The sequence below is a fragment of the Salvelinus fontinalis genome, chromosome 28 (genome assembly GCF_029448725.1).
Source record: "Salvelinus fontinalis isolate EN_2023a chromosome 28, ASM2944872v1, whole genome shotgun sequence".
In the NCBI taxonomy this organism is placed as follows: Eukaryota; Metazoa; Chordata; class Actinopteri; order Salmoniformes; family Salmonidae; genus Salvelinus; species Salvelinus fontinalis.
Window position 1 is genome coordinate 38,149,313 of NC_074692.1, and position 62,052 is coordinate 38,211,364.

General features: G+C 42.8%; 2 protein-coding genes across 4 annotated transcripts; one reads left to right on the forward strand and one right to left on the reverse strand.

The window, feature by feature from the left end:
* Positions 1–32,633: 32,633 nt before the first annotated feature.
* hscb (HscB mitochondrial iron-sulfur cluster cochaperone) lies at positions 32,634–40,368 on the reverse strand. The gene is made up of 6 exons (XM_055887660.1): positions 39,914–40,368; positions 38,425–38,521; positions 33,996–34,085; positions 33,287–33,431; positions 33,009–33,056; positions 32,634–32,877 (listed from the first exon to the last, which is right to left on the reverse strand). Exons 1-6 carry the CDS (start codon positions 40,267–40,269, stop codon positions 32,783–32,785), a joined length of 831 nt encoding a protein of 276 aa, XP_055743635.1. The 5' UTR covers positions 40,270–40,368; the 3' UTR covers positions 32,634–32,782.
* Positions 40,369–40,428: 60 nt separating this feature from the next.
* LOC129826677 (volume-regulated anion channel subunit LRRC8A-like) lies at positions 40,429–58,048 on the forward strand. Of its 3 annotated transcripts, none has more exons than XM_055887657.1 (8): positions 40,429–40,541; positions 41,365–41,496; positions 51,095–51,239; positions 51,425–52,588; positions 52,843–53,170; positions 53,356–53,546; positions 54,509–54,799; positions 55,368–58,048. In XM_055887657.1, the coding sequence occupies exons 3-8, from the start codon at positions 51,102–51,104 to the stop codon at positions 55,641–55,643; spliced, it is 2,388 nt and encodes a 795-aa protein (XP_055743632.1). In that variant the 5' UTR covers positions 40,429–40,541; positions 41,365–41,496; positions 51,095–51,101; the 3' UTR covers positions 55,644–58,048. The 3 variants fall into 3 exon arrangements, with proteins under 3 accessions (XP_055743632.1, XP_055743631.1, XP_055743633.1); XM_055887656.1 differs by having other exon boundaries at positions 41,365–41,459; XM_055887658.1 differs by lacking the exons at positions 40,429–40,541; positions 41,365–41,496 and adding an exon at positions 41,533–41,659.
* The last annotated feature ends 4,004 nt before the right edge of the window (positions 58,049–62,052 follow it).

A 62,052-nucleotide genomic window follows, 5' to 3' on the forward strand; every position in this document is an offset into this window, starting at 1 on the left:
TTGCCAAATTACAGACTCAAGTTCAGAGATGGATGGCTTCTGGCTGATGGGAACTGACAGCTCTGAGAGTGATTAATTCTGCTTTACTCTAATGATTGGCAAGAGAGTAAAACTGGACCCGAGTGGGTGGTATGCTTCATTATTTATTTTCAGCATCATGATTCTGCAGCACACTAGAAAGGCTAAAGCCCACATACCACCCTCCTTCACACAGACACACAACCAGACTTGGGTTCAAATAGTATTTGCATTCTTTCAAATACTTCAGCTGCACTTGATTGAGTTTTCCTGTTGTAACAGAGTGTAATTGCCATAACAGTTCAAATCCAGAGAGGAGGGAGGAGCCTCATTATCATATTTCCAAGCATGCTTTGTTGCAGGTTGCTTTTTAGAATAGTTTGTTTTAACATTCATGTTTCTGCATGAACATTGATTGATTAATCGATCTTAAACCACACAAAGATAAATAATATTTTAAAAATCTGCACTAATCCAAATGGAAATTGTTGGACTTATTTCATTTGTTTTTGAGATGGTGTTGTGGAAATTCAATACTGAGAGAGACTTGGTCATTTCTTCAAACAATCTTCAAACAACCAAACAAAGCTTTATTTAATATCGATTCATTATTGCAACAATGAAACCATCTGTAAAGCCTACCGTTTACAGACCATGCTCTTCCTTATATACCTCATACCAAGATTAGTGGAACGGCAGCCTTCCTCCTCTTCGTCTGAAGAGGAGGTGTAGCAGGGATCGGACCAAGACGCAGCGTAGTTTGTGCTCAACATATTTAATAAAGACGAATAAACGTGAACACTTACAAAACAAAATAACAAATGTGGCAAACCGATACAGCCCTATCTGGTGCAGAGAAAACACAAAGACATGAAACGACCACCCACAAACCCCTACAAAAAACAAGCCACCTATATATGATTCCCAATCAGAGACAACACAAAAGACCTGCCTCTGATTGAGAACCATCTTAGGCCAAACATAGAAACAGACAAACTAGACACACAACATAGAATGCCCACCCAGCTCACGTCCTGACCAACACTAAAACAAGCAAAACACACAAGAACTCTGGTCAGAACGTGACAATTAGTGGGGCGGCAGGTAGCCTAGTGGTTAGAGCGTTGGGCCAGTAACCAAAAGGTTGCTAGATTGAATCCCCGAGCTGACAAGGTATAAATGTATTGTTCTGCCCCTGAACAAGGCAGTTAACCCACTGTTCCTAGGCTCTCATTGTAAATAAGAATTTGTTCTTAACTGACTTGCCTAGTTAAATAACAAATATTGCTCAGTCATAGCTGGTTCAACACCCCCCCCTGATATAGATTGGGGCCACCTTGGGTTCATCCTGTCTTTATTGGCACCTGGTGTTATCTTAACCCCCGACCTTGGCCTAATTTCCCAGATGCCAGAATGTCTAAGAACCATTGAAGCCGTTCTACTCCTCTCTATCCCAGTTACAACCACCCCACATCATGTCACTGGAATACCAGCTGTAAGTTTTATCACCAAGTCAAGCAATTGTCAGCTCAAGCTATCTCTAGTAAACCATACGCCTAGATTAGCTGCAGGGTGCTAGAGTGGAGACCATAAAACACAGCATTAGCAGGACAGAAATATCTTACTGTTTGTTAAGTAAATAATTGTTAAATATCCAACAAATCAGGTAAATATGTGATTTTTCTATCACATTCCCCTCTCAAGAAGCTGGAACTCCCGCAGCAACGAAGTGTCCAAGACGTCCTCCACTGGCACCCAGCATCTCTCCTCCAGACCGTACCCCTCCCACTCCACGAGGTACTGAATGCCCTTCGCCCGACGCCTCTAGTTCAGGAGGGCTTGAACATATGTATGAACTTTCCAATTTGTAAGTCGCTCTGGATAAGAGCGTCTGCTAAATGACTTAAATGTAATGTAAATGTAACAGCATATGCCGGGGCCCCCTTGTTGTCCAGTGTGGGCGGAGGAACCACCCGCACCTCAAACTCCTGGAGTGGACCAGCCACCACCAGCCTTGGGAGAGACACATGGAACGAGGGATTAATACGTTTATCAGGGGGAAGCTGTAACCTGTAGCAAACCTCGTTCAATCTCCTCAGGACTTTGAATGGCCCCACAAACCGCGAACCCAGCTTCCAGCAGGGCAGGCGGAGGGGCAGGTTTCGGGTTGAGAGCCAGACCCAGTCCCAAACACCGGGGCCTCACTGCGGTGGCGGTCGGCGCTCGCCTTCTGCCGCCTCTTGGCCCATTGCAGATGCACCAGGCCTCCTCCGAGCGCTTAAACCGTTCGTCCACCACAGGAGCTTCAATCTGGCTTTGATGCCAAGGTGCCAGAACAGGCTGATACCCCAGTACGCACTGGAAGGGAGAGAGGTTAGTGGAGGAGTGGCGGAGTGAGTTTTGGGCTATCTCTACCCAGGGGATGAACGCTGCCCACTCCCCCGGCCGGTCCTGGCAATATGACCGCAGAAACCTACCCACATCATGGTTTACTCTCTCCTCCTGCCCGTTACTCTCGGGGTGAAAACCAGAGGTGAGGCTGACCAAGACCCACAGACGTTCCATGAACGTTCTCCAGACCCTGGACGTGAACTGGGGACCCCGATCAGAGATCAGCACCCCCTAGTGCCGGAAGACGTGAGTGAACAGGGCCTCCGCAGTCTGTAGGGCCATAGGGAGACCGGGCAAAGGGAGGAGACGGCAGGACAGAAAACCGATCCACAACGACCAGGATCATGGTGTTCCTCTGTGAGGGAGGAAGAGCCGTCAGGAAGTCCACCGACTGGTGCGACCACGGCCGTTGTGGAACGGGTAGGGGTTGTAACTTCCCTCTGGGCAGGTGCCTGGGAGCCTTGCACTGGGCACACACCTAGCAGGAGAAAACATAAACCCTCACATCCTTGGCCAAGGTGGACCACCAGTACTTCCCACTAAGGAAACGCACCGTCCGACCAATGGCAGGGTGACCAGAGGAGGGTGACATGTGGGCCCAATAGATCAAATGGTCGCGGACAGCAGACGTAGAGGCACCCAGCTCGACACTGGGGGGAGTGGGCTCTGTGCGTAACGCCCGCTCGATGTCCGCGTCCAGCTCCCACACCACCGGTGCCACCAGGCAAGAGGCCGGAAGTATGGGAGTGTGATCCATGGACCGCTCCTCTGTGTCATACATCCGGGACAGTGCGTCTACCTTAGCGTTTTGGGAACCTGGTCTGTAGGACAGAGTGAAAACAAAACGGGTAAAGAACATGGCCCACCTTGCCTGGCGAGGGTTCAGTCTCCTCGCCGCCTGGATGTACTCCAGATTGCGGCGGTCAGTCCAGATGAGAAAAGGGTGTGTAGCCCACTCAAGCCAATGTCTCCACACCTTCAGAGCCTTGACAACAGCTAAAAGCTCCTGGTCCCCCACATCATAGTTTCGCTCCGCCAGGCTGAGCTTCTTCAAAAAGAAAGCACAGGGGCGGAACTTTGGTAGCATGCCCGAGTGCTGAGAGAGCACGGCTCCTGTCCCAGCCTCGGATGCGTCCACCCCCTCTATGAACGCCAAAGAGGGATCCGGATGAGCCAGCACGGGAGCCGAGGTAAACAGAGCATTCAGGTGACCAAAAGCCCTGTCCGCCTCAGCCGACCCCTGCAGCCGCACCGGTCCCCCCTTCAGCAGTGAGGTAATGGGAGCTGCTACCTGATCAAAACCCTGGATAAACCTCCGGTAGTAGTTGGCAAACCCTAGAAACCGTTGCACTTCCCTTACCGTGGTGGGAGTCGGCCAATTACGCACGGCTGAAATGCGGTCACTCTCCATCTCCACCCCTGAAGTGGAAATGCGGTACCCTAGGAAGGAGACAAACTGTTGGAAGAACAGACATTTCTCAGGCTTGACGTACAGGTCATGCTCCAATAGTCGACCAAGCACCATGCGCACCAGGGACACATGCTCGGCGCGTGTAGCGGAGTATATCAGAATGTCGTCAATATACACCACTTCAACCTGCCCGTGCAGGTCCCGGAAAATCTCGTCAACAAAGGCCTGGAAGACTGATGGGGCATTCATCAATCCGTACGGCATGTCGAGGTACTCATAATGCCCTGAGGTGGTACTAAATGCCGTCTTCCACTTGTCCCTGTCCCGGAAACGCACCAGGTTGTAAGCGCTCCTGAGATCTAATTTTGTGAAGAAGCGTGCCCCGTGCATTGACTCGATCGCACTGGCGATGAAAGGCAGTGGGTAGCTATACCTCACAGTGATCTGATTGATACCTCTATAGTCAATACATGGGCGCAGACCCCCATCCTTCTTCTTCACAAAAAATAAACTTGAGGAGGCAGGCGAAGTGGAGGGTCGAATGTATCCCTGCCCCAGGGATTCGGAGACATATGTTTCCATAGCCACCGTCTCCTCCTGTGACAGAGGATACACGTGAATCCTAGGAAGTGCTGCGTCTACCAGGAGATTTTTCGCACAATCCCCCCGTCGAGGGGGTGGTAATTTAGTCGCCCTCTTCTTACAGAAGGCGAGAGCCAAATCATCAGATGTTGCAGGGAATGGCCCCTCCTCCGGTCGCCCTAAGTGCAGCACCTCCCACCTCCATCGGCGTCGGATTGAAGGTGCTGGGGGATGGAACTGATGTGCCCCGATCCGGACGTCCGCGGGTGGCCAGCAGGTTGTCCAGCCGGATGGACAGGTCCACCAGCTGGTCCAACATGAGGGTGGTGTCTCGGCAGGCCAACTCCCGACGAACATCCTCGCGCAGACTGCACTGGTAGTGATTGATCAGGGCCCTGTCGTTCCATCCCACGCTGGCGGCCAGGTTCCGGAGGTCCAGGGCAAAATCCTGCGCGCTCCTCGTCCCCTGCCTCAGGTGGAACAGACGTTCACCTGCCGCTCGACCCTCAGGCGGGTGGTCGGAACCTGCCCGAAAGCGGCGGGTGAACTCTGCGTAATGGCCCACTCCAGGGCTTTGCCTGAGAGGCAGGAGACGAGGGCGGACAAACTCTCACGTCCCGAAGGAGCCGGGTGGACGGTCGCCAGGTAGAGCTCCAGCTGGAGTAGGAACCCCTGACATCAGGCAGCCGTCCCATCATACTCCCTCGGGAGTGTGAGCCGAATCCCGCTGGGACCGGGTGAAGGAGGGGTGGACCATGGAGCCTGCTGTAGTGGGGCTGGTGGAGGCGTTGGAAAACCTCCTTCTCTCTCCCATCTATCCATCGTCTGCAGCACGCGATCCATGGCGGTGCCCAGACGTTGTAACAAGGTCGCGTGCTGCTGGACGCGCTCTTCGACCAAGAAAGGGGGGTCGTCTGCTCCTGCTGACTCCATTTCAGGTGAGTAATTCTGTAATGCGTCTGTGTGTAGCTGGTGAGATGAGTCAGGCGCAGGACAGCAGATATGAGTAATGAAAGCAATTTTACTCAATAATATAACAATACACGTTGTATAAATACAAGTACGGACCGCAATACAATAAACAATTACTCACAAACAAACGGGAGAACAGAGGGTTAAATAATGAACAAGTAATTGGGGAATTGAAACCAGGTGTGTAAGACAAAGACAAAACAAATGGAAAATGAAAAGTGGATCGGCGATGGCTAGAAGGCCGGTGACGTCGACCGCCGAACGCCGCCCGAACAAGGAGAGGAACAGACTTCGGCGGAAGTCGTGACACACTGGTCTACATCTCTTCCCTTCAACTCAGGAAGCCCTCTAGAACTGTACTCTACCTCTGTCTTTCCGTCTAACGTTACGTTACCAGGTGAACATTTCCTTGAATTATAGTCAAAACAAACATAACTTCTGTTTACAGGGAGGCCACTTTAATTACTCTGTCATCTCTTCCTCCCTTTCGTCAATTCAATAAATCTATTTTAGAATAAAACTAAATAGTGTCTCGCAAGATTAAAACTACTAGGGTTTTCCTGAGTCGCATTGTTCTCGAAACCCCCAAATATGTTATTTCTTGTTTCGCGGGTTGTACCATATAATACCTTGTGACCCTGCTCTACCACATAGTTTACTACTATATGAGTTTCTTCATCTTTTTACACCAATAACAATTTAACTACATATTGTATCAACACAAACCCTCAAATCTACACGCTCACCGGCGTGATTGACTATTTGTAAACATAATTCAGGCTCTTGCCCATATATACCACCAAATTTAGTATGTTACCTAATATCCATTGTCCTTGATTCTCACAAGGATTATTCAACCCCAAAATCTGCTAAGGAGCCGGGTTGATCCAAACTCTCTGATTCATATAATATGCAGTAATACTTTTCTTGCCTCACACCCAAGCTAACTGGCTAAGATTGGCTAGCTTGCTAGCTAATGCTACTTCCAGACACAAACAAGAGAATACATCTTCACTTTCCATTCCACTTACCTAGCAGAGCTGGTTAGGCTTTTCCATGTTTATTCAAAATGTTGGTGACTAACTGTGCTGCTGGCAATAATTCAAATAACGTTATTATCCTAACGTCTACTGACACCGGCCATATTCACCCAGCAATAGCCAGAGCGAATTTACCAAGTACCCCGTCAAACAATGTCCATACTCAAATAGTACGGTTAGTGTGACTATGCTGATAGAACGCTAACATCAATACGCTGGTGTATCAATACGCTGGTGCATCAATCATTCATATATCTTTATGTACATATTCTTTATCCCTTTACACTTGTGATATAAGGTAGTAGTTGTGGAATTATTAGGTTAGATTACTCGTTGGTTATTACTGCATTGTCGGAACTAGAAGCACAAGCATTTCGCTACACTCGTATGAAACATCTGCTAACCATGTGTATGTGACAAATAACGTTTGATTTGATTTGATTTGATTTTGTATTGAGCTAATGATTCTTCTTCTATATCATTGTCCCAAGTCACAATGAATGTTCTATTTAGATGAGCATTTCCCATAATCGAGCTGAATTGGTAGAATGTTGTGCACTTCTATTAGTATCTTTATGGCTTTGCTTTAGTATCTCTTCTATTAATTCATTTCTGCTCCTCTATCCTCACGGTTTTCATATATTGATGAAAATCCCTAAATTACGCTTTGTACTACGTTATAAATTATATCGAATTTCCACCTTATTTTGCTCTAACTTCATGGAAAAAGGATTTATTCAATAAATATAGCAACTCCTCTCGTACTGCGAAAAACACATTAACTTAGCGTATGTAAACTTCTGACCCACTGGAATTCTGATACAGTGAATTATCAGTGAAATAATCTATCTGTAAACAATTGTTGGAAAAATTACTTGTGTCATACACAAAGTAGATTTCCTAACCGACTTGCCAAAACTATAGTTTGTTAAAAATAAACTTGTGCAGTGGTTGAAAAACAAGTTTTAATGACTCCAACCTAAGTGTATGTAAATTTCCGACTTCAACTGTATCTGTGTGTGTTCAACAGTACATTTGGGCAGGTAGTGTTCTCCTGGCATCCACCAAACCTAGATTCATCCTTCGGACTGCTTGAAGCGTGATTCATCACTCCAGAGAACGCATTTCCACTGCTCCAGAGTCCAATAGCGCGAACTTTACACCACTCCAGCCAACGCTTGGCATTGCGCATGGTGATCTTATGCTTGTGTGCGGTTGCTCGGCCATGGAAACCCATTTCATGACGCTCCCAATGAACAGTTATTGTGATGACGTTGCTTCCAGAGGAAGTTTGGAACTCTGTAGTGAGTCTTGCAACTGAGAACAGAAGATTTTTATGGGCTACCCGCTTCAGCACTCGGTGGTCCTGTTTTGTGATCTTTTGTGGCCTATCACTTCGCTGCTGTCTCAGCATGGCGAATCCAGTAATTTGAAGGGGTGTTCACATAATTTTGTATATATAGTGTAAGTAGAAGGACTTTTTCATGAATATTTATGACAGTGAATTCGCAATTCAGGACACTGAAACTAAAATCACTATAGGCTACAAGTGCAGGGCTTAAAGCAAAACAAAATCCCATGACTCAAACTTAAGTCAATCTCAGATGGATTGTCTGTGGGGCCAAGTTATCCTGTTGGGGATGGGGGCGCTGTTTAGACTATTTATGCTAATTTGGCTAATTTTTTAAACGGCTTCCCACAAAATCCTTGATCGTACAATATGCATATTATTATTATTATTGGATAGAAAACAGTCTATAGTTTCTATAGGAGTTGAAATTTTGTCTCTAAGTGGAACAGAGCCCATTCTACAGCAATTTCCCTGACATGGAGTCAGATTTGAGAAATGTTGGCCACTTTTCTGAAGTCAGTTAAAAGGGCACTGTCGTTGCTATGACTATACGGACACTTCTTACGTCTTCCCCTGGATGCCTTTACGTGATGACGATTCCAACGGGGTCGATTGCGCGTTCACAGGCCCTACAAATGAAAAAACCCTGAAGCTAGTCATTCTTTGGGAGCTGCGTCATGAGCCTAGAGGACACCGGCGCGCACCTGTTCCAAGCGTTAGTTTAGCCTGTTATATTTCTCCGGTCATCTTTTCACTCGTTATAGGAGTTAAAAACATCATAAAGTAGTTAATTTAAAGCGTTTTATAGCAATTTATATCCGTTTAGTGCGATTTTGGGACATTTATTTTTGCAACGATGTGAAAAGTTGGGCACGCTTTTCAGTTCATCCCGAACGCAGTTGACATTTCCACATGGCAAGAGGACAGCTTTCCACCAAAAGACGATTTCTCCCAAGAAAGGATCCTTTGCCCAAGATACTGATGGAAGAACAGCTCAAGGTAGGACATTTTTATTATGATAAATCGTGTTTCTGTCGAAACATTTTAGTGGCTTAGGACGCCATGTTTTTTGACGTAGCTTCGCTTGGCGCAAACTGTATTGAAAAGTAAGGATAAATTAAAAAATGTAATAACGCAATTGTATTAAGAATTAAATTGTCTATCAATCCCTGTCCACCCTATATTTTTTAGTCACGTTTATGAGTATTTATGTATAAGAGTAGATCACTGTCTAAGTGGCGCAAGGACATTTTCTGACCAGCTGAGCTACATTTCACATTGTCTAACCATGATTTTGGTGGCTAAATATAAACATTTTCGATCAAACTCTATATGGATTGTGTAATATGATGTTACAGGAGTGTCATCGGAAGAATTCTGAGAAGGTTAGTGAAAAAATTAATATCTTTTGGCGATGTTGACTTTTATCGCTCACTTTGGCTAGAATCAATGCTGGGCTGCTAATTGCTATGTGCTAAGCTAATATAACGATTTATTGTGTTTTCGCTGTAAGACACTTAGAAAATCTGAAATATTGTCTGTATTCACAGGATCTGTGTCTTTCGATTCGTGTATGCTGTGTATTTTTACGAAATGTTTGATGATTAGTAGTTAGGTAAACACGTTGCTCATTGTAATTATTCTAGTCCATTTGTGATGGTGGGTGCAATTGTAAACTATGCCATATACCTGAAATATGCACTTTTTTCTAACAAAACCTATCCCATACCATAAATATGTTATCAGACTGTCATCTGATGAGTTTTTTTGTTGGTTAGGGGCTATAAATATCTTAGTTTAGTCGAATTGGTGATGGCTACTGGTGTTGGTGGACAAATAAAAGATGGTGGATTATGCTAATGTGTTTTTAGGTAATAGATGTACATCTTTACATATTGTGTCTTCCCTGTAAAACATTTTAAAAATCGGAAATGTTGACTGGATTCACAAGATCTGTGTCTCATTAGCTGTATTGGACTTTAATGTGTGAAAGTTAAATATTTTAAAAAAATATTTTTTTTGAATTTCGCGGCACTGGTTTTTCAGTGGGGGGGGGGGGGGGTGTGCCGCTAGCGCCACGCTGATCCTAGACAGGTCCTCTTTCATGTAAAAAAGTCACGGCCATCATGCTTTTACGGAGAGAGGATCATTGTGTACATGTATTAAACTGCAAGTTTTACCATTTCCTGTTTCTTTGCTTAGAGGGACCACATCTAAAATACAATTTCCACCTCCAGAAATGAGCCCAATAACATATTGGGAAAAATTATGCTTAAATTATTTTTACATATTGGACCATGCATATAGTCTTTGCATTGGTTGTGGTTAGATGGAGTAAAGCTACAAATGGAAGTGACTTTTCGTTGCAGGTTAGGAGAGCATTTTAGATACGCCTAACCCTTTTTCTAACCTTAACCTAACCTGCTACGAAAAAGGAACTTCCAGTCGTAGCTATATTCATCTAGTCAGAGCCCTATGCATGATCTATATTATTAGATGTGCCTACAGCAAAAAGCACTATCACCTGTAGCCCAACTGATGCAGCATAATCACTATTAATATACTGATCAAAAATAGAAGTGCAACATGCAACAATTTCAAAGATTTAACTGAATTACAGTTCATAGAAGGAAATCATTCAATTTAAATAAATTCATTAGGGCCTAATTTATGGATTTCACATGACTGGGCAGGGACGCAGCCATGGGTGGGCCTGGGAAAGCACAGGCACAGCCAATCAGAATGAGTTTTAAGAGAAATAAGCTTATGTGTGTATGGAAAATATCTGGGATTTTTTATTATATCAGCTCATATCAGCTTATATCAGCTCATGAAACATGGGACCAACACTTTACATGTTGTGTTTATATTTTTGTTCAGTATACATATATAGGCTAAATGCCAGTCGTGATCGACAAATATAATGTAGGATAATTAACATTTACGTCCAAAGGCTTGATTCTGTCGACAGGCCTTTATGAGGCATGTCTTACTTTGTTTCAAAGAAGCCTAGCCAAAATCCAACCATAATGATTTAGGGAATTTTATAAACACTTCCTCATATGCCATTGAAACCAGCATTTATCTCATGTTCTATTGGTTTTCAAATCAACTTTCTTTCATTGTCCAGTAGCCAAAGTCATAGTCATATAGTCATATTAGCATCCCATGCTAGTTGTTGCATCTTTAGATCTCCCCTCTTTCAATATGTTTAACTGATATTTTCATATAGCACTAGCACTACTGCTGCACTTATAAAGTGAATAAATAATAGTTTATCAACATTAAGCTAAACATCTTCAGCTGTTGCATCAGCTTCATTGCTTTTCGCTTTTTTTATGTGCAGTGGTTTTATGAATTTGGGAACTATCATCCCACGACTGTCCCGGAGTCTGTTTAGAACATTTATTTCTCGCACAGAATGACACGTTTCTATGGGGGATAGAACATTGGCATAGACTAGGGATTTACTCAAATAAAATAAAATAAAATTTTATTTGTCACATAGACATGGTTAGCAGATGTTAATGCAAGTGTAGAGAAATGCTTGTGCTCATAGTTCCGACAATGCAGTAATAACCAACAAGTAATCTAACCTGACAATTTCACAACAGCTACCTTATACACACAAGTGTAAAGGAATGAAGAATATGTACCTAAAAATATATGAATGAGTGATGGTACAGAACGGCATAGGCAAGATGCAGTATATGGTATCGAGTACAGTATATACATATGAGATGAGTAATGTAGTGTATGTAAACATATAAAAGTGCCATTGTTTAAAGTGGCTAGTGATACATTTATTACATCAAGATGGCAAGATGCAGTAGATGGTTTAGAGTACAGTATATACATATGAGATGAGTAATGTAGGGTATGTAAACATTATATGAAGTGGCATTGTTTAAAGTGGCTAGTGATACATGTATTACATCAAGATGGCAAGATGCAGTAGATGGTTTAGAGTACAGTGTATACATATGAGATGAGTAATGTAGGGTATGTAAACATTATATGAAGTGGCATTGTTTAAAGTGGCTAGTGATACATTTTTCATAAATGTTTAAATTATTAAAGTGGCTGGAGTTGAGTCAGTATGTTGGCAGCAGCCACTCAATGTTAGTGGTGGCTGTTTAACAGTCTGATGGCCTTGAGATAGAAGCTGTTTTTCAGTCTCTCGGTCCCTGCTTTGATGCACCTGTCCTGACCTCACCTTCTGATAGCGGGGTGAACAGATAATGGCTCGGGTGGTTGTTGTCCTTGATGATCTTTATGGCCTTCCTGTGACATCGGGTGGAGTAGGTGTCCTGTAGGGCAGGTAGTTTGCCCCCGGTGATGCATTGTGCAGACCTCACTACCCTCTGGAGAGCCTTACGGTTGTGGGCGGTGCAGTTGCCGTACCAGGCGGTGATACAGCCCGACAGGATGCTCTCGATTGTGCATCTGTAGAAGTTTGTGAGTGCTTTTGGTGACAGGCCGAATTTCTTCAGAATCCTGAGGTTGAAGAGGCGCTGCTGCGCCTTCTTTACCACGCTGTCTGTGTGGTTGGACCAATTCAGTTTGTCCGTGATGTGGAAGAGGAACTTAAAACGTACTACCCTCTCCACTACACGTCTTGTCAGCTGAAGAAAAGTAAATGTGGACAATTCGTCGAGCATATTCAAAGTGTGCCTCTGATTTTGATAAGCAGGATGCCCGCCGTTGCATCCCCGATGTGTCTGTTTTCACTTCTACTTCGGAGCTTCGCTTCCTGTGAGAAGTACCCGATCATGTGACGGGCATTGGCTAATAAGAATTGAGATATCTGAGAGAGCCATTTGAGTGAAAGGTGCTTTGGTGCACACCGATTGGCAGCGGTGAGAAGGGAATTATAATTATTATATGCAGCCTTATAATGGCACAATGGCCACTTTGGCATGGATACCCCCCCCTCCCAAACTGGAGATTGTTATTGCAGATCTCATAAACGACCTCTCCAGAATCCGTGACAGAACTTTAACACCTGCATTTATTCCACCTTTCCTTAACTTTGTTTTTATACATTCTCATCCTCCCAGATCAGTAACAGACAAATGAAATTCATTAACAGCCTTTAGTGTCTATCGTGCTGTAAAGTTGCAGCAGAGCGGGGGCTGTGGTTGGCATGGAAACACGGACTGTAGGCGAAGGTTACAGTGGTGTCTAACCTGCTAGGACGCACGTACAAACAGGATAATTATTGTCTGGCTATCATCAGCACATAGAATGCCGGGGAAATGTGTGTGTGTGTGTGTGTGTGTGTGTGTGTGTGTGTGTGTGTGTGTGTGTGTGTGTGTGGAGGGGGGAGGGGGGAGGGGGGGTTGTTGTTTATCCAAAAGCAAAAGTTTCCAAATTAATGCATGGTGCTGACTGTAAATACCTGACTGTGTTGACAATGGCAAATAATGCAGAAAGATTACTATTCTCAGACACTATTAAAGTAATGCAATACCTTGAATACCAAAACACTTGAATGTGATTCAGCCTTTACTGCTCAAATGTTTGTATACTGTCGTGGATAATCGTCTCAGAAATATAACACTCTTATAAGAACTTGTAAAATCAATAAAGACTTTTAATACAATGTATCACAAGCCGGGGTGGTCCGCGGATCACACACCTTCCCAGAGCACTGTCTCTCCCTTTATACACACACACACACACACATGAGATCATTACATACTTTAATTACATTACTTCTCCTAGGTCATCTGCCACTATTATCCTTCATTTCAGGCTTCCTGCTTGTTTACGCCCAATAACGCCTGTATCCGCTCTTGATTAGATTATAATGGTGGCAGGACCCTCTTATCTCCTAAAATTAATATATGTCTATCTTACCCTAAGCACTTATGGCCTTTACCCTAAGCACTTATGGCCTTTCCTCTCTATTTTATCTTCATAATAGTGTCCTGCTCTTTCCATAAATGCACTTTAAGGCAAGTACGGCTTTGGCCATCTGCTAATCTTTGGTTTCCTGTATTTACCAGAATGGCAAATGCATTCACTCATGTCTGCTCCTTCTCCTCTAATGTACACTTCTATGTCTGTCCCTAAATGTATCATTCACTCCCACAATACTGATTTAATTTCAAAGCCACCAGCAACAACCAACAGTTCATCATTTCATAACTGTGAGGTATAGTCTCTTCCTTTGCTATTGCTACCCCTCTAAGATGTAATCCAATACATGACTGCATCCGAAATGGCACCTGTCAAAAGTATTGCACTATATAGGGAATAGGGTGCCATTTGGGATAAACACATATTGACGTATTTACCTGAGAGCACCACATGCACAGCATAAGAATTCACATTAACAGGTGTTTATCGAACTCCAGCTAGTACCACCTGCTGAAGTATCTTACAGGTGTGTGTGTGTGTGTGTGTGTGTGTGTGTGTGTGTGTGTGTGTGTGTGTGTGTGTGTGTGTGTGTGTGTGTGTGTGTGTGTGTGTGTGTGTGTGTGTGTGTGTGTGTGTGTGTGTGTGTGTGTGTGTGTGTTTGCGTCTGTTTTGTGAAAAGTGCCTGCACTTAAATGTATTCCAACAGACGTGGCACGGCTCTGAATGTGTCACTGATGAGACGACAAGCCAACCAGTAAACAATTTGCATCATTAGAGGCATGTGAGCTTGTCACACTCCCACCGTAAATGAGTCATAGTACATTGTGTAGCAACATTGAAATTCATCAGCCACCTCAGTCTAGTAGAGAGGATATACGCTGTGTACAAAATATTAGGAACACCTTCCTAATATTGAGTTACACTCCCTTTTGCCCTCAGAACAGCCTCAATTTGTCAGGGCAGGGACTCTACAAGGTGTCAAAAGCTTTCCACAGGGATGCTGGCCCATGTTGCCTCCAATGCTTCTGACAGTTGTGTCAATTTGGCTGGATGTCCTTTGGGTGGTGATCTGTTGGAGCATTCTTGATACACACGGGAAGCTGTCTTTGGCTATTTGATGGACATAATTGGTAATGAAATGTAAAAGAATGGTAGTATCATTGTGTCCCCAATGAAAAACATTGCATCATGCTAAATAAAAGAGGTACAAAAGGTTACATCTGAGCCTGCTTTGAGAAATACTGTCTAGGTAGAAGGTGTCTGACGGAGCCTGACATGAGATATACTGTCTAGGTAGAAGGTGTCTGACGGAGCCTGACATGAGATATACTGTCTAGGTAGAAGGTGTCTGACGGAGCCTGCCATGAGATATACTGTCTAGGTAGAAGGTGTCTGACGGAGCCTGACATGAGATATACTGTCTAGGTAGAAGGTGTCTGACGGAGCCTGACATGAGATATACTGTCTAGGTAGAAGGTGTCTGACGGAGCCTGCCATGAGATATACTGTCTAGGTAGAAGGTGTCTGACGGAGCCTGCCATGAGATATACTGTCTAGGTAGAAGGTGTCTGATGGAGCCTGACATGAGATATACTATCTAGGTAGAGGGTGCCTGAAGGTAAGGAGACAAATCTCTCTCCAGAGGCGTGTGATTGCCACACCACTACGGTTAATATGAATGGCTGGTGGTTCTGTATTTATTCACACACCTCAAGTATCAATCAGTGTCTCTGCTTCCTGTCTTGCTTTCAAAGGCTCCCCCCAAAGCCCTGGACCACAAAGGCCCTTTCAAACAATATCTTCTAAGGTTTCAATAGAATGACCAAGGACTTTTACATCTCTGTGAAGTTTCCAGATCCACCAGAGAGCCTGCTGCTCTGCCAATCTTTAATTAAAATCTGACTATACGCACCTGCAGGGAACACACATTCTTCAGAGGGAAGAGATATTGAGATATTGTCACCATTCCAGCTACTTGATAATCGTGATGATTGAATTTGCGGTGGCCATCTCGTTTGGGATCGATTTCAGTTTAGCCCGCTATTAATTTGGCTTAAGAATTCCATAGGATCTTTCTATTGATTTGAATGCAATGCAGGGTCACCCTGTGATCATTACCAATAAAGGAGGGAGAGAGAGCCAAGGAGGATGTTTTTGTGTTAACAGAAAGTATCCTAGTATTCATGGTGTGAGGACACGTGTGTAGCCTAGTGCAGTCTATTCTACTGTACCACAGCTAGCAGCTAGCAGGTGCTGTGTACATCCAATATGTAATCCAATATGATTTCAGGAGAAACACGCAGGAGATTTTGGAAGGGTAATTGATAAGGGGATTGCCTAACAACGGATTTTTTTTGGAGTGGGATTACACGTTCCGGGAAGCAAGAGGATTTAGAAATGAAGTGACGAGAGGATCTGAGTCACAGTGCACACACACACACACACACACACACACACACACACACACACACACACACACACACACACACACACACACACACACACACACACACACGCAGACCCGCACACACACAGTGTCTCGTCTAACTGCTACCACATTCTGCCTAATATTGCTGAATGGGGAAAGAGGAAAGAGATTTTCCCAGAAATCTCTCAGTAAGACCCTTATCAAAAGCTTAGAGGAGTTGCCTGCTTGCTGCAGTGAGTACCTCTCTCTCTCCCTCCCTCTTTCTCTCGCTCCCTCTCCCTCTTTTTCTCACTCCCTCTTTCCATCTTACTATCTCGGTTGCTCTCGCCTGTCTCTCTCTCTACCGCTTTCTCAAAGTATACTCTCCTCACAAAGACACAGCCTGCTGTGTAGAAAGGGGCCTGCTTGTGCCGTGTTTGGATTTGACATTATAAATGTGTTTTAAAAGAGGAAGACATGACCCCACTATAGCCTTGAGACACTCACAATCCTCACAACGCTGTTAATGAGCCAGGTCCCTTTCAAGTTAAAACAGACCCAGTCGAAGAGATTATTTCCTACCCAAAGTAAAAACAAAACTGCAGTCAGATAACTCAGCGAGAATGCAAGAAAACGCCTGCAGTCATATCTTCTTTTTTTTTAAACAGCAAAGGAAAAACAACCCCAAAAACAGGTGAACATGAGTTGTATTTAAATGTGTTTGGCTCAGATTAATTTCACCTATCATATCACTGCATGTCAATGTTAATAAGCTTTCCATGCCTACAGGGATCCATTTCGATGGCACTGGCAGTAAAAATAGTACTCTGTCAAACTGCCTATTTATCTTATGCAATGATCCTATCATCCCACTGCCATCACAAGTCACAACGCATTAGTCCAACTTCCTGGCTGATGTTCCTCATTAGAGGGAAAGGGACATAGTATACAGGGTCATCAGAGAGTATTCACACCCCTTTACTTTTTCCACGTTTTGGTTTGTTGCAGATTTTGTGTTACTGATCTACACACAATACTCCATTATGTCAAAGCGGAATTTAGTTTGTAGAACATTTTAGAAATTCATTAAAAAAATTAAAAGCTGAAATGTCTTGAGTCAATATCTATTCATCCCCTTTATTATGGCACGCCTACAAAGTTAATGAGTATAAATTGGCCAAACAATTAATAGGTTGTATGGTGTTTAATAGTATTTAACATGATTTTTGAATTACTAACTCATCTCGGTACCCTACACATACAGATCATTGTAAGGTCCCTCACTTGAGCAGTGAATCTCAAACACAGATTCACCCACAAAGATCAGGGAGGATTTCCAATGCCTCACAAAAGATCAGGGAGGGTTTCCAATGCCTCACAAAGATCAGGGAGGGTTTCCAATGCCTCACAAAGATCAGGGAGGGTTTCCAATGCCTCACAAAGATCAGGGAGGGTTTCCAATGCCTCACAAAGATCAAGGAGGATTTACAATGCCTCACAAAGATCAGGGAGGGTTTCCAATGCCTCATAAAGATCAGGGAGGGGTTCCAATGCTTCACAAAGATCAGGGAGGATTTCCAATGCCTCACAAAGATCAGGGAGGGGTTCCAATGCCTCACAAAAAGATCAGGGAGGATTTCCAATGCCTCACAAAGATCAGGGAGGATTTCCAATGCCTCACAAAGATCAGGGAGGGTTTCCAATGCCTCACAAAGATCAGGGAGGATTTCCAATGCCTCACAAAGATCAGGGAGGGTTACCAATGCCTCACAAAGATCAGGGAGGATTTCCAATGCCTCACAAAGATCAGGGAGGGTTTCCAATGCTTCACAAAGATCAGGGAGGATTTCCAATGCCTCACAAAGATCAGGGAGGGTTTCCAATGCCTCACAAAGATCAGGGAGGGATTCCAATGCCTCACAAAGATCAGGGAGGATTTCCAATGCCTCACAAAGATCAGGGAGGGTTTCCAATGCCTCACAAAGATCAGGGAGGGTTTCCAATGCCTCACAAAGATCAGGGAGGGATTCCAATGCCTCACAAAGATCAGGGAGGATTTCCAATGCCTCACAAAGATCAGGGAGGGTTTCCAATGCCTCACAAAGATCAGGGAGGGTTTCAAATGCCTCACAAAGATCAGGGGGGATTTCCAATGCTTCACAAAGATCAGGGAGGATTTCCAATGCCTCACAAAGATCAGGGAGGGTTTCCAATGCCTCACAAAGATCAGGGAGGGTTTCCAATGCCTCACAAAGATCAGGGAGGATTTCCAATGCCCCACAAAGATCAGGGAGGGTTTCCAATGCCTCACAAAGATCAGGGGGGATTTCCAATGTCTCACAAAGATCAGGGAGGATTTCCAATGCCTCACAAAGATCGGGGAGGATTTCTAATGCCTCACAAAGATCAGGGAGGGTTTCCAATGCCTCACAAAGAAGGACCTCTATATGTAGATTTAAAAAAAGAAGCTGACATTGAATATCCCTTTGAGTGTCATGAAGTTATTAATTACACTTTGAATGGTGTATCAAGACACCCAGTCTCTACAGCTGCCAGAGAGGAAAGAAACCACTGAGGGATTTAACCATGAGGCCATTGGTGACTTTAAAACAGTTGCAGAGTGTAATGGCTGTAACAGGAGAAAACTGAAGATGGATCAACAACATTTTAGTTACACCACAATACTAACATAACTGACAGAGTGAAAAGAAGGAAGCCTGTACAGAATACAAATATTTAAAAACACGCATCCTGTTAGAAATAAGGTACTAAAATAAAACTGCAGAAAATGTGGCAAAAAAATGAACTTTATGTCCTGAATACAAAGCATTATGTTTGGGGCGAATCCAACACAACACATCACTGAGTACCACTCTTCATATTTTCAAGCATGGTGGTGGCTTGTGATGGGTATGCTTGTGATCGGCAAGGACCAGGGAGTTTTTTTTGATAAAAAGAAACAGAATAGAGCTAAGCACAGGCAAAATCATAGAGGAAAACCTGGTTCAAACTGGGAAAAGTTTTGCCTTTCAGCAGGACAATAACCTAAAACACAAGGCCAGATATACACCAGAGTTGCTTAATAAGACGTCATTGAATGTTCCTGAGTGGCCTAGTTACTGTTTTTTACGTAAAATAAGCTTGAAAATCAATGGCAAGACTTGAAAATGTCTGTCTAGCAATGATCAACAACAAACTCAACAGAATGATCAACAACCGACTTGAAGAATTTTAAGAATAATGTGCAAATATTGTACAATCCAGGTGTGCAACACTCTTAGAGACTTACCTCACAGCTGTAATCGCTGCCAAAGGTGATTCTAACAGTATTGACTCAGGGGGTTGAATACTTATCTAATCAAGATATATTAGTGTTTTATTTTTCATAATATATTTTACAAATGTTCAAATTTTTCTTCCACTTTAACATTACAGAGTATTTCGTGTAGATACTTGACTGTCACGTTCCTGACCTATTTATGTTAGTTTTTGTGTGTTAGTTGGTCAGGACGTGAGGTTGGGTGGGCATTCTATGTTATCTGTTTCTATGTTGGTTTCGGTTTGCCTGGTATGGCTCTTGATTAGAGGCAGGTGGTTTGCGTTTGCCTCTAATTAAGAGTCATATTTAGGTAGGGCATTCTCACTGTTTGTTTGTGGGTGATTGTCTCCTGTGTCAGTATGTCTGTTCGTACCACACTGGACTGTAGCGTTTGTTTGTTTCGTTTCGATGTCGTCTGTTTCCTGTACGTAAGTTTATGTTTAGTTATGTAAGTTTATGTTCAGGTTTCGTCAACGTCGTTTTGTTATTTTGTAGTTTGTAAAGTGTTTTGTTTCGTGTCGTGTTTTGCCATCATCGTTGTTAATAAAGATGGCTTATTTCCCAAAGCCTGCGTTTTGGTCTTCAGATCCCTCTCTCCTCACCTCATCCGAGGATGAGGAGAGCGTCACCCGTTACAGAATCACCCACCAACACGCTAAGACCAAGCGGCAAGGGAAAACGAAACGGAGTAAGGGACAGGAGAGAAAGGAGCAATGGACATGGGACGAGGTTTTGGATGGAAAGGGTTGCTACACTTGGGAGGAGATCCTGGCTGGGAGGGATCGCCTCCCATGGGAACAGGTGGAGACACTGAGGAGAGCAGAGGCTACCTGGGAGAGGAACCGGAGCTATGAGGGAACGCGTCTGGCACGGAAGCCGAAAAAGCCCGTAAGTAATTCCCAAAAATTTCTTGGGGGGGGGCTAGGAGATAGTGGGCCAAGGGCAGGTAGGAGACCTGCGCCCACTTCCCAGGCTTACCGTGGAGAGCGGGAGTACGGGCAGGCGCCGTGTTACGCAGTAGAGCGCACGGTGTCTCCTGTACGAGTGCATAGCCCAGTGCGGGTTATTCCACCTCCCCGCACTGGTAGGGCTAGATTGAGTATTGAGCCAGGTGTCATGAGGCCGGCTCAACGTGTCTGGTCTCCAGTGCGTCTCCTCGGGCCGGCATACATGGCACCTGCCTTACGCATGGTTTCCCCGGTTCGCCTACATAGCCCGGTGCGGGTTATTCCACCTCCCCGCACTGGTCGGGCAACCGGGAGTATTCAACCAGGTAAGGTTGGGCAAGCTCAATGCTCAAGAGTGCCAGTACGCCTCCACGGTCCGGTATTTCCGGCACCACCTCCCCGCCCCAGCCTAGTACCTACAGTGTATACACTACGCACTAGGCTACCAGTGCGTATCCTGAGCCCTGTTCCTCCTCCACGCACTCTCCCTGTAGTGCGTGTATCTAGCCCGGTGCCTCCAGTTCCGGCCCCACGCACTAAGCTACCAGTGCGTCTCCAGAGCCCTGTACACACTGTATATTCTCCCCCTACTAATCCTGATGTGCTTGTCCTCAGCCCGGCGTCACCAGTGCCGGTACCACGCATCAGGGATAGAGTAGGCTTTGAGAATACAGTGTGCCCTGTTCCTGCTCCCCGCACTAGTAGGAAGGTGCTTGTTATTAGCACGGTGCCTCCAGTTCCGGCACCACGCACCAGGTCTACAGTGCGCCATATCCGGCCAGAGCCATCCGTCTCCCCAGCGCCATCTGAGCCATCCGTCTCCCCAGCGCCATCTGAGCCATCCGTCTCCCCAGCGCCATCTGAGCCATCCGTCTCCCCAGCGCCATCTGAGCCATCCGTCTCCCCAGCGCCATCTGAGCCATCCGTCTCCCCAGCGCCGTCTGAGCCATCCGTCTGCCAGGAGCCTGCAAAGCCGCCCGTCTGCCATGAGCCTGCAAAGCCGCCCGTCTGCCATGAGCCTACAGAGCCGTCAGCCAGACAGGAGCCGCTAGAGCCGTCAGCCAGACAGGAGCCGCTAGAGCCGTCAGCCAGACAGGATCTGCCAGAGCCGCCAACCAGACAGGATCTGCCAGAGCCGCCAACCAGACAGGATCTGCCAGAGCCGCCAACCAGACAGGATCTGCCAGAGCCGCCAACCAGACAGGATCTGCCAGAGCCGCCAACCAGACAGGATCTGCCAGAGCCGCCAACCAGACAGGATCTGCCAGAGCCGCCAACCAGACAGGATCTGCCAGAGCCGCCAACCAGACAGGATCTGCCAGAGCCGCCAACCAGACAGGATCTGCCAGAGCCGCCAACCAGACAGGATCTGCCAGAGCCGTCAGAGCGCCATGAGCAGCTAGAGCCGTCAGAGCGCCATGAGCAGCTAGAGCCGTCAGAGCGCCATGAGCAGCCAGAGCCGTCAGAGCGCCATGAGCAGCCAGAGCCGTCAGAGCGCCATGAGCAGCCAGAGCCGTCAGAGCGCCATGAGCAGCCAGAGCCGTCAGAGCGCCATGAGCGTCGAGAGCCGTCAGCCTGCCATGAGCGTCGAGAGCCGTCAGCCTGCCATGAGCGTCGAGAGCCGTCAGCCTGCCATGAGCGTCGAGAGCCGTCAGCCTGCCATGAGCGTCGAGAGCCGTCAGCCAGCCATGAGCATCGAGAGTCGTCAGTCAGCCATGAGCTGCCCTTCAGCCGGAAAAGGCTAGATACCCAGAACTGCCCATCAGTCCAGAGCTGTCTCTCTGTCCGGAGCTGCCTTTCAGTCCGGAGTTGCCCCTCTATCCTGATCTCCCTCTCTATCTTTATCTACCTCTATAGTCTTATCTATCCCTCTGTCTTGGTTTATCTCTCTGTCCCGGTATTGTCATTATTAGATATGTTATTAGGAGGATTTTGTGGGGGAAGTAAGAGGGTGGACATTCTTGAAGGGAGGGGGCTAGGATGGATTATGGTGGGGTGGGAACCGCGCCCGGAGCCTGAGCCACCACCGTGGTTAGATGCCCACCCAGACCCTCCCCTAGACTTTGTGCTGGTGCGTCCGGAGTTCGCACCTTGTGGGGGGGGTACTGTCACGTTCCTGACCTATTTATGTTAGTTTTTGTGTGTTAGTTGGTCAGGACGTGAGGTTGGGTGGGCATTCTATGTTATCTGTTTCTATGTTGGTTTCGGTTTGCCTGGTATGGCTCTTGATTAGAGGCAGGTGGTTTGCGTTTGCCTCTAATTAAGAGTCATATTTAGGTAGGGCATTCTCACTGTTTGTTTGTGGGTGATTGTCTCCTGTGTCAGTATGTCTGTTCGTACCACACTGGACTGTAGCGTTTGTTTGTTTCGTTTCGATGTCGTCTGTTTCCTGTACGTAAGTTTATGTTTAGTTATGTAAGTTTATGTTCAGGTTTCGTCAACGTCGTTTTGTTATTTTGTAGTTTGTAAAGTGTTTTGTTTCGTGTCGTGTTTTGCCATCATCGTTGTTAATAAAGATGGCTTATTTCCCAAAGCCTGCGTTTTGGTCTTCAGATCCCTCTCTCCTCACCTCATCCGAGGATGAGGAGAGCGTCACCCGTTACATTGACAAAAAAATGACAATGAAATCCATTTTCATCCCACCTTGTAACACAACAAAATGTGGAATAAATCTAGGGGTGTCAATAATTTCTGAAGGAACTGTAAATAGCTCAACATGTGTCCTAAATGTTGTTGTTGTTTGTTGTTTGTAAACAACAACAAGGTCAGGGTCAACACAACTAAGAACATTGTATTTGGCACAAATCATTCCCTAAATTCTAGACCTCAGCTGAATCTGATAAGATTGGTGTGACTGTTGAACAAGTTGAGGAGACTAAATGACTTGGTGTTACCTTGGATTGTAAACTATCACAGTCAAAACAGATAGATTCAATGGTTGTAAAGATGGGGAGAGGTCTGTCCATAATAAAGAGATGCTCTGCTTATTTGACACCACACTCCAAAAAGCAAGTCCTGCAGGCTCTAGTTTTGTCTTATCTTGATTATTGTCCAGTCATATGGGAAAGACCTAGTTAAGCTGCAGCTGGCCCAGAACAGAGCGGCACGTCTTGCTCTTCATTGTAATCAGAGGGCTAAAATTAATACTATGCATGCAAGTCTCTCTTGGCTGAGAGTTGAGGAGAGACTGACTGCATCACTTCATCTTTGTAGAAGAAACATTTTGTTGAAAATTCCAAATTGTTTGCATATTCAACTTACTCACAACTCTGACACACACCCTTACCCCCACCAGACATGCCACCAGGGGTCTTTTCACAGTCCCCAAATTCAAGAAAGCGTACAGCATTATATTGAGCCATTATTTAATGGAACTCCCTTCCATCTCATATTGGTCAAATGAACAGCAAACCTGGTTTCAAAAAACAGACAATGCAACATCTCACGGCCCAACGCCTCTCCCCTATTTCACCTAGATAGTTTGTGTGTATGTATTGATATGTAGGCTACATGTGCCTTTTTTAAATTGATGTAGTTCTGTCCTTGAGCTGATATTGTCTATTAATGTTCTGTATTATGTCATGTTTCATGTTTTGTGTGGAACCCAGGAAGAGCAGCTGCTGCTTTCTCAACAGCTAATGGGGGATCCTAATAAAATACCAACACTACAGTTTGAGTCCAGTCTAGTGCTGGCAGGAGTTCAGATCTTTGGCCTAACACTGTGTTGGGGGCCAGGGCCTCACGGCCAGAGCCGTGGGTGGGTGGAATAAGAAAGAGGACAAACATGTACTCAGGAAGAGGTAGTGCCATATTCAGGAGAAGAACATAACAGCGAGGGAGACCATTTTGAACAAAATAACAACAGCGAAGGAGAAGAGAATAGGTTAGAGGCAGCATGGAACATTTTACAGCAGTAGATTATGGAAATATTAGAGGCAGCATGAAACCTTTAACAGCAGTAGATTATAGAAATATTAGAGGCAGCATGAAACCTTTAACAGCAGTAGATTATGGAAATATTAGAGGCAGCATGAAACCTTTAACAGTGGTAGAGAATGGAAATATTAGAGGCAGCATGAAACCTTTAACAGTGGTAGAGAATGGAAATATTACTTCCTTAGAAAAGGCAGAGTAGACACTCGCTCACACACAGAAATATACACACGCGCTGTGTAGCTAAGGTAACACACATCAGAGACTGAGTGACTATTAGCTGATAATGAGACTGGTGGAGGACCAACCACAGCTCAATTCACACTTGTGAACCAGAGGACCAAATTCATTCTCCATTGTTCCAGACCTCAATCATATGGTTTTCCATTGTTCCAAACCTCAATCATAGGATTTCTCCATAGATATATAATTATTTTACATTCCTTTTCCTGACAAAATTTACCATGTCAGATTGTGAGCCATACTGGCAGAATCTGTCAGTTTGGGACAAGGCTGATAATTAGCTGTTTCACCTTTGGTTTCTGTCAGAAACTTTTGTGAGAAACTTACAAGGTTACAAGAGTTTTTTAATTTTTTATATCACCCTTTTGCTCTAACCCTCAGCTTCCAGTAGCAGAACCAAGGAAGCGACTAAAGGGATTAGACAGACAAGCAAACAGCGCCCAAATGTTTTCCCCTTCCACTTTAAGCCCAGGTGCCATTAAAGCAGCAGAAAAAAAGTCTATTTTTGCTCCATTTCCTTTCCCACTCACTGCCGCTAACTAAGCCTACCTTTCTTAATCTAAAACCACATGTACCTAGTTCATTCCACCATGCATTCCCATCCAAGTCTATTTCTCTTGCTATGCTGCAGTTAGTGTTTTCTACCCCTTCCCTTTTCTTTCAAACTCAATTTCAAAGAGTCCCTGGAGACAGCAGTGGCCTCCGAGTTGGTCGATCACATTTTCTCATTAATTTAGAGGCGGTAGATGCCTTCCGATTACAGCATGAATAATAAATAGGCCTGTGAGTCTCACTGCAGTGGGTGTGCCAGGCAGACCTACTGTTTAATTTACTGTCTATCCAACAGTAATAGGGAAGCGGCTTCTCCAAAGTGGCAGCAGGAACACATTACATTGTTGTTCCAGACTTAATAAACAACCAGTCAAGTCCTGTTACTGTATGGATGGATGTTCCCAGAGAATCCCAGTCAGGGCCCCAAAGAATAGTCCTGTGGCATTTTACATGCCGTTTCTGTTTGACATAGATTGGAGAAAGCAAGTTGTGTTCCCTCTAATACTAGTTTTAGATTGCTGTGTGAGGAACTACTTCACTAATTAGTTGATCTATGTGATGGTGGTTCTGGATCAGATTGTTGCTTAAGTGTCCCTGTGTATCACTGTTCTATACATGTAATCACTTTCATTTGAGTCTAACAAATTACATAAAATAGGCTAGTAGCAAGGCCTCCAAATTTGTTAGATACCCCTACCCGAGGTAGAACAAAGCACACGCATGTTTTTTCACATCTCTAATTTCTCCCATTTATTAAATGGATGGTTGTGTACAAATATCTTTCTGTAAAAGTGGTTAAATGTAGCGATAGTGTGACACACCCCATAAACTCAAAAAATACAGAATGCCACAAACTCATTTAACCCAATATTACAAGCTCTGATATTGCTAACATTTGGAATACAAGTAGTCAGTTGTCTACCCTACATACACAAAAACAGCATTAGGATATCTTAATGCATCTAGGACATATAGAAAAGTAAACATAGAGATACAATAGACGGAAATATCAACTATGAATATTTGATTAATGTAAGCTTTACTTTTTGGTAGCTGATTAATAGACACATTTGCTCTCGTTCAGTCCTGCATGGTAGCTGGCTCACAAAAATACATACAGTTACACGTGTTTTGATGCTGTGGTTATTGTAATTGGGTATAAGATGAACAAGCGTGCTCATACATCGAAAAAAAATAAGAAATGGGGGTCCAAGGATCTTTGAAGGATTTTGTCTTTAGCCCCTACTCATGCAATTTAGTCAGGGGGCCACCACAGATTAGCTTTGGGGCCACCCTGGATTTTTCCTCAAATCCCATAGAGCTGCCATAATACGATTTGATGGAGGTCAAATCGTCTCTTGGTATAACTAGGACTGAGTGGCACTGGAATGACTACGTTTTGTTTGAATAACTGAAGCCGAATAAAAAAACATGAGCTGGCGCACACCTAGAAAAATGATTTTGTGTGGAGATGCTGACTAATGGTGAATAAACTATAAACTAATCAAAATAAAGAGTGTCGCACACTCCATATTTAAACTCCCAGTAATTTATTGGGTAAATCACCAACGTTTCGGCATCACTGTGCCTTCTTCAGGGTGATGTCATGAATACTTGAACCAGGTTATGTAGACAAACAGTGTAATTAGTGCAACCAATGACAATAATGAGGGGTGTGTCATAATGATTAAGTTATTTAGAATGAATTGAGAGAACATTTTCAAAAACAATAGTTTATGGCATATTAAATATATTAGGCTATTGTTATCATATGGAAACATAATTGAATATTGTACATAATATTAGCAACAACATACATTATTGTTTAATTAAATGTCACATATTTAATTGTTTCCTATTTCATTTATATGTGTTACATGTGATCTTTTGGTTCAACCTTAATGCATAATGAGCATCATCAACAGGGGGAACATATTGGGTTTACGCTAATAAGCTGTAGAAAAAATATATAAATTTGTAAGAAATGTTCATAAAAGAGAGAATTGTTCATAAGAATGGCCAATATTCAGACCACTAGGGGTCAATTTTTTAGAAAGGATATCCAGTAAGCCTCTCTTTGTAGTAGTAGGATCTCCATGTTACCTCCTCTCCTTGGTAGAGCAACATGCTCAATGCCTGTGTATATGAGGGAGGAGATGGGATGGTTAGCTTCAACAAAGTGAGCTGCTACTGGATGAACAATGTCCTTCCACCTGATTGAGCTGCGGTGTTCTGCTCTGCGTTGTTTTAATTGTCTTTTCGTTTGTCCTACGTGGGCTTTACCACATGAACAGGTGATGAGATAGATTACTCCCTTGGTCTTGCATGAGATGATACCCCTAACAGGGATTTTCAGACCTGTATGTGGGTGTCTGAAGAAGGATCTTTTTATAGTGATATTTCACTGTGCGCATGAACCACATTTGTAGTTTCCATTTGGAATGGGTGTCAAGAGTGTCTGAGTGGGCTCAGAGGGCAGTTCAAATCTCACCAAGCTATCTCCAATATTGCAACCACGCTTATAGACCACCAGTGGGGGTTCTTGAAGAGGTGTGCAATTTTTTTGTCTGATTGCAGAATATGCCAGTGCTTTTTCAGGATTGCTTTCATTTTCTCCGACCACTTGGTGTACTTGGGGCAAAAGACGGCTGCGTTGTTTTTCTTCTTTGGTTGAGTTTTTAGTAATTCCTCACTTGGTTTTTGAGAAATTTTCATCATTGCAGCATCAACAGTTTTGTCTTTGTAGCCTTTCATTTTGAATGTATCTGTCATTTCTTTAGCATTGCTGTCAAAATCTGTCTGGTGGCCACATATTGGTTTAACCCTGCATTAATGGCTATATGGTAGACCATTCCTGAGGGGAAGGGGATGCATACTATCCGCACATAGCAGGGTATTGCGGTCTGTGTGTAATGCATCATTCTCTTTGAGGATCCATACTTCCAGGTAGTTTGGAATTAATTGAGTTCCTGTTGACTTCCTTTCCAGAGCACAAAGACATCATCTATGTATCTCTTCCATAGGAGGATTTTAGAAAGTAGTGGGTGTGTCTGTTTTGTAAAGGAGCGCTTCCTCAAATTGTCCCATATACAGGTTCACATAGTTGGGGGAAAAGGGAGAGCCCATGGCTACACCCCAAATTTGAAGGAAAAGGTCTGAATCAAAGACAAAGTAGTTATTGGATAATATCAGTTTAGTAAGTTGTAAGATGCGATCATATGATGGAGCAAGGGTAGAGTGTCTCTGCTGAAGGGAGTGTTGCAGCGCATGCAAGCCTCCAGTGTGTGGGATGTTAGTGTACAAGCTCTCCCCATCAAAAGTGGCCAGCAGGGTGCCCTCTGTGATCCTTCGTAAGCTCTCTATCAATGAGATCATGTGACTAGTGTCTTTGACATAAGATGGAAGATTCTCAGCCATCGGTTTAATGTGATAATCCACAAACTTAGAAATGTTGGATGTCACAGAGTCGATTGCTGCTACAATGGGTCTACCTGGAGGAGGAGACACTTGTTTGTGTAATTTAGCGACTGTATAGAAAGTTGGTATCTTAGGAAATTTCACACAGAAATTCAACTTACTTTTTGGTGATTTGTCCTGATTCCAAATAGCTTTCCACTGTAGATGAGATATTATGCTGGAATTCTAGGGTAGGGTCATCATTTATTTTGTGATAGAAGTCACCTTCAGATACTTGTCGGTGACATTCATTCACATAGTTACATTTGTTTTGTATGAATAGCTGAAGCCAACAAGCTTTCCAATGTGTGTTCATGTTTTTCACGATACAAGCACATGGTAGAATAACCAAGCTACATGTCATACAACAGTCAGCCACTCTAGTAGCATACAGTGCATTTGGAAATAATTCAGACCCCTTGACTTTTTACACATTTTGTTACGTTACAGCCTTATTCTAAAATGGATTAAATTGTTTTTCCCCCTCATCAATTTAGATTTATCAAGGAACTCTCTGTATATGGCTCTGTTCATCTTTCCCTCGATCCTGACTAGTCTCCCAGTCCCTGCCTCTGAAAAACATCCCCACAGCATGATGCTGCCACCACCATGCTTCACCGTAGGGATGGTGCTAGGTTTCCTCCAAACGTGACGCTTGGCATTCAGGCCAACGAGTTCAATCTTGGTTTCATTAGACAAGAGAGTCTTGTTTGTCATGGTCTGAGAGTCCCTTTGTGTGCCAATTGTGCGCCGCTCCATGGGTCTCCCGGTTGCGGCCGGCTTCGACAGAGCCTGGACTCAAACCCAGAATCTCTAGTGGCACAGCTAGCACTGTGATGCAGTGCCTTAGACCACTGCTCCACTCAGGAGGCCAAGGTCAGGCTGTTTAATCAGCTTCTTGATATGCCACACCTGTCAGGTGGATGGATTATGTTGGCAAAGGAGAAATGTTCACTAACTGGAATGTAAATACATTTGTGCACAACATTTGAGAGAAATAAGCCATGTGCGCATGGAAAATTTCTGGGATCTTTTATATCAGTTCATGAAATATGGGACCAACACTTTACATGTTGGGTTTATATTTTTGTTCAGTGTATGTATAGCTATAACTTTCCCCACTGAAACTAAGTGTGCAAGGTTGATTCAAAGTCTTAAAGGTGACCAGGACAAGAGTGTGTCCTAACAGGTTGAGGACACAAAGTACCCAGTAGTGGTTGTAGTTCTGGAGCCTGACAGGGTTCCAAAGCTAACTGGTCATTCTGGGCAAGCTGCAGCGACAAGGGCAGTATCCTTCCTGTTTGACTGGCAGGGTATTCAGTGCTGTGTAGTGATCAGTTTCCATTTCTACAATGGCTTGGTGCAGGCACTCAGAAGATGCAGCTTTCATGCCAACGAGATCCATTTATGAACTGGAATGTTATCTCAGCCTGAATGATGCTGGGGATACTACAGCAGTGGAATGGTTGGTTGTCTGGTTGTGAAGGAGAGACTGTGAAAGGGCTGTCACAAACAGACCTGCCCTTAGATCTTTCTAAAATCTAATTGACCTGTGGTTGGAGTTGTTTTATGTTGAATTTGGCAAAAAGTCCCACATGTCACATCCTACATATTCCTTTATATTCCATTGGAAATCAGGTAGGATTATTATTTGGCCAATATTTATTGTGGGTGGTTGGCTGTGATTACAGTCTGGGACAGGCCCAGCAGGAGATGAGGAGAGTGACAGAACCTGTGAGGGTGACTTCAGGTTACCTAGAGGTTACTTAGAGTTTAGGTCATAGACTATGAAGCCTTGGTTATGATGGACCCTTAGTCAAGCACCTGGTTATGAGGGATGTAGAACAGCTCCACAGACATATATATCTGAAGATGATCCCTGGGCTTTGATGGACAGTAAAGAGGTTGCAGAGGTGGTGGAACTGATCAGGTATGGTGCACAAAGGCTGCTATCTCACAGGTATTTCATTGGTTCAGAATGAAGTTCCCTGACCGGTAAAACTTAATGTTTTTTTTAAGGTTCTGAGAACAGTTGCAGGTAGGTTCTGAGAACATTTTACTGTGGTTCCCTGCAAGTTTTCCTGGAAGGTTAATTAACTTTCTGAGTATGGAAATTATAGGTTAATTTAAGTTAATTAAATAATGTTCTGACAACATTTCAATAAGACTGCTAGCTTAGATTAACTGTTTTGTACTCCAAGCACAGATAGGACACATGGAAATAAATTTGCTTGGCATAAATCACACAAATACATTTCTTTATTACTGTGGCACGGCATCAGTGAGATTCGAACCCATGATCGTCTGTTCTCTATCCATGAAATTAGTCCACTGTGCCACCAGAATAGAGCTAGCATGCCATGTTTTTTTAACTCATGCATTATTTTAGTCTATTCAAACAGACCGAATTTCAAAGGAAACAACCACTCATTAAGATCAGGTGTGGCCAATTAGTGGGCGAGGCCAACACACCTGAACACACAAGATCGAGGATAGAGTTTTGTTGATGCTGAAAACGGAATGTATGTTTTTAAATAAAATTCTTAGAACAGTCTCTGAACATAAACATTTGTGTGTGGATTTTATGTAGTTTTCTTAATTTTCTCAGAACAAGATGAGAACATGACTTTAAATAGAATCATGAGGAAACCTGTAAGAAACATTATGAAGTACTGAAATTGCGATAGAATGTTGTTTCTTAACATTCTCTGATCTATTTGAGAAGATTCCCAATGTCAAACCAGTAGGGGAACGTTTCTAGAACATTACCAAAATGTAAATTAAATGTAACCATGTTTGAACTTTTAGGTAACATTCTGTTAAAGGAATGAAATACCAAGAAAATAACATTTTTTTGCCAAGTTCCTTAAAATGTGCAGAGAATGTACCAAAGCCAAGCAACTATCCTACACCATTTCCAGAAAGTTGTGGGAAAGTTGTATACAATAACCATATTAAAATCACCCTCTCTCCAAGCTCTAAGGAACATGTGGTTCTCAGAATGTTCTGTGCTAGCTGGGTATTAACTTTGAGTTCCATAAATGCATGATGAATAAACAAAAATGGGGGAAAATGGAAGCTTGATTTTCAAATATTCAATCCACTGTAGATTAAAAAAAATGTTTTAACAAATTGTATGGGAGAGATCTCTAAGGGACGCCATGACTGGCACAACTTGCCATTCTTCTTGAACTAATAATTACAACGATGAGAGCCGAGGCCCCACTGAACAGGCAGCTTAATCATTATTCAATAGCGCCCATCTGACTAGCATAATTGTATTATATATATGTGTATTTGGCATACATAAATAACTTTCTAATTCTGTAAAGGGCATCCTCTTGGTTCAGAGAGATATGAGCTGCTTTTCTTCACCCTGTATTTTCAAGGTAGTATGTCTCCCTCTACAGGTTACGAGGTGCATATTCACAACTCACATTTCCCAGTGACTCAACCTGAGGACCTATTAATTACATGCTGCACTGACAGGCAAGATAATCATGTAAATGTTATTTTCGGGATTTCAATCAGTGCAATTAAATGTCTGTTTCTGTCACATTAAATGTATGCAGTTGAAATACACCATCCTGACCCTCCAATGTCCTTAATACTGTATTATTTACACATATTTCAAATCAAATGTTATTGGTCACATACACATGGTTAGCAGATGTTAATGTGAGTGTAGCAAAATGCTTGTGCGTCTAGTTCCGGCAGTGCAGTAATATCTAACAATTCCCCAACAACTACCTAATACACACAAATCTAAAAGGGGTGAATGAGAATACGTACATAAATATATGGATGAGTGATGGGCGAGCAGCATAGGCAAGTTGCAATAGATGGCATAAAATACAGTATATACATATGATATGAGTAATGTAAGATATGTAAAGCATTGTTTAAAGTGGCATTGTTTAAAGCGACTAGTGATCCATTTATTAAAGTGGCTAGTGATTGGGTCTCAATGTAGGCAGCAGCCTCTGAGTTAGTGATTGCTGTTTAGCAGTCTGATGGCCTTGAGCTAGAAGCTGTGGGGAGAACGAGGGAGTAAAGGATGTCATGTTTTCATTTGAATCAAACTGGATAATGTAAATGTCTTTTTAACTGACCAACTACACACACAAAAAGGAAGGCAACAAGTAATCAGTAAATATTTGACATTTATTTGTATACCTGAAACTTGCATGCGAATACATCTTTAAAACCTTCTATTCAAATGTGTCATTGTATTATTTGAAAGTCTCAACAACCTTAACATGACCCTGGAAGCATAAAAAGGAAGTCAACACCGTTTACATTGGCTCTGAAAGTTTTTCCTTCACCTTCTCTTCAATGTTCGCAAAGTATTTCATTTGGGCGAGAAGCGCTTTGGCAGCTTGAAGCTCACCTGTTGAAAAGAAATAGACGTTGAGTGAAAGTTGAACCATGTCTCACCAGGGCATCAGCAAGCATCTCTGAAGACTGAAGACAGGAGGGAGAGTAACAAAACCCTTTGCTATCTGAGATAGTGCAGCATACCTTTGTGCAGGGATGCATCTATTTGTTCAGTCAAGTCTTTCAACTTCTCTGCAAGTAAAAGGGCAAAGTAAAACTTGAATACATTTTGCATTTAGGGGCCATACGGTACAATTTCATCACCCCGAAAAAAAATCTAATCCGTGAGCATGTCAAAGTCATTACTGCAAAAATAAGCAAAACACTGATCCGTTTCATTAATCTCACATCCTGCCGATTCAAATCAACATACTCAAAAACAAAAAAACTAGCCTGAGTAAAATGACTTTTTCAACCCACACCTTTCATAGAGGCGCCTATCTTGGCCGACTCTTCTTTGCTTCGTGCCTCCTCCAGTGCTTGGTTGATCTCCATCAACTCCATAAGGAACAGAGGATCAGCCCCCGCATCAGTCCCCTCCTCTATCCCCATGCCATTCAGCTCGAGCTGAAAATGAAGCAGGAAGTCACTTAAAAAAACTTTACGGACATTGAAGGGAACACAACATTCCACCAGGTTGTCACAAACATATCACTGACCGTCTGGCATGTTATAAAAACCTACAAGTACAGTAGACAAACTGATGGGGGGGGGGGGGGGGGGGGGGGGGGGGCTTTGTGCTGTTGATTGCTCTTAGGGGTTCTAGGCTAGGTTACACTCAAACAATGTGACAGCTGTGGTTGTTAAAAGGGTTCTTGCTACGTTAATACTATTTGACTGATTGAATAGGTTTGAGAAAAAGGGATTGTTAAGAAAAACTGTGCTAACCACCGAAGGTTGGTGGCACCTTAATTGGGGAGGACGGGCTCGTGGCAATAGCTGGAGCAGAATACGTGGAATACTATCAAATACAAACACATAGTTTCCATGTATTTGATGCCATTCCATCCACTCCATTCTAGCCATTATTATGAGCCGTCCTCCTCTCAGCAGCCTCCACTGGTGCTAACATTAATTCAAAGTGTGTCTATATAAATAATAAAACACTTTTTTAAAAAAGGACAAACTCACCATGTAAAGGCCACGACTCAAAGGCTTGAGCAGGGTCCTGTATGCTTTGTTTACTAGGGCTGACTGGTATTCAGAGTACTCTTGTTCTTTCTGACAAAAGAAATAGACAACTTTAACTTACAAGTAAAGATTCAGTACATTGAGCACTGTACTGTAGTTAGTCTATATGCCCAGACTGACATCACATAATGGTAACATAGTCACATCCAAAATTATCAGCACCCTTGACAAAGATGAACAGAAAATGACTGTATGAAATAAATAATACAAATACGGAGTTATATTGTTAAGGTCAATGGCATCATGAACTTCACCAAGTAGCATGACATTTTAAACCTGGCTGCAAGTGGATCTTCCAGCAAAACATTAACCCCAAGTACACATCAAAATCCACAAAGAAATGGTTAATTGAGCACAAAATCAACATTTTGCAATGGCCAGCTCAGTTTCTGGACTTCAACCCCATTGAAAACCTTTGGTTTGTATTGAAGAGGACAGTTCATGAGCATAGATAAAGGAAAGATTCTGTATGGAGGAATGTCTAAGGTTTAATTTAGATTTATTAGGAACCCCATTAGCAACAGCTAGTCTTACTGGATTACAACACATGAAGAAAAAAAGACTTTAGATACATTTAAAACATGAACATGTAGTGTGTGTGTGTGCATCTATCAGTTCCACATACATGTCAGTACACACAACAATTAGATCACATGGGGGAGAGGAGTTATGCCGTGAGGTGTTGCTTCATTTGTTTTTTTGAAACCAGGTTTGCTGTGAATTTGTTCTGGACCTGGGGACTGTGAAAAGACCCCTGGTGGCATAAGTGTGTGTGTCAGTGCTGTGTGTAAGTTGATTATGGAAACAATTTGGAATTTCCAACACATTAATGTTTCTTATAAAAACAAGAAGTGACACAGTCAGTCTTTCCTCAACTCTTAACCAAGAGAAACTGGCATGCAAAGTATTAATATTAGCCCTATGATTACAATTAAGTCGGGCTGCTCCGTTCTGGGCCAGCAGCACCTTTACTAGATCTTTCTTCAAGATAAGATCAAACTAGAGTCTGCACGACTTGCTTTGTGGAGTGTGGTGTCAAAAAAAGCAGAGCATCTCTTTATTAGACAGACTTATCCCAATCTTTACAACCATTGAATCTATATGTTTTGACCATGACAGTTTACAATCTAAGGTAACACCAACTAACTTACTCTCCTCAACTTGTTCAACAGCCACACCATTCATTACCAGATTCAGCTGAGGTCTAAAACTTAGGGAATGATTTGTACCAAATGAAATGCTCTTAGTTTTAGAAATGTTCAGGACCAGTTTATTACTGGCCACCCATTCCAAAACAGACTGCAACTCTGATCTGGGACCCCGCCTAGTGCGTTCTCCAATCGTATAAAACATTTCAGGGTCAGTGCCGTTATCCTCGTAAGCAAAGGGTGTCGGAGTATTGAAAATAGGGGTGCCAATAATTCTGACCCCGATCTAATTTATTACTTGTTAAACAAAATCTCTTTCTCTGAGCAATTATATTAGTATTAAATAATCTAATTGTCAAAATAATTTTTGCATACAATATAGCTGAGTGTTTGTATTAGTTATTTTACAGTATTTTTTGCTCATCTTTATCAAGGGTACCAGTCATTTGGGATGTGACTGTATATAGAGAATATTAGACGTCAGACAGACAAAAATAAACACAAACACATTTAACACATCTTTCCTCAAACTGTCAAACTGTCACAAATGTGGGAAAGACCATGTCACCATGGGAATTACATTACAAGTTATTTCACACATTGCCACCTCTCCGATTCAGAGGGATTGGGTTGAATGCGGAAGACACATTTCGGTTGAATGCTTTAAATTGTGCAACTGACTAGGTATTCCCCTTTCCTCTATATCCATTTATCTTTAAAAGCCAAACCCTGGGTGATAATTAGATTCTTCGACAGATCTTGACACTTTACAGCGGGAAGCGGGTTGGGATGTGTCTGGATCCATCAGGGAACAGGTATAAGTGAGATGTGGCGGATGGGTGTAACGGTGGATACAAGCTTAGGATGCATCCCAAATGGCACCCTATGCCATCCAATAAAAAGTAGTGCACTACAAAGTGAATAGGGTGCCATGTTGGACTTAGTTTTGGAGATGGCTGACAGGCAGAGAGCATTTGCAGCTGTCAGGTCCTTCAAACCCAGGCAGGATCAATAGCCTCCAGTGGTGGCCAGAGGGGCTGTCATGTCAGCAGTATGCCCTTTGTCTTTACCTGGATGCCTCAAATGCAACAGGAGCATCCTGGAAACCTTGTAATTGTAAGTAATGAGTTTTACCCCCTGTAGGACAGTCAAATTAGGGGAATGTAGCCAGGGGTGCTGATTAATAATACAATCGGAAAGTTGTGTAATGATTTGGTTGTGGTAGAGGAATCCTTGGCAGCATGTTTTGCTTTCAGTCCCATTGTGCAACAGTATAAGGTCAGCTAATTAGGTGATAACTGTCTAGTCCCATTGAAGTATAGTGGGTAATTTAAATGATATCATTATCCCAGCCTATGTAGATTATAACTGTCTTGTCCCATTGAAGTATGGTGGGTTATTTAAATTATATAATTATCCCAGCCTATCCAGATTATATCATTATCCCATGATATTACAGGGTCTAAAATGGTTTTAAGTGTGAAATGCAAGCACCCATTCCTAGTGTTGTCCATTCCTAATACAGTCCATTCCTAATACTGTCCATTCCTAATACTGTACAGGCCTAATACTGTCCATTCCTAGTCCTGTACAGGCCTAGTAAAAAAAAAAAATCAAAACCTCTATTCAAACATTAGCCTTCATGAAAGTCCTAGCGTAAACCTAACCCAAGCACTGGACCAATTTTTCAAAACCCTGAACCTCGCCTTTTCTCTTATCCCAGCCTTATCCTTTTCAAAACTTGGGCAGTTATTATAATATTTGAATATCCGAACGGACGTTAGAATTCGATTAGCCTACTTCTGGGAGTATTCAAAACATGACATAGGCCTATTTGAATAAAAAGGCTAAAATGTAATTCAATTATGTATGTGACATTTTCGACATACAAGGATAGACCATGACATTTATCAAACAACAGTTTTAGGACAGTTTTTATGACCGTGTACTATTTTTTTTTTTCTTCTGTATGTAATTTTTCACAGGTGTACTTTGTTATTGTCGATCAATCAAAGCTGCACTACTGTCAGAGGCTCCACGTGTAGCCCCTTGATCAACACACTCAGTTCCATTATACTACACATAAGAGTCATTGGACGAAGGCGTCTTCTGTACGGGGGAGTTTGTAAAGGTCTGAACATGAACACGTTTTGGAAGCATATGTACCTTATCTTTCATATCAGCGAGATCAAGGTTAAATTGATACACACCTTTATAGGGTTAGGGTTCCGACACGGCCATATTTCCATGTTACAGTGCTTGTTTACGGAAAACAGAATGGACTACCTGTGCTAATTAGCCATCTGCGTCTCCAGACACCTGTATGAACGGAAGACGGACACCACAAACGTATTTTACATTTGTGAAATTAATTTGATGTGATATGAAAGTAAAAGGATTTATGTTTCAAGAAACATACCGCAATTAAGAATCGATTCACGTTTAGATGGAGTATTTGGCTGTTTTGGCTTCCAGAGCCAATACGCCTTTAAACAGAACATGTAAGGTCTTTGGACTATAAGGAGTAACGTTAGGCTCCTTTAGTCCATTATTGGGCTACTCCATGTGTAGCAAGTGAAGTGCGAGATTTCTAATCAATGCAAAATGGAATTACAATTACGGAATAAAGTTGGCTAAATGAGAAGGAATAGGCTACAATGATCAACCAATAGGTAGGCTGTTGTTTAATAAAAAAGTAGAGCTGTTGTGGATAAGAATGGGGAGCACAACAAAACAGCCTCAATTAGCCTTACTAACTTAACTGGCTAGTGTAGCTTCTTTACATCGATTTGATGGTCATCACAAGTTACCACAGTCATAAACCTAGCCTATTTCAAAATTGTATCTGCATAAAACGTAAATTTAAACCTAACCTTAGCAAATAACATTAACCACACTGTTAACCTTATGCCTAAACTTAAATTAAGACCCAAAAGCAAATTTTTGTTTTCATGAATTTTTACGATAGACAATTTTAACTTTGTGGCTGAGGTAACTATTAATGATAACCTGATTATTTGACAAGCAGAGAGTGCGCCGCAAGTCCCCATTGAAGTTTTTTAACTTGAAAAACGCATGTATTTCGAATACCCAGATATCACCCCCAAAATTGTATATCATTCTAATAGCGAAATCATTAAAAATGCCCATCCCTACTCAAAACCCAAGTGGTCCCTGCCTTATTGCTGTCAATTGACAAGCCCTGAGCCCTCCATCCATACCACAGTTTTCTGGCTGAAGTTGTCAGGGTGAAGAGACCGCTGGAGCTTCAAGTATGTTTTCTGCAGCCTCTGGGTATCCAGTGCAAAGGTCTGGTCACTTAAAATAAGCAATAACAGAGGTTAAGCATCCATTGCACTGTAGGCTACTTTAGGAGGAATCTATGTCCTATTAAAGGCCTTGTTTTTTAACTGATTGTGATTCCTACTCATACATTTATTCCACATGTCGTTGTGTTACAGCCTGAATTCAAAATAGATTAAATACATATTTTTTTTCTCAACCATCTACACACAATACTCCATAATGAAAAAGTGCAAACATGTTTTTAGAATTGTATTGAAAATGAAATACAGAATTCTCATTTACATAAGCATTCACACCCCCTGTCCTTTACACTTGTGTGTGGTTGGTGGTTGTGAAATTGTTAGATTACTTGTTAGATATTACTGCACGGTCGACCCGTGAAGCACAAGCATTTCGTTACACTCGTATTAACATCAGCTAACCATGTGTATGAACAATAACATTTGATTTGATTGTATTGCACACAGAGTGAGTCCATGCAATTATTATGTGACTTGTTAAGCACATTTTTACTCATGAACTTATTTAGGCATTCCATAAGAAAGGGGTTGAATACTTATTGACTCAAGACATTTAATATTTTCATTTTTAACAGTGGTGGAAAAAGTACTCAATTGTCAAGATACCTTTTATAGAAAATGACACAAGTAAAAAAGTCACCCAGTAAAATGAGTAAAAGTCAAAAGGTGTTTGGTTTTGAATATACTTAAGTATCAAAAGTAAATGCAATTGCTAAAATATAGTTAAGTATCAAAAGTAAAAAAGTAGAATTCATTTCAAATTCCTTATATTAAGCAAGCCAGATGGCACGATTTTCTGGTTTTGAATTTATGGATAGTCAGGGGCACACTCCAACACTCAGACTCCATTTCCAAATAAAGCATTTGTGTTTAGTGAGTCTGCCAGATCAGGAGGCAGTAGAGATGACCAGGGATGTTCTCTTGATAAGTATGTCCTTCAAAGCATTCAAAATGTAATGAGTACTTTTGGGTGTCTGGGAAAATGTATGGAGTAAAACGTACATAATTTTATTTAGGAATGTAGTGAAATAAAAGTTGTCAAAAATATGAATAGTAAAGTACACTACAGAAAGAAAAAACGACATAAGTAGGACTTTCACTTAACACCACTGATTTTTGTATTCATTTTTAAAGTTTTCTAAAAGCATAATCCCACTTTGAAATTATGGGGTATTGTGTGTAGGCCAGTGGTACACAATCTCAATGTAATACATTTTAAACTCAGGCTGTAACACAAAACAATTGAAAACGTCAAGGGGTGTGAATACTTTCTGGATGCACCGTTTGTGATGAGTGCAAACAAAATGAATAATAATAATGATAATAACAGTGCCTCCAATGTTACATAATGTAACATTTCAATTGAAAACGTTATATCACTCACCACTCCATAATCAGGAAATAGGATGCCCTCTCATCTGGAGGCTGGACAAAGTTACACGATAAACAGAAGAAGGCCGGAGTTTGTTCGACAGACTGGCCACAGTTCCAACAGTGTAGCTCCACAGAGGCTGTGCAGAAAGTCCTTTGCAGTGAACTGACATGTTTTACTATACTTTCGTTAAGTAATCTGAAGCCTGTGTGCCTCCTTGTGCCCTTACTGTTGAAGGTGATAGAGTTGTTGCATAGCGTTGCACGAGACGAAGCCTTTGATAAGCATTGCCTGATAGCTAATAACTTCGGTGAATGCTGAAGAGCCTGAGATATGCAAATAACGCCTAAATTATTCAGTGAAAGCATTGTTGACAGGTGAAAGCATAGGTTAGTTCTCTAAATTTTATACTAGAGCACTTCCCGGAGAATTATGTTTCTTCTTCTACTGTGTGATAAGCGACAAAAAAGCGCACTACTGCCGCCTATCGGAAATGGGCATAATTGCAGGCTGCAATGCTCAACGACAACAGATGAAAAGAAGGCAACACTAGCTAGCTAAAATTAGCTAGCCCCACACCATCATGTATTTCTGTTAGCCTGTGGTGTTCGCCAGCCTTGCTGCAGTGGAGCAAAACTGAGTAAGTTGTCTAGTAACTAGACTATAGTTAGTTAAAACGATAGTCAAGATGGGCCTTACTTCTCTGAGAGTTGTTTATGGTAATGCCGGTCGAGCTAACGTTTTAATGCTAAGAAATGTCAGCTAGCAAGCTACGCTAGCTAACGTTATAGCTAGCTAACCAGTTTAACTATAACTGGTGTATGTTTCTAAGCTAGCCATCACTGAAATTATAACATCAATAGCTACACACTGTCTAATTGATCATCGATTAAAGGCTATCTAGCAGCTGAACTTCTCAATCGTCTGCATCATATACCGGTTTTATCTGGCATGACTTGGCCAACTAGCTACTGTAGCTAGTTAGCTATCATTAGTTACCTAGCTAGCTGTCATTTACGTTAGTTACTAAATGTATATGACAAGGCTAGATAGTTAGCAGGGTAAATAATGTATCTAGACTGTCTAGCTAGAGTATTTCACCATGGAGATTGCAATTGTCTCTTGAATTTCATGAGATCATCCATGTGTTTTGAACTTTGCAAACTGGTCACATCATCAGACTCCAGAATAAGCCATGTCATGTAATGTGTGTGTCACCCTTTCAAGTGCTTAAATCCACATGTCTTCCCAGGCATGTGATTTCAACTTTGGGAATGGGATGTCAGACTTATGTAAGCTTAAGCTGTTAGTGTTGTATACAAGCCTACATCTTGCCAGTCTGTTTGCTAGCTAGTGAGTTTGTCTGATAGGTATTAACCCCAGTGCTACAAGACCAGACATTAAATAGTTGCTTGCTAGGCCTAATTAGGCTTATTCCTCTTCCAATTTCCTTCCGTTTTCAGATTAGGCACCCATTCCTATGGAGATAGAAGACACCTGGGCTCATGAGGATCGATGGGCTTTCACTGAGTGGGATATCCACCAACGACCACACCAGGTACCGAAGTACAGATCACACCAGTATCAACACTGTGGTAAGAGCTCCAGAGTGGAGCAGTGGTCTAAGGCACTGCATCTCAGTGCAAGAAGCGTCACAACGGGCCCTGGTTCGAATCCAGGCTGTAACACATCTGGCTGTGATTGGAAGTCCCATAGGGCGGCGCACAATTGGCCCAGCGTAATCCGGGTTTGGCCGGGGTAGGCCGTCATTGTAAATACGAATTTGTTCTTAACTGACTTGCCTAGTTAAATAAAAAAAAGAGCAGATGCCTAGATACCTGCACAGTTAACAGAAATTAGGCTAGTCTCCCAGAGATGTCATCTAGCCATGTTTCTAACTCTTCAATTATCTGTGCAGTACTCAGAATTATTGTGTACCTCATATTACATAAGAATATGAAGTTTGGTCATTCATGTGGCTACTCTCACTCACTGAGTGCTGTCTTTTTGTGCTTCTATTGGCCCTGTAGAAAGAAAAGTTTTACAAATCAGTGCGTTTTGTCAGTACTCTAATGGGTTGTCTGGTCTCTGAATTGGACTGAATTGTTGTGACAATGACATTGTGTGTGGGAGTAGGTTGGAGGTCTGACTGGGCTGGGCTAGGCTGTAGTGGGGCTAGGCAGGCGTCGAATTCTCATCTCCACAGGAAGTCTGTCTGTTTTATCTGTCTTCCTCACTGAACACAGGCAGCGACAGATAGCCAACTCCCAGTCTTGTGGGAATGAGTGAGGAGGGCAGGGATGATATTTTCAGGAATATGTTCTTTAGAATATGTTACGAAATAAACGTTGCAAGTAACAAAGTTGGCAATAACGAACACATGTGGATTCTTCAATCCTACAGCTTTTTATGTGCTTTATTTATTACTTTGCAGCAGAATTTTTGAAACACGTTCTAAAGAACTAAATAACATATTCCGGAAATAGAATGACCATCCAGAGAGGAGAAGGGCTATTAGGTTCCTTCCAATGTTCCTTCTAGGTAGACCAGCAGGAGACACGGGGTACAGTGTTGAGCCTACTGGGAGACAGGAGCTGGAGACACAGTGTTGAGCCTACTGGGAGACAGGAGCTGAAGACACAGTGTTGAGCCTACTGGGAGACAGGAGCTGGAGACACAGTGTTGAGCCTACTGGGAGACAGGAGCTGTAGACACAGTGTTGAGCCTACTGGGAGACAGGAGCTGGAGACACAGTGTTGAGCCTACTGGGAGACAGGAGCAGGAGATACAGTGTTGAGCCTACTAGGAGACAGGAGCTGGAGACACAGTGTTGAGCCTACTGGGAGACAGGAGCAGGAGATACAGTGTTGAGCCTACTAGGAGACAGGAGCTGGAGATACAGTGTTAAGCCTACTAGGAGACAGGAGCTGGAGATACAGTGTTGAGTCTACTGGAGACAGGAGCAGGAGATACAGTGTTGAGCCTACTGGAGACAGGAGCAGGAGATACAGTGTTGAGCCTACTGGAGACAGGAGCTGGCGATACAGTGTTGAGCCTACTGGGAGACAGGAGCTGGAGATACAGTGTTGAGTCTACTGGAGACAGGAGCTGGCGATACAGTGTTGAGCCTACTAGGAGACAGGAGCAGGAGATACAGTGTTGAGTCTACTAGGAGACAGGAGCTGGAGATACAGTGTTAAGCCTACTAGGAGACAGGAGCTGGAGATACAGTGTTGAGTCTACTGGAGACAGGAGCTGGCGATACAGTGTTGAGCCTACTGGAAACAGACAGTCAGCGCCGCCTCCTCCTCCTCTAAGGTAAACAGGATCTCCTCCTGAAGGTCGCTGGGAGACAATACCCTGGGTATTATTATGGGAAACGACTAAGAATAGATAACGAAAGTAAGGTGGCTGTCGTGCCTGTGGTTTGTGTTTGGATAGGACGAGCCAAAACGGAAGATTTGTCTATAGAAGTGTTACAGTTGTGAAGATAATGTTCTTGGTGAGAGTGGCACGCAAGTGAAAGAGCGGGACACATGGTAAAATGTCAGAGGTTTATCAGTCTGTCTATCTTCATGGTAGTTAAGTATTGGAGTTGAAGGCCTAAATAGAGAAGGCATATTTTGTATGCTGTTCATAAATGGAGACTTACTGTTCTACTGTATTTTATTCCAGATTTTGTAAGTATCATTTCTTCTACTTTAAAATGTGGAATATTGGACATGTAGGATAACTAGACTGCATTTTTTTTTCTGTTAGTTTCGATTTTCTGTCACTTGTGTCTCCTATCTATTCTGGAATGTTTTAATTCTGGAATGTTTTAATGATCTGCCAACTACCTTCCCCATAGCTTTTGTTATACATTCATCTCACTACCTTGTTCTTCTCACTGCATGTAAACACTTCAATATTGTTCCTCTTCTATTTTCCAAGTACACTGCTCAAAAAGATAAAGGGAACACTTAAACAACACAATGTAACTCCAAGTCAATCACACTTCTGTGAAATCAAACTGTCCACTTAGGAAGCAACACTGATTGACAATACATTTCACATGCTGTCGTGCAAATGGAATAGACAAAAGGTGGAAATTATAGGCAATTAGTAAGACACCCCCAAAAAAGGAATGGTTCTGCAGGTTGTGACCACACACCACTTCTCAGTTCCTATGCTTCCTGGCTGATGTTTTGGTCACTTTTGAATGCTGGCGGTGCTTTCACTCTAGTGGTAGCATGAGACGGAGTCTACAACCCACACAAGTGGCTCAGGTAGTGCAGCTCATCCAGGATGGCACATCAATGCGAGCTGTGGCAAAAAGGTTTGCTGTGTCTGTCAGCGTAGTGTCCACAGCATGGAGGCGCTACCAGGAGACAGGCCAGTACATCAGGAGACGTGGAGGAGGCCGAAGGAGGGCAACAACCCAGAAGCAGGACCGCTACCTCCGCCTTTGTGCAAGGAGGTGCACTGCCAGCGCCCTGCAAAATGACCTCCAGCAGGCCACAAATTTGCATGTGTCTGCTCAAACGGTCAGAAACAGACTCCATGAGGGTGGTATGAGGGCCCGACGTCCACAGGTGGGGGTTGTGCTTACAGCCCAACACCGTGCAGGACATTTGGCATTTGCCAGAGAACACCAAGATTGGCAAATTCGCCATCTGTGCTCTTCACAGATGAAAGCAGGTTCACACTGAGCACATGAGCACATGTGACAGACGTGACAGAGTCTGGAGACGCCGTGGAGAACGTTCTGCTGCCTGCAACATCCTCCAGCATGACCGGTTTGGCGATGGGTCAGTCATGGTGTGGGGTGGCATTTCTTTGTGGGCCCGCACAGCCCTCCATGTGCTCGCCAGAGGTAGCCTGACTGCCATTAGGTACCGAGATGAGATCCTCAGACCCCTTGTGAGACCACATGCTGACACATGCACATTTGTGGCCTGCTGGAGGTCATTTTGCAGGGCTCTGGCAGTGCACCTCCTTGCACAAAGGCGGAGGTAGCGGTCCTGCTGCTGGGTTGTTGCCCTCCTACGGCCTCCTCCACGTCTCCTGATGTACTGGCCTGTCTCCTGGTAGCGCTTCCATGCTCTGAACACATAGGAACTGAGGAGCGCCTCCATGCTCTGGACACTACGCTGACAGACACAGCAAACCTTTTTGCCACAGCTCGCATTGATGTGCCATCCTGGATGAACTGCACTACCTGAGTCAGTTGTGTGGGTTGTAGACTCCGTCTCATGCTACCATTAGAGTGAGAGCACCGCCAGCATTCGAAAGTGACCAAAAAATCAGCCAGGAAGCATAGGAACTGAGAAGTGGTCTGTGGTCACCACCTGCAGAATCACTCCTTTTTTGGGGGTGTCTTGCTAATTGCCTATAATTTCCACCTTTTGTCTATTCCATTTGCACAACAGCATGTGAAATTTATTGTCATTTAGTGTTGCTTCCTAAGTGGACAGTTTGATTTCACAGAAGTGTGATTGACTCGGAGTTACATTGTGTTGTTTAAGTGTTCCCTTTATTTTTTTGAGCAGTGCATTTTCATGGCCAGGTCTCTGCGTTTCTTTCTTCATATTTGAAGTGATTTAAACACTTAAATTACTAATCTAACCACTGATGAATTGGATTACTGCTAACTGACTTTGGTCTTCTGAGACATGGTGTGTGTTTTCCAGGGTAATCCAAATTGGTGATGGGGGGAGGGAATTGATACAGTTAAATATCGCAATATTATTTAGGATTATATCAATACTTTGACTCCAACTATTGATTTGTATTTTTTGTTTTGTTAGGTAGCTCTAGTCGGCTATACCTGCACCAGAACTATTTTTCATCCTATAGCTTGTTCTCCATCTTCTTTTTAAATGGTGAGCCAACATGTTTTCAGCACTTTTATTTCCCTGACTGGTCTCTCGGCAGCAGACATACAGTCAGTAAGGATTTGGACAGTGACACAATTTGCATCATTTTGGTTCTGTACTCCACCACAATGGATTTGAAAGGAAACAATCAAGATGTGCTTTATGTGTAGACTTTCATCTTTAATTTAAGGGTTTTGTACAAATTATTACCCGTGTAGGAATTACAACCATTTTTATACATAGCCCCTGAATTTTAGGGGCTCAAAAGTAATTGGACCAACTGACATAATCATAAATTAAATTGTTATTTTTAATACTTGTTTTGCAAATCCTTTGTAGTCAATGACTGCCTGAAGTCTGGAACCCATAGACATCACTAGATGCTGGGTTTCTTCCCTGGTGATGCTCTGCCAGGCCTTTACTGCAGCTGTCTTCAGTTCCTTCTTGTTCTTGGGTGTTTTGTCTTCAGCAAGTGAAATGCATGCTCAATTGGATTCAGGTCAGGTGATTGACTTGGCCATTGCAGAACATTCCAATTCTTTGCCTTAAAAAAGTATTGGGTTGCTTTCGCAGTTTGCTTCGGGTCATTGTCCATCTGAACTGTGAAGTGCCGTCCAAGGAGTTTTGAAGAATTTGGCTGAATCTGAGCAGATAATATAGCCCTAAACACTTCAGAATTCATCCTGCTGCTTTTTTCAGCAGTCACATCATCAATAAATACAAGTGAACCAGTTCCATTGGCAGCCATACATGCCCACGCCATAACACTACCTCCACCATGCTTCACAGATGAGGTGGTATGCTTCAGACCATGAGCAGGTCCTTCCCTTTTCCATACTCTTCTCTTCCCATCATTCTGGTACAAGTTGATCTTCATCTCATCTGTCTATAGGATGTTGTTCCAGAACTGTACAGGCTTTTTTTAGACGTTTTTTGGCAAACCTCTAATCTGGTCTTCCTGTTTTTGAGGCTTACCAATGGTTTACATCTTGTGGTAAACCCTCTGTATTTACTCTGGTGAAGTCTTCTCTTGATTGTTGACTTTGACACAGATACGCCTACCTCCTGGATGGTGTTCCTGATCTGGCCAACTGTTGTGAAGGGGTTTTTCTTCAATCAATCAATTTTATTTTATTTTAATCAATCAATCAATTTTATTTTATATAGCCCTTCGTACATCAGATAATATCTCGAAGTGCTGTACAGAAACCCAGCCTAAAACCCCAAACAGCTAGAATGCAGGTGTAGAAGCACGGTGGCTAGGAAAAACTCCCTAGAAAGGCCAAAACCTAGGAAGAAACCTAGAGAGGAACCAGGCTATGAGGGGTGGCCAGTCCTCTTCTGGCTGTGCCGGGTGGAGATTATAACAAAACTATGCCAAGATGTTCAAAAATGTTCATAAGTGACAAGCATGGTCAAATAATAATCATGAATAATTTTCAGTTGGCTTTTCATAGCTGATCATTAAGAGTTGAAAAACAACAGGTCTGGGACAGGTGGGTGTTCCATAACCGCAGGCAGAACAGCTGAAACTGGAATAGCAGCAAGGCCAGGCGGACTGGGGACAGCAAGGAGTCACCACGGGCGGCAGTCCCGACGCATGGTCCTAGGGCCCAGGTCCTCCGAGAGAAAGAAAGAGAGAAGGAGAAAATTAGAGAGAGCCAAGATTTTCAAAATGTTCATAAATGACAAGCATGGTCAAATAATAATCAGGAATAAATCTCAGTTGGCTTTTCATAGCCGATCATTAAGAGTTGAAAACAGCAGGTCTGGGACAGGTAGGGGTTCCATAACCGCAGGCAGAAGAGTTGAAACTGGAATAGCAGCAAGGCCAGGCGGACTGGGGGCAGCAAGGAGTCACCACGGCCGGTAGTCCCGACGTATGGTCCTAGGGCTCAGGTCCTCCGAGAGAAAGAGAGAAGGAGAAAATTAGAGAGAGCCAAGATTTTCAAAATGTTCATAAATGACAAGCATGGTCAAATAATAATCAGGAATAAATCTCAGTTGGCTTTTCATAGCCGATCATTAAGAGTTGAAAACAGCAGGTCTGGGACAGGTAGGGGTTTCGTAACCGCAGGCAGAAACAGTTGAAACTGGAATAGCAGCAAGGCCAGGTGGACTGGGGACAGCAAGGTGTCAGCATGCCCGGTAGTCCTGACGTATGGTCCTAGGGCTCAGGTTCTCAGAGAGAAAGAGAGAACGAGAGAATTAGAGAGAGCATACTTAAATTCACACAGGACACTGGATAAGACAGGAGAAGTATTCCAGGTATAACCAACTGACCCTAGCCCCCCGACACATAAACTACTGCAGCATAAATACTGGAGGCTGAGACAGGAGCGGTCAGGAGACACTGTGGCCCCATCCGAAGAAACCCCCGGACAGGGCCAAACAGGAAGGATATAACCCCACCCACTCTGCCAAAGCACAGCCCCCACACCACTAGAGGGATATCCTCAACCACCAACTTACAATCCTGAGACAAGGCCGAGTATAGCCCACAAAGGTCTCCACCACAGCACAACCAAGGGGGGGCGCCAACCCAGACAGAAAGTTCACGTCAGTAACTCAACCCACTCAAGTGACGCACCCCTCCTAGGGACGGCATGAAAGAGCACCAGCAAGCCAGTGACTCAGCCCCAGTAACAGGGTTAGAGGCAGAGAATCCCAGTGGAGAGAGGGGAACCGGCCCTGGAGAGACAGCAAGGGCGGTTCGTTGCTCCAGAGCCTTTCCGGGAAAGCACCAGGGAAATAATTAATTATGCACATTTGTGGCCTGCTGGAGGTCATTTTGCAGGGCTCTGGCAGTGCACCTCCTTGCACAAAGGCGGAGGTAGCGGTCCTGCTGCTGGGTTGTTGCCCTCCTACGGCCGCCTCCACGTCTCCTGATGTACTGGCCTGTCTCCTGGTAGCGCTTCCATGCTCTGGACACTACGCTGACAGACACAGCAAACCTTTTTGCCACAGCTCGCATTGATGTGCCATCCTGGATGAACTGCACTACCTGAGCCACTTGTGTAGGTTGTAGACTCCGTCTCATGCTACCACTAGAGTGAGAGCACCGCCAGCATTCAAAAGTGACCAAAACATCAGCCAGGAAGCATAGGAACTGGGAAGTGGTCTGTGATCACCACCTGCAGAACCATTCCTTTTTTGGGGGTGTCTTACTAATTGCCTATAATTTCCACCTTTTGTCTATTCCATTTGCACAACAGCATGTTAAATGTATTGTCAATCAGTTTTGCTTCCTAAGTGGACAGTTTGATTTCACAGAAGTGTGATTGACTTGGAGTTACATTGTGTTGTTTAAGTGTTCCCTTTATTTTTTTGAGCAGTGTATATGGCAAATAGAAATCCAATATGGATGGTGTTAAGAGATAGATGGGAGGGGTTGAATGGAGCTGAAGGTTGGGACTAATAACAACAAGATAACTAATGTAAAACATACTGTGTCCTTCTAATAACAACTAATAACTCATGTAAAACATACTGTGTCCGTAAACGTATATAGGTTTAGAACTTTTTTGAAGGAGCACAGTTTGAAAGATATGGCAAATAGAACCGGATGGACATCAGAAATAGATGGGAGAGATTGAGGGTGAGTAAGGACAGGAGTAAAAACAAACAAAATGAAACTATTGTTAAATAGATTGTGTCCAAAAAATGTATATAGTATGTATAAGCTGGAAATACAGGCCTGAGCGTTGTTGTTCACTAGTTTGCTCCGATTGGGTGAAGGGTGGTAGGGTTGGAGGATAATAAAGGAAATATATATATATGTATGTATGTATGTGTGTGTGTGTGTGTGTGTGTGTGTGTGTGTGTGGGATTGGAAATGATGCAGACAATTACATTGATGGAAGCTACAATCTATCTACAATATTAAAGCCGATCTACCTCCTAAAAAAATGCCTCTAGACCATTTATCTGCTTACTTGTAAATTAACTAATGAGGGAATAAAACACACCTGGCCATGGAACAGCTGAGCAGCCAATTGTCCAATTACTTTTGGTCCCTTGAAAAGGGGGGGGACCACATTAAAAAGTGCTTTAATTCCCACCTCGTTCACACAATTTGGATGTAAATACCTCAAATTAAAGCTGAAGGTCTGCACTTTCAGCTGATATTCATTATTTAATTTAAACTCCAATATGCTGTGATCGACAGCTAAAATAATAATAACTTGGTCAATGTCCAAATATTTATGGCCTGGCTGTATAGTGAGCAATATGTTTGGGACATCAAATAGCAATCAAATCGCAATATTGAATCAGGTGAATCGCAATATATGTATGGTATTGCGATTTAATATAATATTGTGAGGTCCCTGGCAATTCCCAGCCCAACACACACACCCTGCCAGCCCTAATGAAAATGCTGTCCCAAACCCTGCCATATGGCAGCTAGATTAACTGGACCTGTTTAACAATAGTGAAATCAATAGCAAACCAGCCAATATAGGTGTCAGAACATGCATGTGGTAGTCAGTCTATTCAATTACTATACCTCTTCAACTGAATCCATCTGGTTGCCTATTATCGGATGCATGACCCGGTTAGCATTGCTGCTATTGATTCAGAGGGGTTGGGTTAAATACGGAAGACCTATTTCGGTTGAATGCATTCAGTTGTGCAGTTGACCAGGTATCTCCCTTTTCTGATGCCGTCAGTACAGAATATGTGTTACACATTACATTCATTTGACATAGGATGCTTGTTTTGTTCATGGAGTTCCAGAGGCAAGAGCTATGGTAGTCTTCATTGATTTGAGTGTTAAAAGAAGACGGGAATGGCTGTTACTAATTGCGGTAGCTAATCTATATATGTTCCGGATGCAATAGATTTTTTTTTATGGCACAAAACAGATTTCCCTATTTTAATGTAGTAGACAATTTATTAGTGGCGAGTGCACCGTTATTTTATTGGACCTCATTTTTAAATGCCAAGTATTTCAGAAATTCAGAATTGCTCTTCTGCAATTTGATCATAAAAAAATGTTGAATTTGAAATTATGAAACCTCCTGTCTGTCATACTATGGGTGGCAGGTAGCCTAGTGGTTAAAGCGTTGGGCCAATAACCGAAAGGTCGCTAGTTCAAATCCCCAATCCGACAAGGTGAAAAATCCATCTGTGACCTTGAGCAAGGCACTTAACCCTAATTGCTCCAGGGCCGCCATCGTGACCCAACTCTCGTAGGGTGTCAGAGGGAGAGTTGGGGTTTGCAAAAAAACACATTTCCAATTCACACATGCGTGTAATACATACTTGTACATGTGTGAAACAGGATAAATATAACCACCCACCTAATTATTATTATTATCTCTCCTCTTCCCAGATAAGCCATGATCCCCATCACTGAGCTGCGTTACTTTGTAGACTGCCAGCCGGCCTACCGCATCCTGAAGCCATGGTGGGACGTCTTCACCGACTACATCTCCATCGTCATGCTCATGATCGCCGTGTTCGGGGGCACTCTGCAGGTCCGTTAGAGGACATTCCCTTTTTTTCCTATGTACTTGATCTTGTTTTTGTTCAGCTTCTGTTACAAATCAATTTAAAGTGTTATTTGTAATATGCACAGGAGACAGCATAGTATGCACACACTACAGTAAAATGCTTACTTTACTATTGTCCATGTACTTAAAATGCTTTTGCTTCATTCTAGGTCACCCAGGACAAGATGATCTGCCTGCCTTGCAAGTGGGTGGTCAACCAGACCTGCAGGAGGTATTTCAACGCTACTCTGTCGGCCCCGCTCTTGTTGGAGCCCAAAGGGATCCAATACAACCTGGATCGCCACCAGTACAACTACGTAGACGCTGTGTGCTACGAGAACCGCCTGCACTGGTTTGCCAAGTACTTCCCCTACCTGGTGCTACTGCATACCCTCATCTTCCTGGCCTGCAGTAACTTCTGGTTCAAGTTCCCCCGGACTAGCTCCAAACTGGAGCACTTTGTGTCCATCTTACTCAAGTGTTTTGACTCTCCCTGGACCACCAGGGCTCTGTCTGAGACGGTGGTGGAGGAACGCGACCCCAAGCCCCACAAGATGAACGGCTCCATGGATAAGAAGGCGTCGTTTGTCAGCGAGGACGTGGAGGCCAGCGTCCCCATGCTCCAAAAGACAAAGTCTCGCCTGGAGCAGGGGATCGTGGACCGCACTGAGACAGGTGTACTGGATAAGAAAGAGGGCGAACAGGCAAAAGCTCTGTTCGAAAAGGTGAAAAAGTTCCGCATACACGTGGAAGAGGGAGACATTGTGTACAGGCTCTACATCCGACAGACTATTATCAAAGTCATTAAGTTCATTTTTATTATCTGCTATACGGGGTATTATGTGCACAATATTCAGTTCAGCGTGGACTGTAGTGTGGATATAGAGAGCCTCACAGGGTACAGCATGTATCGTTGTGCTCATCCTCTGGCCACTCTGTTTAAGATCCTAGCCTGCGTCTACATCAGCTTAGTGGGGGTTTACGGATTAATTTGCATGTACACTCTCTGTTGGATGCTGCGGCGCTCGCTGAAGAAATACTCCTTCGAGTCGATACGAGAGGAGAGCAGTTACAGCGACATACCGGACGTGAAGAACGACTTTGCTTTCATGCTGCACATGATTGACCAGTACGACCCTCTGTACTCCAAACGCTTTGCTGTCTTCCTGTCCGAGGTGAGCGAGAACAAGCTGCGGCAGCTCAACCTGAACAACGAGTGGACTCTGGACAAACTGAGGCAGAGAATCACCAATAACTCCCAGGAGAAGCTGGAGCTGCACCTCTTCATGCTGAGCGGCATCCCAGACACAGTGTTTGACCTGATAGAGCTGGAGGTAGTTTGTGTAGAGTGTATTCCATTTTGTCCACGTGCCTTGACTTGGTCTATTTTTGAATGCACACACTGTAGAAACTTTGTGATTTGTTGTACATTATAGGAAAAGTACTCGCACATCTGGTGTGTCGGAATAATTACACGATGTCTTAAAAGAAGAAACTTGTACACTGCTCCTGCCAATGTCACTTCAGTTTATTGAGCTTAGATATCGGCCTCTCGGTCCAAATGTATTATTTTTTGTTATTATTGTAGGTACTGAAGCTGGAGCTCATTCCAGACATCACCATCCCTCCTATCATCGCCCAGCTGGTCAACCTGAAGGAGATGTGGCTGTACCATACCCCGGCTAAGATCGAGGCTCCCGCCTTGGCCTTCCTCAGGGAGAACCTCAAGTCCCTCCACATCAAGTTCACCGACATCAAGGAGATCCCTCTGTGGATCTACAGCCTGAAGAACCTGAACGAGCTGCACCTGACGGGGAACCTGAGCGCAGAGAACAACCGATACATTGTTATTGATGGGCTACGGGAGCTGAAGAGGCTCAAGGTGCTCCGGCTGAAGAGTAACCTTACCAAGCTACCTCAGGTATTTGTTTCTTTTTTTTTTATCTTCCTCACTCTATCTTTTGATCTTGTCTTTGTTTGTTTTTATGTAATTTATAGTTTGAATCATTTGGTTTGGGAGAGGAGCCCCTGTCAAACCCTGTTGTTTTCCCCCCTCTCCCTGCACTGTAATATTTCACCTTTTATGTATGATGTTCTTCACCTCAGGTGGTGACGGACGTGGGGGTGCACCTCCAGAAGCTGTCAGTCAACAACGAGGGCACCAAGCTGATGGTCCTCAACAGCCTGAAGAAGATGGTGAACCTGACTGAACTGGAGCTGATCCGTTGTGACTTAGAACGCATCCCACACTCCATCTTCAGCCTGCACAACTTGCAGGAGATTGACCTCAAGGTTCGTTTGTCATTGCTGTTTATTACGTTCCATTAATGTTGCAACATTCTTGTAACTTTCCCAAATTTCCCTGGTTTCCCAGAAATCCTGGTTGCAGGATTTGAGATTGTGTGCTTATTCTCTCCTCATTCCAGGAATCTGCCAATTGAGATTTCAGGAAAACCAGGGAATTTTGGGAACGTTACAAGAATTTTGCAACCCTGCGTTCAGTGTACTTTTAATTTGTGTTCTCACCAATTGTATTACGTGATTCTATTGTTTTTATTCATCTTGGGGATTTTATTATATAAGTGACTGGTTTCCCGGACACATTAAGCGGACTCTCACACCAAATTGATTTGGAGCGTTTTTTCTGAATTCTGCTACTTTTCCTCCCTTAGTTCGGTTAGTTTGGGCTAGTGTGAACACTCTGTCTGCACTCAGGAATGCACTAAACAACGCACATGGTTCGCTCAAAAAGGAAAATCTCGGTCTGATTAATTTCGTACCGTGGTGCGGTTCGCTGCCGGTGAGAATGCAGTCCAGACTAAACACAGGAAAATAACCAGTGCTGCGCAGTATTATTGGTTGCTTGACTGAGAGCATTTGATGAAGTGCATGCAGTACCATAACTTGATATCTCTGAAACATTCTGTGAGTAGCTGCACATTTATGACCACATCCAATCAGATTAGGGGGACTGGGGCTATACCGGGGATATAGGCTACTGAATATAGACTATTCAAATCACACTTTAATTGTCACATGCGCCAAATACAAGCGGTAGTGTACGTACATATATGTATGTATGTGTAACAAATAATCAAACTCTGATTCGAACTACAGCTAAGTGAAAACCTGTGTGAAAATGCCCCAAATCTAGTCCAGGACTAATCTTAATCTGTGTCAGGGAAACTGGCCCTGTATTTATTAAATGTTTTTGTATGTATGAATGAAATGTATTATTATTGTCATCATTGAAGGACAACAACCTGAAGACCATCGAGGAGATCATCAGCTTCCAGCACCTGCACCGGCTGGTCTGCCTTAAACTCTGGTACAACCAGATCGCCTACATTCCCATCCAGATCGGCACCCTCAACAACATGGAGAGGCTCTATCTGAACAGGAACAAGATCCATAAGATCCCCAGCCAGCTGTTCTACTGTCGGAAGCTGCGCTTCCTGGACCTGAGCCACAACAACCTCACCTACATCCCAGCAGACGTGGGGTACCTGCAGAACCTCCAGTACCTGGTAGTCACTGCTAACAGAGTGAGTGCTTTCCTTTTCACATTTGGTTTGTTGTACAAACATTTCTGAGGGTGTATTCTGGATTAGTTATGAGGAAAGTGTTGTCTGTAGCCGTGTTGACTCATCTGAGAACTGTGAATCAAATCCCATTAACATATTGTGCAGTGATAGTGACGTCCACCTGACACTATAACATATTGTGCAGTGATAGTCACGTCCACCTGACACTATAACATATTGTGCAGTGATAGTCACGTCCACCTGACACTATAACATATTGTGAGGTGATAGTCACGTCCACCTGACACTATAACATATTGTGAGGTGATAGTCACGTCCACCTGACACTATAACATATTGTGAGGTGATAGTCACGTCCACCTGACACTATAACATATTTTGAGGTGATAGTGACGTCCACCTGACACTATAACATATTGTGAGGTGATAGTCACGTCCACCTGACACTATAACATATTTTGAGGTGATAGTGACGTCTACCTGACACTATAACATATTTTGAGGTGATAGTCACGTCTACCTGACACTACCTCTCGATCCCACTTTTCTTTCTTTTCGCCCCACTTAGATTGAGACCCTGCCCAACGAGCTGTTCCAGTGTAAAAAGCTCCGTACTCTGAACCTGGGTAACAACTGCCTGACGTCTCTGCCGTCACGCTTCGGGGAGCTGACGGCGCTGACCCAGCTGGAGCTGAGGGGGAATAGACTGGACTGTCTGCCCGTAGAGCTGGGGGAATGCAGGCAGTTGAAGAAGACGGGCCTGGTGGTGGAGGAGGACCTCTTCAACACCCTGCCCACCGAGGTGAAGGAGCAGATGTGGAAGGTGGACAAGGAGACTGCCTGAGTAAATAAGGGGTTGAAGGATGGTAACTCAGTCGAAACAGACACAGGCCGGACACCTGGAAGACTGAAGAGGACTAGAGAGGACTACACAGACTCGGACAGCTCGCTAACAGAGCAGCCCCTGCTCACTCTGACTGTACTCTACTCTACTGCAGGGATGCTTTTCAAGGGAATCAAAGTCCCACCGCCATGCCACTTTTTTTCCCAAACGTAAAAAAAGATACAAAAAAGTCTGCCGTGGCATACAGTGTGTGCTTTGAACAAGATGATGAGAGATGTCAGCTCGACTGTGTTGCACGTGAGGATACAAAATGCTAATGCCATATTCCTGTAAGAGAAGGGACTCTGCAGGTGGGCAGTGTAATTGTCATTCAGGCAGGGTATATTATCCTGTTACATACAGTACAATAGGCCCCCCTTGATAGATTCTAGTCCATAGGGTGCTAAGTGGCAATAGTTAGTTGCCCACTCAGTATGTGCCATGAGATGGTGTATAGCTACTGTCAGCAATGACAGGAGGAAGAAGCTCCATTAAAGGAGGATTCTCCAAGATCTCTGGTCCTGTGTTCATTACTCTAGTGTGTGTGTGTGGTCCATTACATTCATAACAGAAAGTATCTTAAATGGGGAATTTTCCACTCAAAATTGGACGGACCTAGCTGAATTTGTCAAATCAAATAATGTTGTAGCGGCCAGGTCTTTATTCCTTGCTCACTGACTGACATTTTAGTTAATATGTTTTACAAAGTGCTTAAGAACAGCCCTTAGCTGTGGTATATTGGCCATATACCACACCCCCTCGGGCCTTATTGCTTAAATACACCAGTGGGTTTTTTTCTCCAGTGGCAATTCGGCAAATTGTTGTTTTATCAGTAAGTTATGTCAAAGTAAACGTAGCCGACGACTGCTATACAATCCATTTATATTACTCCTCCTATGCATCAGCACTGGAATGTGCTGCTTAAATCAGATAAAATGTCTGTAAGTAGCTGAGGGATGGGGCTGGAGAATTGTAACCACTCTCAAATTCATTGGCGGAGCCATGCAACCATGGACTAAGCATTCTCAGTCTCAATGGAAATTCTCCTTTTTGAAAGAGGTTTTTATTCCAGGACTAAGATTAATCTGAGTTATATTATTCAAGAATCAATGGGTGTATATATCATTCATTTATAAGTCCACAAATAGATATAGCAATTACAGATAGACCCTTTCCTCAGCAATCCACTGCTGATGACATTGACAATCACCTCTTATTTCATGGTGTTATCTCAGACATACTTGTCTCTTAATGGAATTATGCAAATATTCATGCTAGACTAGATAGTGAGACAAGACTAACAGAAGGGATCTGTTTTTTAGACACATTAGTCCAGGCCTAAAAACCATTCTCAGTCTCAATGGAATAGGTTTTGAAATAGGTTTTTATTCAAGGACTAAGATTAATCTGAGTTATATTATCCAAGAATCATTGGGTATATATCATTAATTTATAACTCCACAAATGGATATAGCAATTGCAGATAGCCCCTTTAAGCATATTTCATAGTTATGTCAGGGATCATTTTAGTTTTTTTGCGTACAAAGTAACCACACATATGAAATATATTGTACTGAACAAACATATATAAGCAACATGCACAACTTTCAAAGATTTGACTGAGTTACAGTTCATATGAGGAAATCAGTCAATTACAATAAATTAATTAGGTCCTAATCTATGGATTTCACATGACTGGGGATACATGTATGCATCTGTAGGGGCGTGGATCAGAAAACCAGTCAGTAACTGGTGTGACCATCATTTGCCTCATGCAGCGCGACACATCTCCTTCACATCAGGCTGTTGCCTGTGGAATGTTGTCCCACTCCTCTTCAATGGCTGTGCAATGTTGCTGGATATTTGTGGAAACTGGAACACGCTGTTGATTCAGAGCATCCCAAACCCCACCGCCACCATCTCTTCACAACGTTGACATCTGCAAACCACTCGCCCACAGGACGCCATACATGTGGTCTGAGGTTCTCAGGCTGGTTGGACCTACTGCCAAATTCTCTAAAATGACATTGAAGGTGGTTTATGGTAGAGAAATTAACAATCTCTGGCAACAGCTCTGGTGGACATTCCTGAAATCAGCATGCCAATTGCACGCTCCCTCAACTTGAGACGTCTATTGCATTGTGTTGTGTGACAAAACTGCACATTTTATGTTGTGTGACAAAACTGCACATTTTAGAGTGGCCTTTCATTGTCCCCAGCACAAGGTGCACTGGTGTAATGATTATGCTGTTTAATCAGCTTCTTGATATGCCACACCTGTCAGGTGGATGGATTATCTTGACAAAGGAGAAATGCTCACTAACAGGGATGTAATCAAATTTCTGCATAAAAAAATATGGAACATTTCTGGGATCTTTTTTTATTTCAACTCATGAAACATGGGACCAACACTGCATCTTGCATTTATATTTCTATTCAGTGCATTAACAATAGCTACCTGGATGGCATCAGCATTGCGTGGATTAATGGCAGTATTTGAAAAGAATGGTCATAACAGGTTGAATTCAATCAAACCCACACTATAGTATTTCCACTTCTGGGGTCTATATAATACAGCATATTATAGTTGAGGCGACTGAATAAACAAGATGAATCACAATAGACAGATTTGATTCAATCTGTCCCTTTGTCAGGCTACCACAGTGAAGCATAGCCATCACTATGAAGCGATCTTGCTGACTACATTATGTTCATTTTCAGAATTAAGTACCAAAATTGAGTTCGGATTTGAAATAAAAATGTTATTGGTCACGTACACATATTTAGTAGATGTTATTGGTCACGTACACATATTTAGTAGATGTTATTGGTCACGTACACATATTTAGTAGATGTTATTGGTCACGTACACATATTTAGTAGATGTTATTGGTCACGTACACATATTTAGTAGATGTTATTGGTCACGTACACATATTTAGTAGATGTTATTGGTCACGAACACATATTTAGTAGATGTTATTGCCGGTGTAGCGAAAAGCTCCAATGGTGCAGTAGGATCTACACAAAAATCTAAAAAATAAAATGGAATTAAGAAATATATCAACTTTAGGATGAGCTTTGTCGGAGTGGCATTGACTAGAATACAGTATATACATATGAAATGAGTAAAACAGGATGTAAACTTTATTAAAGTGATCAGGGTTCCATGGGTACTTTGGCCTTGTTAACTTGTACTTAAAGATGGGGATCGATGTTCAAGTTGATCCTTAATGTGTGGGTGCCATATTGAGCTACCGGTTACTACTGTTCATTAGTGTTGATACGCAACCATGAATGGGGCTCTATGCTCTAGTTAAGAGGTTGTTAGTGTGCAGCTGAAATGGCACCCTAAGTAATGCACTGTAGGGAATAGGATGCCATTTCTGATGGACCCTTCAGTTGAGTTTTCATTTCAAACTAGACATTCTAGCTGTTATGAGTCTGACAACCAAATATCTGATCCTCATAGGTCATTCCATATCCATCTATTTGTTCTTCAACTTCTATTTTTGTGAGTAAAATTCTATACCACCCCCGGCATTTCTGGGTTTGTCTCAGTGAGCATGATGATGTTGCGATGATTGTGGACTTCTGTATGCAAGGTCAACGCATGGCTCTGACACAGCAGCACAACACGTGCATAGAGGTGCTGTCTGAAAACAGGGATTATAACACAGATGCAAAGAACATTGCTGTGGATGACATGAAGATTAACAAATTATGCACAGTGATTTTATGACTGAAGGACAACACAAACAACACCGGAATGAAAGCTGGCTATGTAAAGCTGTTCTGCCATTGCTTGTCTATCGCACTTGATGATGGGCAAGTGCAAGAAGTTAAGAAGATTTAAAGCAAAGGAAGATGGGCTCATTGTAATGGTTGGAATGGAATTAATGGAACAGAGTCAAACATATGGAAACCACATGCCTGACTCCATTCCATTGACTCCATTCCAGCCATTACAATGAGCCCGTCCTTCTATAGCTCCTCCCATAAGCCTCCACTGGTATTTATGTTCTTAAAAGGTTATTATGACATGCACGTTTCCTCAGCAATCCACTGCTGTTGACGTCGACAATCAACTCTTATGTCATACTTGTCTCTTCATGGAATTATGCAAATATTCATGCTAGACTAGATAGTGAGACAAGATTAACAGAAGGGATCTGTTTATTAGACACAGATTAGTCCAGGACTAAAAAGTATTCTCAGTCTCCATGGAAATTCTCCTTTGAAATAGGTTTTTATTCCAAGACTAAGCTTAATCTGTGTCTGGGAAACAGCCCCTAGATGAATGCAGCCCATCATCAAGTGTGAGGTGTCTTGGAGAAAGTGTGTACCCTTGTGTCCTGTGATTGGATGGTCAGTATGGAAACTATGCATTCGGTGCACAGTTTGTGTTGAAGTCTGTTAATCGTTGTGTCATCCCATAGAAATCTATTTAAATAAGGGTTTTTATTTATTTTAAATCTATCACTCACTCAATTAATCTTCTTGAAGCAATTAGTATTTTTGTAGATTTTCAGGTTATGTCTACATTTTTTATTTTTTTTTTATTTTGGATTTTGTGTTCTGTATAGCATAATCAAGTGTTGAATGCAATACCTAATTATGTTGAATAGTTATTCATTAGAAAAATAGTTGCACTTACACATTTTTCTGACCATTTTTCTTCAGTGTTGACAGTTATTATTAGTACAGTACACTATAACCTCAGGAAATGTACATTTCAGTTTTATTCTTGCATTTTTTTGGTGTTGCTTTAATAGCATTTTTTTTACTACTATTTTTATGTTCATTTAAACAGTTGTTATACCACACATTTTTATAATTATATATGTTTTGAAAAATGTTCTAGTCAATATGATTTAATATATTTAATATTAATTGTAGCTTCAAAATGATATTTAGAACTTTGAAAAATAAAAATAAAGCACTTTTGTTTCTGAAATCATACATCACATATGTGTCAATCGATATATTTTGTGTGTATTCATTTGTGTTGTTTCCTTTGTTGCTCACTTTAATTAAGAGTATGGAAGAAATTGATGTGTACAGTATATGTTTTAGAGCCATCAGAGATGTACAGTAGACCCTACACCTACCACAATCCCATGTAGTTCTATTTTTAAACTGGAATGTCATCCTCCAACATGTTTTTTTTACACCATATTTTGTTTTTAAATCAAATTCCTCATCTAAGAGACTGACACCCCCCATTTTACTACTAGTAAGTAGTGTATCAGCAGCATTAACTTTGTTGCCAAAAAAATCTCCCAGCACTTCAGGAAAATAACATTGCTATTTTGTTTACATGACATGATGTTGTGAAATGTCTATTTGATCCTAATTATGCCCTAAAATATTGTCATCATTCCCCTCCTTTAATTCCTCTTGTGAAATTACAGTATAATAAACTTAATAACACACATATACTTATCTCATTTTAGCATTTGCTTCCTGGATCAATTTGTGTTGATTTTGATCAATTAAGTGGGCACTTTACACTGCCTAACCACAACAATCAAGAGGCTTGATATGTATATGAAGTACTACTTTATTGTAATAATATTGGATTATGAGATCTTTCTATTTTCTAATAGACATTTGAGCACAAGTCTGCAAGTAATTATGTTGACCTTCTCTAGATGAGAGAAAAAAAGTTCCATCATAACAGTAGTAAAAAAGGCCATGTGAGGATGTGAAAGAACCAGGTGACAATGGTCGTGGCCTCTAAACCTTCAAGCTGCTGGAGCCTATTCCAACTAAACTACTGAAAGAGATGCTTCCTGTGCTTGGCCCTCCTATGTTGAACATAAAAAAATCGCTCCCAATCCACCGGATGTGTACCAAACTAAAAATATAGCCTCTCTTGAAAAAGCCAAACCTTGACTCAGAAAATATAAAAAGCTATTGGCCTATATCGAATCTCCCATTCCTCTAAAAAAAAATGAAAAAGCTGTTGCGCAGCAACTCACTGCCTTCCTGAAGACAAACAATGTATATTAAACGCTTCAGTCTGGTTTTAGACCCCATCATAGCGCTGAGACTGCACTCGTGAAGGTGGTAAATTGCCTTTTAATGGCGTCAGACCAAAGCTCTACATCTGTCCTCGTGCTCCTAGACCTTAGTGCTGCTTTTGATACCATCGATCACCACATTATTTTGGAGAGATTGGAAACCCTAATTGGTCTACAAGGACAAGTTCTGGCCTGGTTTAGATCTTATCTGTTGGAAAGACACCAGTTTGTCTCTGTGGATGGTTTGTCCTCTGACAAATCAACTGTAAATTTTGGTGTTCTTCAAGGTTCTGTTTTAGGACTAGTATTGTTTTCATTATATATTTTACCTCTTGGTGATGTCA

Coding starts and splice junctions, on each gene's coding strand:
- LOC129826677 (XM_055887657.1), top strand. CDS start 51,102: ATGATCCCCATCACTGAGCTGCGTTACTTTGTAGACTGCCAGCCGGCC. Junction 51,240..51,424: donor TGTTCGGGGGCACTCTGCAG/GTCCGTTAGAGG, acceptor GCTTCATTCTAG/GTCACCCAGGACAAGATGAT. Junction 53,547..54,508: donor TGCAGGAGATTGACCTCAAG/GTTCGTTTGTCA, acceptor TCATCATTGAAG/GACAACAACCTGAAGACCAT.
- hscb (XM_055887660.1), bottom strand. CDS start 40,269: ATGCTTTCACTGAATAATTTAGGCGTTATTTGCATATCTCAGGCTCTT. Junction 34,086..38,424: donor ACTTCAGCCAGAAAACTGTG/GTATGGATGGAG, acceptor TTCTTTTGTCAG/AAAGAACAAGAGTACTCTGA. Junction 33,432..33,995: donor TGAGTCGTGGCCTTTACATG/GTGAGTTTGTCC, acceptor CTTCATTTTCAG/CTCGAGCTGAATGGCATGGG.